Raw genomic sequence first — 68,972 nt, 5'->3', positions numbered from 1 at the left:
ACAAGACAAACATCCTGTGCCACTGTGATCACCCCATTCAAATTTTGGTTCAGGTGTCAATAATGAGACATCAAAAGAGTATGAAAAGCCTGGCCGGTGTGGCTCAGTTGGTTGAGCATTGACCCAGGAACCAAAAGGTTGCCAGTTCTATTCCCAGTCAGGGCACAGGCCCTGGTTGCAGGCTTTATCCCCAGTAGGGGGCGTGCAGGAGGCAGCCAATCTGTGAGTCTCTCTCATCATTGATGGTTTTATTTCTCTCCCTCTCTCTCTGAAATCAATAAATGTTCCTCTCTCATTGATGTTTCTACCTCTCTATCCCTCTCCATTCCTCTCTCTCTGAAATAATCAATACCAAAAAAAAACATTTAAAAAGTTTTTTAAAAGAGTGTGAGAAAATATTTACATCTGCCTTCCCAGATACCCCAGAGTTCATCACTATGCTGAATTTATGCTTATCACTCTCTTGCTTTCTTTATAGTTTTTTTTTTAAAAAATTCTGCATGAATCCTTAAACATTTTTTTTGTTTTGAATGTGGGAAAATGGAATCATTCTGAGTCAGTATATAGTAGTCCTTCTTTATCTGTGGGGGACCTGTTCCAAGACATGCCCCCCCCCAGTGGGTACCTAAAACCATGGACATCCCAAACCCCATCCATACTGTGCTTTTCCTAGACCTAGACACACCTTAATAAACACTTTATAGCTGCTCTTGGGCATGTCTGACTTGCCAGCATCAGCAGCCTTGTGCTCTGGGGCCATTAGCAAGTAAAGTTAGTGTTCCTCGAACACACGAGTGTTGGTACCATGCGTCCATCTCACACCCCAGGAGGCCACTTACTACGTGGCCGAAGGGCAGGGAGAGTCAGCAGCGTGGAGACAATGGACAAAGGGACTATTCATGTCCTGGTTGGGATGGACGAGGACGGGCCAGATTTCATCACGCTACTCAGAATAGTGGGCAACGTAAAACAGATCTATTGCTTATTTCTGGAATTTTCTATTGAATATTTAAGCTGCAAGTGACCGCGGTTAACCGAAACCATGGACCGTGAAATTTCCAGCAAGAGGGGGTTACTGCAAGGATGTGTCCACATTGATTTGTGTCGCTGGAGTTCACTCATGTTCTTTGCTAAATAATATTCCCCTACAGGGGCACAGAACCAGTTGGCTGTTCTCATGGAGGGGAACGTCGGGTGTTTTCGTCGGTGTTTTTGTGTGTGGTGGTGTTATTGCCAGGGCAGCTGGAAGAACATTCTTACACGTGACTTCTTGTAAACGTAGGGAAGGGCTTTTCCTCCTTACGTTTCTGGTGTTGAACTTTCTGGGAGATAGAATGCATAAGTTTCACCTTAATACGTTCAAACCATCTCAGCGCAGTAACCGTCTGCTCATCCACCAGCATTGTCATCGTTCCAGGAGCTCCATACCCCGACCCATATTGACTGTCAAATTCTCTATTTTTTGCCAAATCTCTTGGTGCTAACTGGAACCTCGTGTGGTTTAACTTGCCTTTCCCAAAAGCTGATGAAGTTGAGCACATTTTTTATGTGTTGGTACTTTATAGATATTTGTACTTCTTTTTCTATAAAATTCCTATTTCCTTCTTAGGCTCATTTTTCTGTTTTGTCGCTTATCTTTTTATTGATTTAGAGAAGTTAGCTCTATATTCTATAAACGAATCTTTTCTCAGTGATATGTTTTGCTAATATATTTTCCTCTTCATTGGTATTTTACTGTATGAATATATGCAAATCATTCTTTTCTCCTCAAATAATATTCATGCTATTTTTTTTCAAAGCAAGAAATCTTTATATCAACTGAGGAAAGGATGCCATAAAAATATTTGGGGCGAAATAATCATCTAGGTTGAGGTGCCGATAAATGCAAAACCTCAAGGCAGCTAAAAACAAAGTCATTTTTAGCACCATTTTGTTGTGCCATACATCACATCGATATACGCGTGTATGTGATATATGGCACAAAGGAAGAACTGTAAGTGCAATTTGGTTGTCTCTTGCATTTTCTTGCTCAATAAACGCCTTTGAAAGAACCACAGATTAATCATAAAGAACCCATTATCAACGCAGTTGCTGTAACAGTTAAGTGCTAACTCACTGCTTTAATGCAATACCAGTTCCTGAAATCTCTGGGTTGGTTGAAATTTGTTATTTATACGTTTGTCAAAGCTAGATCGAGCCTCGACTCAGTATGAGAGATTCTTTCAAGTGATTCAAATAAAATGGCCAACGAAACGGGCAAGACCCCTTCTCCCTGGACTGTACATCCTTGTGAAGTGTGTAAAGAGTAGACAGAGCCCTGGCTGGTGTTGCTCAGTGGGTAGAGCATCAGCTCATGGACTGAAGGGTCCTGGGTTCAATTCCAATCAAGGGCATGTACCTCGGTTGCAGACTCGATCCCAGGGCGCATGCAGGAGGCAACTAATTGCTGGGTCTCTCTCATGTCGACGTTTCTCTGTCTCTCCCCTCCCTTCCACTTTCTCTAAAAATCAATGGGAAAATATCCTCGGGTGAGGATTAACAAAAAAGCAGACCAATACACAAATAGCTATAAAATAGTACAACTGATTATGCAGTGATCCCTTCTTATCAATGTGGGATGTGTTCCAAGCCTAGACTATGTGGTATGTTTTGCTCCATCCATGCACACCTATGATAAAGTGGAATTTGTAAACTAGGCACCGAGGCCTGGGGAGGGAGGGGGCACAGCGGACAGGTCTCAGCATCAGGGGAACACGCGGGTGCGTGGATCCGTGCGGGTGGACGATCATTTCACACGCCATTGTCCCCCAAATGGGGTCGCGTGTCCCTGCCTTTAGCTAGAAAGAGCTCACAGCTCGGAAGTCCATGACAGACTCCTGTATTCAAACATCTGCTTCAGCCGCCTGCTGAGAGCCGCCCACAGGGCCATTCCCACCGCACCGCCCTGGACACGAGGGGGTGTTTGTGGGTGCACCAGGACCAGCCTCGAACCCCATCCAGGAGGGCAGAGGGAGAGGGGCATGGCCTTCCACCAAAGGCCGAGTCAGTGGATTTTTTAAAATTGACTTCAGAGAGGGAGGAAGAGGGAGAGAGAGAGAGATCGATAATGAGAGAGAATCATTGATCGGCTGCCTCCTGCTCGCCTCACACTGGGGATCGAGCCCGAAACCCGGGCAGGTGCCCTGACCAGGACTTGAACCATGACTTCCTGGTTCATAGGTCGATGCTCAACCACTGAGCCGCACCAGCCGGGTGACTCGATGGGTTTTGAGGGCACTGCTCGCCTGCCCAGGGAGCTGTCCTCCCGTCGATGCTCTGACGAGGCGGATGCCTTCTGGTCCTTGAAGTCCCAGGTCGCGTGGACAGTTGGCACAAGAGCCTTGGGAAGGTGTTGAGATGCATGGGATCCCGCCACCTGGGAGGAGGAGTGTGTGGGTCTGGGAAAGTCAGGCACATCCTGGTGTCCTCCGGGGATGGGGTGGCCGAGGCTCTGTCGCAACGGCAGTGCCTGGGTCCCTGCCGTGTGCCAGGCACTTTGCTTGTGATTGCAACCAACCCAGGAGGAAAGTGGTCATTTCCCAAGTTCATCCAGTTACGCGGTCACTCCCCGAGAGTCAAGACTTAAACCGAAGGTTGAGTCAAAGGCCTTTCCTGTGTTATATTGACTACTGGAGGCCCGGTTCACGGATTCGTGCACCGGTGGGGTCCCTCAGCCTGGTCTGCAGGGATCAGGCCGAAACTGGCTCTCCGACATCCCCCGAGGGATCCCGGATTGTGAGAGGGCGGTTCTCGGGTGATGCACCCCGGAATCAGGCTCCCTCCTCTCTGGGTCTGGGGTGCAGGTGAAGCAGGTTCGGGTCCGACAGTGCCCCAGCAGCAACCTGACCCACGGCCGATTCCGCGAGGAATCAGGCTCCCTCCTCTGCTGGTCGGAGCATCTGCCCCCTGGTGGTCATTGTGCGTCATAGCTACCAGGCAAACGGTCGGATGGTCTGACGGTCGCTTAGGTTTTTATGCAGAGAGATGGCCACTTACGTTGTGTGGGAGCACCCACTCCTTCCAGGGAGACGAGGAGGGGGTGTCATTTGAGTTGTGGGGGACGCGGTGTTGAAAAGTCAACCTGATTTTGCTCCCACCTGGCTGTGACGCCTGGGACATGCCATCGACCTTCTTGAAACCAATCTCCTCGGCAAGGCCTGTTTTCCTCTTTTATACAATAAATACGTTCGATTACGTGATCGTTATGTTTGCTCCAACCTCTGCGAGGGTTCAGGGCTGTATGAGGGGGCTGAGTTTTCACCTGTTGGATTTCTAAGAGGAGACATTTAATGACAGAGATCAATAGAGCGTGGACCCCTTTGCCGTTCTCCCTTCCCTCCCCCGGCACAGAGCCTCACGCCCTTCCCTCCCCCCCTGCCCCCTCCCCCCCCCCCCCCCCCCCCCGCACAGAGCCTCCATCTGACCCTGGGAGAGCCCATGCCCGCCTCAGCCCAGGGGCTGGCGTGTCGGTGCCATGGGGCCGGTTCTCCCCATCAGGGACCTGTCTGGTTCTGAGCTGCTCTTCAGTCAGTACCTCTGCTGGGTGGTATTGGGGACAGACAGGAGGAGGCCCCTTCACAGGGGGCTGAGCTCGCCAGGTGGCGTCCGCGATTTCTCACTCCTCCACACGCTGCTCAGCTAATGCTGCCGGACTACCACCGGCCTCGGCTGCACCAGGGCGAGCGCCTGGTTGGGGGCCTGGCACCTGCCCCGTGGCTGCGGGAGGACGTAGCCCAGACTCACACAGGGTCCGTCTCCCGGGTCTTAACTCGGCGTCACCCCGGGCGGCCCTGGCCAGCCGGCCTAGCGATGCTGTTCTCTCGCCGCTCCAGGCCTCATCGGCAACATCTGCCTGGAGCCCGCGTCGACAGGAACCCCGAAATTAGAGCTCGCGTGATCAGGAAATACATCAGGAAGGGACGCTTCTCTGTGACGCTCGTAAGAAGAACATCCTAATAAAGCAAAATTAAACATTGATAATCTTTTTCCAAGATGCAGAAAAATTGTTCGCATAAATAAAAGACGGCAGCAGGCTTCATTAAGAGTCACGGCTCTACGTTCAGCGACAGAAAATGTCGTTAGCCTTTAAAATTTAATTTGGTGTATTGTGCAAGAAATAATTAAAATAGAAGCTGAAGCCACTCATTTCCATCTTCTTAACGGCAAGCAGTCGCAAGATGGCTTGAGGGGAATGGTAGGGCCACGGGGCAAACACTGGATAAAAAATGACTCTTAAGGACGTTACGAGCGCACGGAAATGAACCTTTCCCGGGAATGAGGATGTGGCTCTCATCCCAACGACGTGCAGTGTAAGTAGACAGCTAAGTAGACAGACGAATGTGCTATTCGATGTATATTACTCTCCCTTCCGGAACAGCTGGGTGGCAGGGTCTCAGGCCGTGGCAAATGACAGATGCTCAAATCAGACTTTTTAAAGATATATTTTTATTGGTTTCAGAGAGGAAGGGAGGGGGAGAGAGAGAGGCGCATCAATGATGAGAGAGAATCACTGATTGGCTGCCTCCTGCACGCCTCCTACTGGCGACCGAGCCCTCAACCCGGGCCTGTGCTCTGACCGGGAATCGAACCGTGACCTCCTGGTTCATAGGTCGACGCTCAACCTCTGAGCCCCGCCGGCCGTGTTGTGTCCTTTTCATAAGGAGCCAGTGGTGCCGTGAGGACAGTGTTTCCCTGAGTTCTGTGAGCCGCCCGAGCAAACGAATCGTGTCACTAGAACCGCCCATCGCGGGCCAGTCGGGAACGCAGGTACCAACCCTCCTGGACCTACTTACCATTGGCATCTGAAGGGCGGGCGGTCTTGTAGGACTGAGCCCTTCACCTGCGGGGTCTGCACCCCGCCCAGGAGGATGGTGTCAGGGCAGAGCGGAGTCGCAGGGCACAGCTGGGGTCGGAGAACTGCCGGATGTGGGGGAACCCACACCCTGGAATTGGCACCAGAACTGTGACATGTCCAGTCCGGCCAGTGTGGCTCAGTGGTTGAGCATCCACCTATGAACCAGGAGGTCGCAGTTCAGTTCCCGGTCAGGGCACATGCCTGGGTTGCGGGCTCCATCCCCAGGGTGGGGCGTGCAGGAGGCAGCTGACCAATGATTCGCTCTCATCATTGATGTTTCTCTCTCTCTCACTTCCTCTCTAAAACCAATAAAAACGATATTAAAAAGAAAAAGAATTGTGACCTCAGTTAGGAAAGCTGGGACCACATAAATGACTGCCCCGCCCTGAACCATGGAGAAGTTCCCCCGGAGGACCTGCCAGGTGTGCGGACGTAGCGGAGCCCACAACACCTGTCCATCCATCCACCGCTCTGTCCTGAGCGATCCCACCGCATCCTCGCCGTCTGCTGGGCACCGAGGAGAAGGGAGACGTGCTGGACGAGGTGCAGGGACCCACCCGTCCCATTGAGGTTGGCGGACACGGGCGCGCGGTGGGATAAGAGGGGCAAAGGAGGGGGGCGTCCCGCTGAGGACGCAGGACCTGGACGGCCCCTGCGCGTGGTGCTGCTGGATGCGCGGGGGGGGGGGGGGGGGGGGGAGGCAGCGGCCGAGGTTGGTGTAGCAGAAAGTATCGGGGCAGTTTGGTCAGCAGTTCTGCCCCCTGAGGAGCTCTGAGGGACCCTGGCCAGCCGCGGCTGGCTTCGAGGGGGGCTTGCTGGTCGGGACCACTCAGGCACGAACACGTGAGTGTGCAAAGGTGCGTGCTGGTGAAGGCCAGCGTCCCTCCTGGGAACCGCGGCTACGGGTTTCGAGAGGGGTTTTCGTTTCTGTTTTTTCCCCTTGGATCCGGTTATTTCATCTTTAGGAATCCGGCCAAAAAAAGAATCCAAGATGCAGACAGCTGCTCAAACGTTTATTGCAGTATTATTGCTGCTTTGAACATTTTTAAAAACCTTAAATGACCAATAGAAAGGAAACGTGTCAGTTATATTACATTTATATGCTGGAGAGTGCAAGTCTTTAAAAATGGTTTTGACCGAAAAGCAAAAACCTTCTGGAATGGTAAGTTGCTCAGGCTTTTACCTCCACGAATGTGGTGTGAGCTTTCTTGGGCTGAGGAAAGCTTTGCCCAGTGAATGAGGATCATGATCAAGTGGATGTGCGTGCGTGTTTGTGCATGAGAGTGTGTGACTGAGTGTGTGTGTGTGTGAGTGTGTAGAGGGAGGTGGGGGTAGATTCTGAGATGATGAGTCTGAACTCAGAACCAGACTTTTTTAAGTCTAATGGTCTAATGATTGTGTTGGGGGAACCAGCGGTCTGACAAGGGTGCACGTTGTGCCCAGTGTGTGTGCGGAGCAGCGAACACGGCCACAGTCTAGGAGTTAAGGACCTGATTTCCAGCTCCCATGCGCCCACCTCCCCAGGGTGTGGCTGGCACGGTCACCTCACCTTTGCAGGCATGCATTTCTCAGGAACCCTCTGTTTGTATTTGTTGTTACTTTTCGGCCAGGATTCCTATTTTCATTCATTGAGCGTCTACTAGGTGCCAGGAACTAGACTAAGACTTCACATGCATTGCATCACGTAGTCATCACAGCGACACTGTCCGCACCATCTTTTTTTTTTTTTAAATATTTTGTTGATTTTTTACAGAGAGGAAGGGAGAGGGATAGAGAGTTAGAAACATCGATGAGTGAGAAGCATCAATCAGCTGACTCCTGCACACCCGCTACTGGGGATGTGCCTGCAACCAAGATACATGCCCTTGACCGGAATCGAACCCGGGACCTTCCAGTCCCCAGGCCGACGCTCTATCCAGTGAGCCAAACCAGCCAGGGCTGTCCGCACCATCTTACAGATGAGGAGACTGAAGCTTGGGGGGTGTGAACCAGTCCTCCAGGATCAGCTCCATAGAGGCTTAGTCTGAATGCAAACCCAGGTCTGCAGACGCCGCAGCCCTTGGCCGGCCAGGTGTCCACGGCCTCTCGGAGCCTAGGAAATGCGGGTGCGGGGGCAGTGCAGGAGCCGTCCCTGGGCGCCCCCTGAGGCGCGGGCCTATGGCAGCGGAGCGCGTGGTTTCATACCCCAGTCCTGCTCGGGGCGTGGAAAGGCCGTGGGACCGGGGCCAGAAGCGGGAGGCCTGTGCTCTGCCCGTTTTGTGCAGAGCTGGCTGGATACCTGCTGAGCTTTGGCCCCACCAGCTCAGGTGGGGATGAGCTCAGGAGGTGCAAGGAGCCCCACAGGGAATCACACCAGCAGCAGACAGCTCTGCCCCCGCCCCCCAGCCTCTCCCACCCCAGCCCCACCGGAGACTGTCAGTTGGACTCAGTCTGTGTAATCCGGGCGCAGAGGGTGTGGGGAGCCCCATAGCAGGAGCCATTGTTCAGCAGTGGCCCGGGCTGGTCTGCAGTGTCAGCGTCCTCGTCGCCCACCCCCCCTCCTGGCGGCTACAAAGGACGGCCACATCCCTGCCTGCGCTCATTTGAATGTTACTCACAGTCCTCTTTGCTCTCGCTGTTCACTTTGCAATAAAATGCGGGGTCCCTCTCCGCTCTGCACGCCGGAGGGAAGGCAGCGTAGGCGAGGACAGGCCCTGGGCTTGCAGAGAGCTGCAGCGGCGCAGCGGGCGCAGCGGGCGCGGGCTCATTACGGGCGGGTGAGCGGCGCCCGAGGTGAGATGGGGCTCTGGGTGCGGGGCTGGCAGGGATGGGCAGGCCTCTCACCAGGTGCCTCAGCCCCACAGGGACCCGCAGCCCCCGGCACCCCGGGGCCCGGGGCAGTGGGGCCGCCCAGGGGAGGGGGCTGCGTTCTTCTTCTCCACTCAGCGTGTGGCTGAGTCGTGGGCACCTGGTGCTCCTGCAAAAACGAAAACAAAACTTCCTGGGTGCGAGCTGCCGGAGAACAGCCGGTGCTGCTGTCTCCCGTAGGAGAGCCGAGCGCAGGGGCACTGCCCCTCCTGCTCATCTCAGCAGGCCTCGCCCCACAGCCCGGGGTCCCGGCTGCCTGCCACCACTGGAGCCGACGGAGCAGAGACCGGGCTGGACTGTAGATGATGCGCGTGTACTCCCATCCTGCCGGCAGCGTGGGAGGGCAGCAGGTCACCCTCAAACACCTGCTCTGCCCCCCACCATACGCCGGCTGCTTGTGTTGGGTAGAAGGACAGAGGTTCCATGGGGAAGGAGGCAAAGGGGAGGCCCAATGGGCAGTTTACAGGGAATGGGGGCTGGAGATTTGCACAGGCCTGTGGGTGTGCAAGGGCTGGGGGTCTTCAAAGGGCTGGCGGCTCTGGTTTCTGCAACAGGTTGTTAATCTTCCCATGGTCACAGGCAGCTCCCTGAGGGGGAGGACGGGCTGCATTTCCAGGTGAGCTCCCAGGTCCCACCTGCACCTCCCAGCCAGGTTAGAATGTGCCTTCTGTAATCAGAACAAACCAGTCCTGGTTAACAGAGCAGGACTGATATTTCTTACAATTCTAGCTGGTCCCCAGCATTCCATTTCTGCCCCCATCAGCTGGGCAGGTGTAAACCCAGGTGTGTCTTGCCTCCCCCACTGCTGACCCTGATGCAGGTGATGCTCTGGGCCTAGGACAGAAAGAGCCTCAGCACAGAGGTCGTTGTTATTGGTATTTCTACACGGAAGCTTACATCACACACACACACACACACACACACACACACACACACACGAACTGTTACAGGCTGAAGTGTGTTCCCCCAAATTCATGTTTGAAGCCCCAGGCCTCCATGTGACCGCACTGGGAGACAAGGCCGTTACCCAGGGCACACACGCGGGGAAATGGCCCCGGGAGGGCCCAGCGAGAAGGCGGCCGTCTGCAAACCAGGGAGAGAGGCCTCTGGGAAACACACCATCCAACAGCTTGATCTTGGACTTCCAGCCCCAGAACGATGAGAACGTGGATTTCTGCTGCTCAGGCCCCCGGGCTGTAGAACTGTCACGGCCGCGGTAGTAAACTCGCCGGGCGCACTAGTAACTTTTATTAGACACCTACTGCGCGCCTCATCTTGCCCTCAGTAACATCGACACAAGGAGTCACTCCTTGTGAAGTCAAAGGAAGGCCCGCCCCTCCCCCCCGCCCCCCACCCCATCGCTACTCCCAGGGACGAAGAGGGAATGTCCCCCAGTGGGCTAGAGTGTGGCTGGAATGTTGAGAGTCGCTGCTACTTTTCTTTGCCTGAGTCCAAGCCAGCCCGGGCTGCCACCCCACAGTGTGTGGTCATTAGGGGGCCGGACATAAAAAGGGAGGGTGTCTGGGGAAGGCACGGAGAATTCGGACCCCAGAGTTAAATGCGATGACTATTCTGATAGAGAAGAAAAGCCGTGTTGGTCGTCTGTGGACCCGGCCTCGGATCTCCTCGCCTTAAACCAGGCTATCACGCAAACTGGAGGGGATTCGTGTCCGGAAATGCGCGCCTACTCACGCAGCCTCTGCCTTCTGGCCTCGTTCCCGTCCCTGGTCCCACGCGCCCGCGAGAACCGTGTGCGGTGCTCTCAACAACCGAGCTGCCTTCCGTGGGAAACTCAGGTGCGCATAACCCGGCCGGCCGTCTGCTCTCGCCTTCTCTTCCCGACTCGGTGCAGAGTCCGCGGCTCCATACAGAGGCCAGGGCACAGAGGGGGCTGGCGACCAATTCTCCATCGACCAGCCTTGTCTTCGCGCCCGCCCTCCGAGCACAGCGTGGTTCCGCCCTGTCACATGCTGCCGAGGATCACTCAACCAGAGAGGTCGATGAAAACGGGGCGGGGGTGGGGGGGATAGGCCAAGATTTCCCCGAGACCCTGTCTGCTCCCGGGAATCATTGCCCTTCCTGGTGGACTCAGCGCTGCGAACGGTGAGAATAATGGCTGTTTCACAAGGACGGGCGGAGCTGCCCGTGGGCGTCCGCTTGGGCAGGTAAGAAGCTGCTCGCAGCTGTCGTTCACCTCAGGGCCTGGCAGAGTCAGGGGAGGGAAAGCGCGGGTAACAGGCTCCTCCGGGGAGGCCGCAGGGATGGCTCCTGGCTCCTCTCCACGACCGGCAGGAATCGGCTTCCCCGGCGCCGGCCAGCGCAAACAGGGTAAATTTAACAGAGCTTCCCTTCCCTTCTTTTCTTTTCTTTTTAGTATATTTTTATTGGTTTCAGTGAGGAAAGGAGGGAGAGAAAAATAGAAGCATCAGTGATGAGAGAGAATCATTGATTGGCTGCCTCCTGTACAGCCCTTACTGGGATCGAGCCGGCAACCCGGTATGTGCCCTTGATTGGAATCGAACCCGGGACCCTTTGGTCCGGAGGCCGACGCTCTATCCACTGAGCCAGACGGGCCAGGGCCTTCACAGAGCTTGCTGATAGCCCTGTTGGCCCGCGTGGACGTCCCAGCAGAATGCTAACTCCCTTTCAAATGTCACTGTGTGAGCCAGGCTGTTTTCCTGTCTGTTGCCCTCTCGCCTCTGTGCTTTTGTAGGGCCTTTGCTTTGCTTGTTGCATCCTCTGGAAAATTCCAGGAGGCCTCCCCCGACCTCCTCCCTGGGTCTGAAGTGCGTGTGCCGTGTCTGGGCTCCCGTAGGGCCCTGTCCTCGCCACCCTGTAAGGCAGCCGCAGGTTAACTGAGCTGTTGCCGCCGAAATGCCATCCCTTCCCAAGGGCCCCCGGACTGCCCTCGAGGTGGGTTCGCACCTGGTACAGCGTACAGAGCAGGAGCCTGCGGAGGGAAGGGCCAGGGAGAAGCCGGCCAGGGCCCCGCACAGGTCTCAGCCGGTTGCTCTCTCACCCTGAAGCAGAGCCTGTGGCGTGGCAGCAGGCGTCCTGCTTCTAGGAAAGCAGCCACGCCCGTGCGCCCGCTTACAGCTCGGGAGGCGTGTGGACATCAGAGGAGCCCGCCTCCCTTGATGTTCCCATTCGCAGCAAATCAAATGCAGGCGCGAATGAAAGCACCTCGCACGCAGGCGCTGGCGCGGTGCAGCCTGCGGTTTTGATGTTTGAGGAGACGTAGCCTGCAGCCGCAACGGAGCCCTGTCCGCCAGTCGGAAACGTAATCACGATGTGGCCTGGAGGTCAGTGCGCAGGGATGAAAGCGAGGACATGAAAAGCCCCTGTGCTGTGTTGTCCCCGCCAGCCCAGGCCCCCGTGCTCCCCAGACAGAGAGGAGGGGATTTCCGAGGCTTCTGTGCGTCTCGCCCAACTATTTCGAGGGGGAATGGGGAGGTGACCCACCCCTTGGGGGTGTTTGCAGGCGCTGCTGGAGGGGAAGTGGTGCAAACCTCTGTATTGAAAGCCAGGCAGAGCTCCTTGTTCTCAAAAGTGAGTTTTTAAAAAAACCATATCTATATCTATATATCTATATCTATATCTATATCTATATCTATATCATCTATATCTATATCTATATCTATATCTATATCTATATCTATATCTATATCTATATCTATATCTATATCTATATCATCTATATGTTATTGATTTCAGAGAGGGAGAGAGAGAAACACCAACGATGAGAATCATCCATTGGCTGCCTCCTGCACGCCCCCTACTGGGGATCCAGCCCACAACCCGGGCCTGTGCCCTTGACCGGGAATGGAACTGTGACCTCCTGGTTCATAGGTCAGTGCTCCACCACTGAGCCACGCCCACGGGGCAATAAAAGCTTTCCTAATAAACAATGTCAGGAAGTTGCCACAAGCCACGTTTTGGCTCATGAAAGCAAGGTTATTTTTTTTTAATCTCCCCCCCTTCGAGGATTTTTTAAATTGATTTTTAGAGAGAGTGGAAGGGAGGGGAAGAGACAGACAGAAACATTGATGTGAGAGAGACACATCCATTGGTCGCCTCCCACACGAGGTCCAACCACAGCCCGGTATCAAACCTGCAACCGAGGTCCGTGCCCTTGACTGGAATCAAACCCGGACCCTTCAGTCCACAGGCTGAGGCTCTAACCACTGAGTGAAATGGGCTAGGGCAGTGACAGCTTTTCTAATAAGCAGCGTCACGCAGCCACTGCAAACCACGCTGTGGCTCGTGAAAGCAAGTTGAGGAGACACTGCAGACAGTGTTTCCAGAGCAGAAGAGACACTGCATCCAGCGACGCAAAGGGCACAGCCCGTGACAGAAGCAGACAGGAAGGTGCAGCAAATGGTATTTATTACGCAATTTTCCCCTTTTCTTTCTGGAGGATTGGCACTCCAGGTGTCTTTTGCTGAGACACTGCTCTATGCTAGGAAATCCATCCCCACTCCTTCCTGGAATGAGTGCACCTTCAGGGGCAGTGTTTCTGTGCCCACGAGTGTTTCCTATGTCGGACGGTGTGAGCCCCTGTCCACTGAGGGAATCGCTCCCTGGGCCTTAAACCGCTCAACGCGTTGTTCCTTGTGGGCGGACTTGGCCTTGCCCAGCCACCCCATCGAAACTCAGTTCAGAGGGGACACTGGGTGGGGAAAGAGGTACCTTGCATAACGAATGATACTGTTGATCCCAGTGCTAACCCTCCGGACAGGCCACCAGTATGGACTTCAGGTTTAAGGTTATAGCTAACGTGGCCCAGAAAAACCTGGAGATGGTCTCAGAGGGGCCTCCCAGGAGAGGGAGCAGCGTTGGGTCTACAGGGCAGCTCGGCCCGTGAGCCACCGTGACACAGACACAGGAAAGCCGCCTCAGCCTGCGGGGCCCTGGGCCGCTGTGTCCTCTCCTTGCCCAGAGAGCCCCAGGGGCGGGACCACAGCTGGTTGGATTTTTACGAGACTAATTATAACACAGCTCTGCGGAAGCCTCCTTCCTTTCTAACGTGTCCCCTTTCTCTCCGAGTTTATAAAATTCCAGGCAATAAAAATCACCCATCTTCCCCGATGGCATCGACCTATGAACCAGGAGGTCACGGTTTGATTCCAGGTGAGAGCACAGGCCCGGGTTGCAGGCTCCATCCCCAGTGGGGGGCGTGCAGGAGGCAGCTGATCAATGATTCTCTCTCATCATTGATATTTCTCTCCCTTCCTCTCTGAAATCAATAAAAACATATATTTTTTAAAAATCACACATCTTGCCCTGCCTGGTTTGGCTCAGTGGATAGACTGTCAGCTTACGGACTGAGTGGTCCCGGGTTCGATTCCAGTCAAGGGCATATACCTGGGTTGCAGGCTCGATCCCTGGCCCTGATCAGGGCACATTTGGGAGGCAACCAATCGATGTGTCTCTCTCACATCGATGTTTCTCTCTGTCTCCCCGGCTCCTTTCCACTCTTTCTAAAAATCAATGGAAAAATATCCTCAGATGAGGATTAACAACAACAACAACAAAGTCACACATCTTGGTGACCTTGGACTAGGTCTGGACCCTCCTGGGCAGGTGTGATTTTCACTAAAACCCAACGGGTTTGTTGTCTTCACCCTGGCATCTCCCTCCCCTGCCCTGTCCCCATCCTCTGGACGGTGCTCCGTGTCGGCCCCTCCGCCCTGTTTATCCCGCGTCACCGCACATGTGCGGCTGCCCACGCCCAGCGCACAGGGAGTGCCCACTCAATGGGGAGAGGCACCACATGAATCGCATGCGGGAGGTAGGTTACCATGGTTACTGCAGACACCAGCTTCTATGTAAATTGTCTTCTGTGTAAAAGTGCAAGAGAAACTGGCCTCTGAGGACATTTAAACCAGGGGCCTCTGAGGACTCCACGCACAGCATAATTTGCAGCTGAATCAACCCTCGCCTCCTTCTCCGCTTCCCCAGTTCCCTTTTTAAGTCACTGTGTTTCTATTTGAGCGCTCTCCTTCCCCCGGTCCTTCTCCACCGTCCCCTGGGCGGACTGGTGAGATGCGGAGGACGGAATAGTAACTAGAAAGGTGTTTTTGCCACTGACAGAACGTTACAGGCCCACACAGCCAGCTGCCACGGGGGGCGGGGGGGGGGGGCTCCGTGTAGGAAGTGGGTACCCAGGGCCCCCCATGTCCATTCGTCAAGAACAATGTGCCCATGACTTCTGGCCGGGGAATTAGGGGGGTTGATTCCACCGCTCTTCTCTGTGTGTGTCTGTGTCCCCATGTGGCTTTCTTTCCTTTTTTAAAATATATTTTTATTGATTTCAGAGAGGAAGGGAGAGGGAGAAAGAGATAGAAACATCAGTGATGAAAGAGAATCATCGATCGGCTGCCTCCTGCACGCCCCCTGCCGGGGATCAAGCCTGCAACCCGGGCCTGTGCCCTGACGGGGACTGGAACCGTGACCTCCTGGTTCATAGGTTGACGCTCAACCACGGAGCCACGCCGACTGGCGGTGATTCATATTCTTGCTCTAACCTCTTCATCTCCCCGCTCCCACCCAACAAGTCTCTGCTCGTGTCTCGTGTATCTGCTTAAATGTTTGGATCCTTCCAGAACCTTCCAGTGCTACTGAGTCGAGACAGGAAGCATAAGCATCAGTCTGCTACCTTCAGGGTGGGTTTTCGTTTCTCCTTTTTAGAAAGAGTTGGCAGGTGAAGCCGGAGACCCCCTCCCAGCAGCCAGGTGTCAGTGATCTTTTCTTCACCCCGCGTACGTGTGAGTGTTCCCAGGGGCACTAATTTAGAGCTGTCGCTGGCACGTGAGAGGAGCGAGCTTGCGAATACCGCGTAAGCGTTTCCAGCGGAGCAAGGTGTGCGCTCCCGTGGCAGGTGCGGGAGAGCGCGCTGGTTAAGGAGCAGCCGCCACCCACGTGCGCCGTTGGCACCGGCAGCTTGCCGTGGCCGGTACCGCGGGGCTGACAGGGGCACCCCCTGTGCCGGGCCTTCTGGAGGTCGGGGCGCAGCCGGAAACAGCGTCTGCAAGCGTCTCGGCGGCAGGTGCTGCAATTCAACCTTGCTGCTTCGTTAAAAAAACAAACAAAACAAAAAACAAAGCACAACTGTTGTTAAAAGTGTAAATATGGCCGGGCCAGCGTGGCGCAGTGGTGGAGCCTCGACCTCTGAACCAGGGGGTCACGGTTCGATTCCCGGCCAGGGCACAGGCCTGGGTTGTGGGCTCCATCCCCAGTAGGGGGCGTGCGGAAGGCAGCCGACCCATGATTTTCATCATTGATGTTTCTATCCCTCTCCCTTCCTCTCCGAATGCAATAATAAAACTACATATGTTGCCGAGGCCAGTTTGGCTCAGTGGATAGAGCGTCGGCCTGCGGACTGAAGGGTCCCAGGTTCGATTCCGGCCAAGGGCATGTACCTGGGTTGCGGGCACATCCCCAGTGGGGAGTGTGCAGGAGGCAGGTGATCGATGTTTCTCTCTCATCGATGTTTCTAACTCTCTATCTCTCTCCCTTCCTCTCTGTAAAAAAATCAATAAAATATATTTAAAAAAAAAACAAAAAAAAACTACATATGTTTTAAAAAGTGTAAATATGACTTTAGATGGTGTTTAAGAATCACAGCAATGCGAGCTTTTACTGAAAGAGATGGTCAACGCCCCCTGGTTACTTTAATCACAGTCACAGTTAAGCCCGTGTCCCCCCCGCCTCACACTCCCCCCTCCCCGGCCCCCCCGTCACCCATGCAGCTATGAGGAGCGTACTTCTCCAAGGATGGCTCAGATGCTCAGAAATTTCCTTCTTTTGGTTGTTAGAATATTTTTAAAAATTTTTAAATATATTTTTATTGATTTCAGACAGGAAGGAAGACAAAGATCGAAACAATGATGAGAATCATGGATTGACTGCTTCCTGCACGCCCCACACTGGGGATGGAGCCCGCAACCCGGGCCTGTGCCCTGACCCGGAATCGAACGGTGACCTCCTGGTTCATAGGTTGAGGCTCAACCACTGAGCCATGCCAGCCGGGGGCAAAATTGCCAATTCTGATTCCAGGCGATTCCAGGATGAGAAATGAAACCGTTAGAAACCTCCTCTCTGCTGGTGTCGATGATGTTTTCTGATTTTTAGCAGAATAAAGTGATGTTGGAGGCCGTGAGCGCCCTGCGGCTGGGGGCGGTGACTGTGTGCGCCACACAGGGGGAGGGGCCCGGCCTCCAGGTGAACATCCGGAGCCTCTATTGTCACCGGGTCATTGAGCGTCTTCACCTTTCCTTCCGGCAGGTGGAGGTGGGGCCGGGGGCAGCAGCGAGCACAAGGCTGTGCCAGGCACTGTGTCAGGGGCCCATGCAAAACCCGGTGCAGGGCACGGAGTTCGTTTTTTTGTTTGTTTGTTTTGTGTTTTGTATCTTTTTTTTTAATCCTCACCTGAGGATATTTTTCCATTGATGTTTAGAGAGAGTAGAAGAGAGAAGGAAAGACAGAGAGAAACATCGATGTGAGAGAGACACATCAATTGGGTGCCTCTTGCATGAGCCCTGGCCAGGGCCCGGGCCGGGGAGGACCCTGCAACCAAGGTACGTGCCCTTTGACCAGAATCGAACCCAGGACCCTTCAGTCCACAGGCCAAACCGGCCAGGGCCCAGGGCATGGAGTTTTCACCCTCAAGCCCACCCTCGGCCAGGGGGGATGCAGATGGGAGAGCTCACCTGCTAAGGATGGGAGCTCTGAGCTCCCCGCTTCAGCGCAGCCACGGGGGACCCGCCACCTCCCCGCTCGCTTCTGCCTCCCCGTGGCTCAGAGCCCGGCAGCGAGACCGGCAGCCTGTGTGGCGGTGTCTCCCTGGAGCCGCCCGACGCCCTCGGCAGCATTTGTCACACAGATAAACAATGAGCTCGTTGCCCGAGCGAGGTGGCAATTAAGAAAATTCGAGCAGCTCTTCACGTCCCCAGCGGAGTTCTCTGTTCTTGACAGTTTGTGAAATTACAGCGTTAAGTAAAGACATCGCCGGAATGTTCTCGGCTTATTGGAAAACTCATTAACTAGAAAATAATGCAGGAAATTTATACACCGAAAGCAGGCTGACATTCTGGGCATCGCCTGCGGGTTTTTTTCCTCTCTTCTTTCCTCTTTCGGTCATTCGGCCTTGTTTTTTGGTTGGATACCTTCTGGATTTCAGGAGCCTTTGGCGTGTTTTTCTAATCTTTGATTTTATTTTATTTTTTAAAATATATTTTTGTTGATTTCAGTGAGGGAGAGAGAGAGGAGAGAGATAGAAACACCAATGATGAGAGAGAATCATGGATCGGCTGCCTCCTGCACGCCCCCTACTGGGGATTGAACCGCGCACTCAGGGTCACATGCCCGGGTTGTGGGCTCGATCCCCAGTGGGGGGCGTGCAGGAGGCAGCCGATCCATGATTCTCTCTCATCATTGATGTTTCTAGCTCTCTCTCCCTCTCCCTTCCTCTCTGAAATCAATAAAAATATATTTTAAAAGGAAAGAAAAAGAGAAATGGCCCCACTGTCATCTCCTTGACAAGAGCCTGTTCACAGGCACGGCGTGGCCCCGTGGTGTGCGACGGCCCCTGGTGTGAGATTTTACAAACTCGTTCAGAGACCCTCAGTCCCTGCGGAACGGACGCGTTCCGTCCCTGATTGGAGTAATTGCGGCTTTTCTGAAATCTCCAGAAAAGACCTCTTAGTGGGTGAGGTTTTCTCGATGGGAGGCTTTTCTTTGCCAACATCTCCCTGCCTCCCTGCACCTGCCGCGTCGCCCGCTGGTGGGTCCCGCGGGCCGGGGGCGAACCGGACGGCTGCGCAGACAGCGGCCACTCTGCATTCAGCAGCGCGCCCCGCGATGTGTCTGTGCTGCTGATTCCACATTGTGACTTAAGTGGAGCCGTATTTTCTGCCTGAAAGTGTCTCTGGAATTAGATGCATCAATAATGCAAGGTTTCTATGAAGAATAGGATAAGCCTTACGGACACCCTGTGAGCAAAGCTATTGTTAGGAACTGAATCTCCGTGCCGCATTTTGGCTCTGTATGGCGATTATAACACCTGATTTCCTAATCACCATGCTAATTGTGAGTTACCTCGCGTTGCTACAAAGCACAGACGTATAATTATGTCATAAAAAGCGTTTATGAAACTTCTGTGGGAAAGAGGGCTGGTGAGGAGACAGCGCTTAGAAGAACTGTGCCACCCAGGACCCTCCCCCCGCCCCCAGTCCGTCCAATCACTGTGGGGGGCCTGGCCGGCGTGGCTCAGTGGATGAACGTCGACCTATGAACCAGGAGGTCACGGTTCGATTCCCGGTCAGGGCACATGCCCGGGTTGCAGGCTCCATCCCCAGTGTGGGGCGGGCAGGAGGCAGCCGATCCATGATTCTCTCTCATCATTGATGCCTCTATCCCTCTGTCCTTTTAAATCAATAAAAAACGATATATATATATATATATTTTTTTTTTTTAAAGAGTATGAATTGCTCCCTAACTTACGGCAGAAGGAAAGCGTGTACTTGCGTCACTGCCACAGCAGCCTGTCCGTGCGGATGCCCGGGAGCTCGAAGGTCAAGTCCCCAATCAGGCCCCCGGGGGGCCGTTTCCGATCCAGCAGGAGCCATCGGGACGGCGGCCGCGGCCAGCGTGACGGCTCTTCGTCTTGTCTATGCCTGACCTTCATCCATGAACCTCCAGGCCCGGTAATGAGACCTGCCCCCGGGAGAGCTGGCATTATCTCCTTCAGGATAAATCTATTTAATGAACAAGTGATAAGCCCATTTTCAAATAAAATGAAATTCCTGGGGCTCTTTGGGAAATAATGTTAAACTGCAATTGGGGAAGGTGTTTACCATAAAACCCTGTGTGAGCCTCCGCTCAGGCTGTCTGAGCAGGAAGTGTCTTCACTCCTAAACAGCGCACCATAAAGAAAGCCAGCCGCACCACAGGGTCTGCAGTGGCCAGCGTCGATGAACTACAGATTTGTAGAATCTCGGTGGGTTTTGTTTTGTTTTTTATTGATTTCAGAGAGGAAAGGGAGAGAGAGAGATAAGGAAACTCCAATGATGAGAAAGAATCATTGATCGGCTGCCTCCTGCACGCCCTACTCTGAGGTTCAAACCCACAACCGACCTGGGTATGTGCCCTGACCGGGAATCGGACCCCGATCTCCTGGTTCCTAGGTTGACGCTCACCCACTGAGCCACGCCGGCTGGGCTAGAATCTTATTTTAAGTAGCTTTATTACAGCGCCCTCCTCACAGCATCAAACGGCAATGAAGACGCTCAGAAGGAGGTGGAATAGAAAGACATGAGACAGTTTCCATAAACCCCAAAGCTCCCTTTCTCTGGGGTGATCTGGGGCCCGGGGAGGGATGGGAGACCGTTCACGGGTGAGGGGGGGAATGTGCGTCTGCTTGTCTGTTCACACCGGTGGGAGGAAGGTGAACTCACAGCGAGAGAGCTTATTAACGCCTTGCTCAGCCCCTCGAAGGCCCCCCACCCCCACCGTTCCTTACCAGGGAATCTGAAACTCCCTGCGGTCAAGGCCCTTGGCCAACTGGCTTTCGCCTCTGTGATTTAGACAGATTTCCCGCTACTGCAACAGGAAGTGTCCACGCCTGGTGGTTATGGGTCTGAGTTTAATGTCCGATCCTACTGTTAACGAGCTGTGGGGCATAAGATGACTCCGTCTCTCTCCGCCTCCATGTCTGTCTGTAAGGCGGTCATTCATCACACGCCTGAATGAGGACTGAGCGATATCAAAAGTAAAGGGTGATGTCCAGCCAGTGTGGCTCAGTGGCTGAGCATCGACCCCTGAATCAGGAGGTCACCGGTTCTAGTCCCGGTCAGGGCACATGCCTGGGTTGTGAGCTTGATTACCAGTTGGAGACAGCCAGTCATGTTTCTATCTATCTCTCCCCCATCCTCTCTCAAAAAATCAATAAAAAATTTTTTTAAAAAAAGTCAGGCTCAGTTAGGGTAGACTGACCTTTGTCAGGGAAGATGGCCTGGGACAGGTCCGCCCCCATGACCTGCTTTTAGAGGAAAGTTCTCATTTGGGACCATCCTGTGTGGGGACTTTGGGCCTCCCCTGAGCATCTCGGGGTGAGTGTGTGGCCCATTTTCGTCCACAGCCTAGACCAGCCGTGGGCAAACTACGGCCCGCGGGCCGGATCCGGCCCGGTTGAAATGAATAAAACTATTGGAAAAAAAAGACCGTACCCTTTTATGTAATGATGTTTACTTTGAATTTATATTAGTTCACACAAGCACTCCATCCATGCTTTTGTTCCGGCCTCCGGTCCAGTTTGAGAACCCATTGTGGCCCTCGAGTCAGAAAGTTTGCCCACCCCTGGCCTGGACTCTTGGTCTGTGGTTCATTACTAACCAAGTCCTTCCCGCCGTCTCTAGGCAGAGAGACCCCTGGGCAGCCAGAGGAGGGTCAGTGCGCCTTGGAAGCCACGCCCTGCGGGTCCCAAATCCCCGCCATGGAGGGCGTTGGAAAAGGTCACGGAGGAGTTGGGGTCAACACACTGAAACCAGGCCCCGCAGCACCCCTGCCCCGGGGGGAGGAGGAGGGGGCTCCGTACGGAGCATCTACACGGAGGTGTCCGTCTACCTCCACGCTGACGCTCTGCTGCCCGCTCAGTGCCCGGCGCGGGGCCCAGGCCTGCCGGGCGCCATGTCCTCGGCGGCAGCGGCATCTCCCTGGGCTCCTCCAGGGAACCGGGCCTCCCACCTTCACCCCGAGCAGCCATCACAGATTCAGCTCTCCTGCTGCTGGGAAGTGGATTTTAAAAATCCCGATTTGCTTCCGATTTGTAGAATAAAGCATCTGATCGGCCCGTGGGGAAGGGAGAAGCAACAATGGTGGGAATCAGGGCACAGAAAATAGTTCTGGGAAATCGTTTCCTGCTCCCACCAAGGCTGGTCCCGCAATATGCAAATGAAACACAATACTGTATGCAGATGAGGCGGCTCCGTCCTGGGAAGGATGTTTTCCTAATGATCCCCAGCAGCTCGGCGGCCTCCCAGTGCGTGCGTGAGCGGCTGACGGCCACTGTGGCAGGATGAACGCCCTGTCTCCAGCGGGAAGGCCTGGGAAATCCAGTTAAGATCGTGCGGCGCAGGCTTCCCTTTGCCGTTTGCTTCATGGTTATTTCAGCCAGGGAGACAGTGTTCTCTCCGGAGGGGTGGGAATGAGTTGGATAAAATGCAAATGAATTAACTAGAAACATCCTGAGATGCGGTGCCCTGGAGTCCTGCATCTGTCCCGACAGCACCTCCCCCCTCAGCCCCGGGGACCACAGGGCTGGAGCTGCCCCCCCTCAAAGGACCAAGCTCGGGGGAGGCTAGTAAGTGCTGACTTCCGTCAAGTGACTCTGCAAAGTGCACTAGATTAGGCGAAGGCAGCCCAGTTTATTCCTGGGGAACACTCTTTAATGTGGAGACATTCGCCCTGGCAGGTGTGGCTCAGTGGTTAGAGTGTCGGCCGCAGACAGAAGGGTCCTGGTTTGATTCCAGTCAAGGGCGCGTACCTGGGTTGCAGGTTTCCCGGCCCTGGTCGGGGTGCATTCGGGAGGCAACCAATCGATGGGTCTCTTTCACATCAACGGTTCTCCCTGTCCCTCCCTCTCCCTTCCGCTCTCTCTAAAAATCAGTGGAAAAATATCCTCTGGTGAGGATTAACCAAAAACATTTTTTTAAAAAATGGAGATATTCAAGGTCGCCTTCCAAAGGTGGGTAACACAGGCAGCATCCCCAAAGTGTCCGAAGGGGGAACCCTGTTTTCAGGGAGAGTCCGGAGCTGGGTGTGCTGGGAGCTGCCCTCTGGGAGCACTGGCGGCACCCGGACCGATGCTGTAACAATAAGACCGCAGCCCAGGAAATGAGAGCCTCTCTGAGAGCTCCCACCCCGCGCACCCCACCCACCCCCGCCCCCGATGGCGGTCTGGGTAGAGGCGGAAATAAAGCCTCAGGCCCCCGGGTGCTCAGGGCCAAAGCTCATCTGATTCCGACGCGTTTATAAATTCCCGCGTTTAGAAGATCCGGGAATTTTTCTATCGGGAGCCACAGATCTGTATCGTCCTCGTTTGTGCTTTTTATGTCCTCAGTGAATTTCGTTGTTTGGAAAAATGCTGAGTTATACGGCCAGCCCCCGGCGTTGTGGAAGTTCACGTGTGGGAATGGAAACACACAAGAACAAGGTTTCGCCCGTGGCCTCGCACAGAGAACCAGCCGGAGAATGCACAGCAGGGGTTCCTTTCCCTCAGCCCAGAAGGTGAAGACGATGCCGCGTTAAACAGGAAAGGCGCAGAGCCGCAGTGAGGCCGGGCAAGGAGGGGCTGGTGGCGGGAGAGAAGTTCGAAATGTGTCCCCCCTGGTCTGACATGTGAAAAAAGTACGTGCACAGAACCGCCGGCTCTGGAAATAGCCCGGAGGGCACTGTCCCCGTTTTAAACTCCTCTCCCCTCTCCTTTCCTCTCTGTCCTGAGGAACGGGAATGAGGTCATCGCGTGTTTGAGGGACGGATACGCTCAAACCATCGTGTCAGGATGTAGAGTCAGCCCAGTTGGCAAAGAAAGTTTCCGATTTTTAAAAACTTAGTTGAGCATTTTTTTTTTAATGCTTCTTTTTCTTTTCTCTTCTCACCTGTTTTTGTGTCCTTTTATTAAGTGAAAGTGTGTGTGAGCAGGTCTCCGCCTGAATGCTGCCTTAGACACTTTCTGGAAATACCAACCGCGCCACCTGGTGGACAGTGGATGAGTGTGCACCTGGCTTCCATCTCCCTGGAAATGGACCTCAAGTTGGAAAAGTACCTGCGCGGGGATTTCTCAGTCCCTTCACCAGGCCGGCCCCTCCCCGTCTGTGGACCCGAACGGGCCGGAATCTGATCCTTAGCTGAGGCCAAGGTCACACTTAGGGCAACCCGGCGTGTGCGGGGTCACCACCACATCCCCCGGGCCCCTGACACGCGGTCTGCAGGCAGGAGGGGCTGTAGGCTGGGGGCCAGGGAAGGTGGGTGGGTGCAGGGACTGACTGACTTGGGGTCTGGCGGAGAGGCCCAGCGAGAGCGGAGGAGGGGCGGTCAAATTGCCAAGGTCCTGACTCTCCCAACTTCCGATGCATCGCCCGTCGCGTTCGCTCCCCGATTTTGCAAGACCTTTATTTAAATGCCATGTCCCATTGGCGACGGAGTAATTTTGACACGTGGGATTAAAAATGATGTTTTTATAAAATGGCAAACCATCTTGACATTTCGTTACGAGCCTTTTGATAAATTTCTGTTCTCACCCAAAACCATTCTTCCCAGCAGAACAGATTCCCATCAGGGGTTCTAGGAAAACAAAGTGCGTTTTTGCGGGGAGAGTCCGATGAGAGGGGCCGCGGGGCTCACGGGGAAAGGCTGGGCCGGGGCGGGGCCTGCACCCCTGGGGACCGCTGGCCAGCTGTGCGCCCCGCCCCTGCGCAAGCCATGCGTCCGTCTGCGCCCCAGGCTCCTCCTCTGCAGAGTGAGAGGTTTATCCAGACGCCTCCAAGGCCCACTGGGCTCCTCAGAATATTTGGTGTCATTTTGAAGCTTTGCGTCCCGTCCCGTCCCCCCCCACACACACACCTGCCCCCCCCCCCTCATCCTTGGGAGGGGAAGATAGACTTCCTGGGAGTCTCTGTCTACACTGTGCTGGCAGAGTGGCTCCGCCCATGGTGCCGAGTGTTAGTCCCAGGACCTGTGAGTGCTCGGCCTCGCACAGCAACAGGAGCCTGCAGGGGTGATCGGGGAAGGACCTTGACGTGGGGACATAAGCCCGGGCCGTCCAGGTGGCCCAACATCATCACAAAGTCATAGAACCTCTCCCGGCTGTGGCCAGAGAGAGCCGTGAGGCCGGGAGGAGGGTCAGAGAGGGCACAGGAGCCTGGAGGATGCAGAAGGGGCCAGAGCCAAGGACAGCGTAGCCCCCGAGGCTGGAGGAGGCAGGAGAGAGGTCCTCGGAGCTGCTGGGAGGGCCGCAGCCCCGCTGACACCCGGCTCCGGCCCCGACCGCCCAGGTGGCGCCCGACGGTGGAGCTGCAGGAAGCACGTCTGTGGTATGAACTGCCCACTTGGTGCACATGTATGATGGCAGCTGCAGAAAACCAACACACAGAATACCGGTGACACCCCAAGCCTGCACCTTCCACAGCCCCGTCGCTGGGCGAACACAGGCCTCCTATAAGGGGATCCCCGAGGGTCACTGAGCTGGGGGCCCCTGCTCACCCGAGTCCTCAGCGTTAGAGGGCTTTGATATTGACCTCCAAGCACTTCCTGTGAAAATGCATATATAGCCCTGGCCAGTTTGGCTCAGTGGATAGAGCATCGGCCTGTGGATGGAAGGGTCCCAGGTTCAATTCCGGTCAAGGGCACGAACCTTGGTAGCAGGCTCTTCCCCGACCCAAGTCAGGGCGCAGGGCGCATGTGGGAGGCAACCAATCGATGTGTCTCTTGCACACCGATGTTTCTCTCTCTGTCATTCCCTCTCCCTTCCACTCTCTCTAAAAAAATCAATGGAAAAACATCCTCTGGTGAGGATTAGCAAAAAAAAAAAAAAAAAAAAAAGAAAGAAAGAAAAGGAAGGAAGGAAGGAAGGAAGGGAGGAAGGAAGGAAGGAAGGAAGGACAAAAGAAAGAAAGAAAGGAAATGAATATACACAGGCAGACCTCAGAGATGCCCAGATGGGTTCCAGGCCACTGCAATAGGCAGATATTGCTAGAAAGCTTGTCCCACATCAGTTTGTCAGTCTCATACCCGTTCCATTCCCGGAGGACATGGCGGTGGCTTCCCTGCCAATTCTTGTGCCTGCATTTCTGTGGGGATGTGCCTGCTCCTGCAGCTGCTGGGCCGGGGCCTGGTGAGCTCCGTGCACATGCCTGCGGGTGCTCCTGGCGGCTGCCACCACTTCCCGCCAGACCCGGGTGTTGGGGCGGCCCATTGTCCCACAGCCTGGTCCACATTTGGCATTTCCCGTAATTTAACATGAATCCACCCCAGCGGTATCTCATTAGAGCTTTGATTTGTTTTTCCCTAAATGCACACAGTCTCGCGTTCGTTAGGCATTTGCACACCCTCCTTTGTAAAGTTCGTGTTCAAACCCCTGGCTCAGTTTCCTGTGGGACTGCCTGTTTTTGAAATGTGTACACGTTCTTTGATACGTCGCGTGATATTCAAAGAACTGCTTTTCCTCAGAAGACGCCGAAGCGTGTTTCTTTCCGTCAGGGTCGAGCCGGGATACACAAATCGTCCTCGTTGTTTGAGAAGAGAGTTTAGAACCAAGAATGACTAAGTGCGTGTGAAAGTGTGAACGAGGGAAGTGATTCCCGCCGGCCTTGCGCAGGTGGCGACTGCGGGAAACAGCCAGGAAGGAGGGCAGGTGCACACTCCTGAACTCAGGGCCACTGGGCAGGGCCCAACTGACCTTTGGTTCTGGAGGTGGCTCAGCGGGGCCCGGGCTGTGAGTGGCGCCATCTGCTGGCCACCGTGGGAACAGCCTGGGGAACTGCACCTGGATCTGCTGGCCGCTGCAGGAACTGCCTGGGGGGAAATGTGTGTGGGGGGCGCCATCTACTGGCCACTGCGGGAACTGCCTGGGGGGAAATGTGTGTGGGGGGGCGCCATCTACTGGCCACTGCGGGAACTGCCTGGGGGGAAATGTGTGTGTGGGGCGCCATCTACTGGCCACTGCGGGAACTGCCTGGGGGGAAATGTGTGTGTGGGGCGCCATCTACTGGCCACTGCGGGAACTGCCTTGGGGGAAATGTGTGTGGGGGGCGCCATCTACTGGCCACTGCGGGAACTGCCTGGGGGAAATGTGTGTGTGTGTGTGTGTGTGTGTGTGGGGGGGGGGGGGGGGGCGCCATCTACTGGCCACTGCGGGAACTGCCTGGGGGGAAATGTGTGTGTGGGGCGCCATCTACTGGCCACTGTGGGAACTGCCTGGGGGAAATGTGTGTGGGGGGGCACCATCTACTGGCCACTGCGGGAACTGCCTGGGGGGAAATGTGTGTGTGGGGTGCCATCTACTGGCCACTGCGGGAACTGCCTGGGGGAAATGTGTGTGTGGGGGGGCGCCATCTACTGGCCACTGCGGGAACTGCCTGGGGGGAAATGTGTGTGGGGGGTGCCATCTACTGGCCACTGCGGGAACTGCCTGGGGGAAATGTGTGTGTGGGGGGGCGCCATCTACTGGCCACTGTGGGAACTGCCTGGGGGAAATGTGTGTGTGGGGGGGGCGCCATCTACTGGCCACTGTGGGAACTGCCTGGGGGAAATGTGGGGGGGGCGCGCCATCTACTGGCCACTGTGGGAACTGTCTGGGGGAAATGTGTGTGTGTGGGGGGGGGCGCCATCTACTGGCCACTGCGGGAACTGCCTGGGGGAAATGTGTGTGTGGGGGGGCGCCATCTACTGGCCACTGTGGGAACTGCCTGGGGGAAATGTGGGGGGGGGCGCCATCTACTGGCCACTGCGGGAACTGTCTGGGGGGAAAATGGGGGGGCGCCATCTACTGGCCACTGTGGGAACTGCCTGGGGGAAATGTGGTCGCCATCTACTGGCCACTGTGGGAACTGTCTGGGGGAAATGTGTGGGGGGGGCGCCATCTACTGGCCACTGCGGGAACTGTCTGGGGGGGAAATGTGTGTGGGGGGGCGCCATCTACTGGCCACTGCGGGAACTGTCTGGGGGGAAATGGGGGGTGCCATCTATTGGCTGCTGAGGAAACTACCTGGTGCAGGTCCCCTCCCCAGCCTCCCAGGTCCTCTGGGTCCCCCTGTGGGCAGCTGTCCCAGCAGAGCGAGCTCCTGGCTCCAGGCCCCGTCACCCACAGAGAGGAAAACCGGCGAGAGGGGCAGCCGGCGGTGGGCTTGCCCCTCAGCTGAGTGATGCTCAGCCCCGAGCACCCCTGACTGAGCAGGTGCCCCTGTGAGGTCTCCCCACCGTACACGTGCCCGGTCCCAGCAGCTCTTGAGGTGGGGACCCTCACCATTCCCACCTAGAGGAGAGGAAACAAGGCAGCAGAGTGTAACCTGCCCGAGGTCGCATGGGGGACATGCCAGGCGGAGCCATCAAATTCCGTCTATCTTCACACTCCGACTCAAAAAGAGAGCGGACTTACCGAAAGGAAGCCACCACGGATGATGGTAAATGAGACGTGAGCATTAACAGCGGGCCCGCTGACTTCAGGGAACCTTTACAGGAACCAATATTTCCTGGTCAGATCAGCTCGTGAAAGCCAGGCCGGTGGCCTCAGCAGGTCCTTCTGGACCACCTAAGGCTCCTCTGCCTTTTCTCAGCTGGTGTGGCGGGAACCCCCGGGGGGTGGTAAACACACACCCCGCAGATTCTCTCGATGCGGTTGTTGGAAATGACACTTCCAGACGTCGCCTTTGCTTCTGTCCTTTGTCCGCACCGAGGGCGATTCTCTCTGGGGGAGCCGGCCTCCGCCGCCTCTAGAATCTGAAGCGAGGCCCACGCTGCTCTTGACGCTGGACCATCTGGAAAGCCCAGCGTATCCGTGGCCTGGACGAGGCTGAGCCGCCTCCAGGCAGGCCACCTCGCTTTCCTCACCTGTGGACGCCGCCTGGACATGCTCGTCTGTCTGGATAGAATACGAGAACTCGCACATTCATTTATTGTCAGGCTGCAGCCTAAGGTAGTGGAGACCCCTCCTTTAAAAGCCAAGCGAGGCCCTGGCCGGTGTGGCTCAGTGGTTGAGCATCAACCTAGGAACCAGGAGGTCACGGTTCGGTTCCCGGGCGGGGCACAGGCCCGGGTTGCGGGCTTGGTCCTCAGGGGGGAAGAGAGGGGCAGGCAGGAGGCATCCCAGCAGTGGGCTCTCTTGGGTCCGGTCACTTTCACTGCCTCCTATGGGGTGTCCCCCGTCCACCCCTCCCCAATACACCCGGCCCTCCACCTGCAGCCAAAGGCTAACTGCCGGATGCAAACCCAACCCATGAGCCCTGCTGGGGAAGGTGCCATTCTGCACAGGCCACAGGGCTGCTTCCTGTGGCCTCAGCACGGCAGCCCTCACCTTCACCCCTGCCTCCAGCCTCTGGGCCCTCACACCTGCTGTTCCTGGGGCACGCTCCCCTCCCCCACAGACACCCCTTCCCAGAGGCAAAAGCCACAGTCGCTTAGAGACAAGGAAAGGTTTCTGGCTGGAAGGACGTTGAGCTGAGGGGGGGGGGGGTACCTCTGCAGGAAGAGGGTCACGGCTCTGCATCTTCCATTTATCACCGCCCGAGGCAGCGGGCCAACAGTGCTCATCAGCAAGATTCACGCTTGAGCAATTCAGAATAATAAGGGCTTCGCCACCCTGTGCTCTGAGGCCTGAGCCTGGCACAGAGTGAGCCTGTGGGGGGCTGACTGGTCCCAGGATGCACCCCTGTTCCGGGGACAGGCCTGGCGTGAATTTAAACCTGCACAGTCAGCTTGCTTGATTGGCGCATGGTGGCGGCTGCCCAAGCGTCTGAGCCAGCGCCGAGCCCCTGCCCGCGGGAACGTGGTGGGTGACAAAGCGCAGGCAGGTGGTCTGGGCTGTCCCCCAGCGGCTCCCGGCCTTTCAGATCTCGACTCATCAGTGAGCCGAGCCCTAGGTCTCTGCGCCCCGGGCACCTGGCTTTCTGGGGCAACAGAACTGCAGACACCCCAGCTTTGGGCATAGCAATGCTTATGCCATCATGTATGTGTGTGTCATCCCCGCTGCTATGGTGACCTCTTTGGGGGAAAAGAAAGTACAGCCCGGCCGGTGTGGCTCAGTGGTTGAGCATCGGCTGGTGAACCAGGAGGTCACAGTTCGATTCCTGCTCAGGGCACATGCCTGGGTTTCGGGCTCCATCCCCAGTAGGGGGCGTGCGGAAGGCAGCCGACCCGTGATTCTCTCTCCGTGATGTTTCTCCCTCTCTCCCTCTCCCTCTCTTCAATCAGTTTAAAAAACATACAAAGCACACCTCCTTTTAGTTTTCTTAAGTATACAAATAATGACATAATTATCTCACTCATGAATTATTTACAATGATGACATATTGGGAAGATATAAAGCTTTTAGCAAGCCAGTGAGGGAGGGAATCTTAGAGTCCGGAGTCAACCAGCATTGCAGAGCAGCGCGTCATTCTGTGCATTTCTTTCCATTTTGTTCCTGCCGTAATGAACAGAAAGTGACTCTGGCTCCCATCGGCCAATAAATAATCGATTAGGAAGCTGTCAGAGAGCTCTCAAAATCTGGGGCATTTCGCTGGTTTCTATCGCACCTGCTGGGAATATTGCCGTTGGGGTGTAAACACTTGGCTCTTTGCACTCTGTCCGCAGGGCAGGTGAAGACTGAGGTGGACCCTGCAGACCGGGAGCGCCCTGTGCCGGGTCCAGGCGTTGAGCTCTTGGGTGGCCCGGGAGGCTGTCAGCAGTTTTCACGCAGGAAAAGGAGCGAGCGCTGAGTCACTCGCAGGCCCGGCCCCTGCTCCCGTCCCTCCGTGGTTGTGGCTGCCGCCCAGCCCAGACCTCTGAGGTCATCGTTGGACCCTGGACAGCTGGAGGGAAGCCTCCAGGGCAGCCACTGCCCGCCCCACTCACCAGTGTAGAGAGAGCACCTGGGGCCAGGCCACCACTTAGCCCCCCCTCCTCTGAGAGGTCTCCGCACTCCTCAGAGACACGTGGCCCTCCTTCTCCACAAGCTGCCCGCTGCCCCGGGTCCCGCTGTGTCGGGGATACACCTGCTTGCCCCCACTCTCCCCCCCCTGCCCTGCTCACCATCCAGCCAAGGGCGGGGAGTCCATTTTCGTCACCTTTTCTCTCCTCCCTCATCACCCTCACCCTCCCGCTGGGGAAATGTGTGTTTCTTTCCCTCTCATCCCCAGTTCCTGTAAGGCAGGGCACCCAGCACAGGTGCCACGGACGCGTTCATTCCTGAGTCTGGGTCTCCCTGGACACGTCTGGATTGTTCTCAGCTCTGGCCCTGGCTCGCAGGCCGTCTTGGCCTCTTTCTGTCCTTGGCTTCCCAGGTAGCTCCTCCACCAACCCCTTATTAAACTCTTTTATCCGCCGTTCTGTGTATCATCGATTGAAAGCCTCCTACTCACATATCTGTTCTATGAAACATCCTTCCCAGTGAATTAATTCCCCAGCTTCTACATGGTCCCCTCCTTCATGACGCAAACAGTGAACGGACGTCATTAGCAGCGAAGGATGTATTTTCTAGAATTTGGGGACCCAAATCCTCTTCCTGCTTGTGGAAATACATTTACTGAGACCCTCCTTTAACCAATTTTCCTTCTCTCTTCTAATTCCCATCCAGGGAAGCTGGACTCCATGGGCCTTGGTGGGTTGCAGACCCTGGACAGATGAAATGGAGGAGGAAGCGCCTGGCCAGTGAGGGAGGGCAGGAGGGGGATGGGGACAGACCCACAGATGGCAGCTTCGGTGACCCGGAGCAGCGCTCGGTGAAAGGGGACAAAAAGGCCGCCTGCTTTTCCAGCCCCAGGCGGCTCTCTCCAGCACCTGCATCTGCTGCCTGGAGCTCTGGCGCGTGCTCTGCCCGCGGGGGCCGCCAGGGGCGCTGTGGCGCGTGCTCTGCCCGCGGGGGCCGCCAGGGGCGCTGTGGAGCCGCCAGGGGCGCTGTGGCGCGTGCGCGGCGGCGGGACGTAGGGCGCCGCCCCGTCCCAGCATGCTGTGCGGGTAAACAGACATGGCGGGCGAGGGGGACCCGCAGGACGCTGCGCACGACATGGGCAACCACCTGCCGCTGCTGCCTGGTAACCGCCGGGGCGGTGCGGGGCTGCGGGCGCGTGTCCGGAGCCCGCGGGCTGGCGCGGGGGTCGCCTGGGGCGGGGCTCGGGGCCGGGGTCCGGGGATGGGCGAGGCCGGGCGGGGCGCGGGGGCCGGGCCGCGGCCGTCACCACCTGGGCGCCCTCTCTCCGGGGTGACAGCCCGCGTGCCCCGAGCGCGCACGTCTCCGCCGGGCCCCGGCCGCACTGTCACTGCCCGCGGTGACCGGGCGGCTTCGTGCAGGGACGGCCCGGCCCGCGCTTTGTGCAAACCCGCTGCGTGCGGGGCCGACTGCCCTCTGGGCGCCCAGTCCCTCGGAGACGCCCGCGCGGACCCCGCGGTGCTGGGCGGGGGGGGGGGGGGGAGGCGGCGCTCGGCCTGGCCCTCTTGGGAGTGACGGTGACCAGGGCCACCTGGGGCGCGGGAGGGGGCGCGCGGCGTCTGGAGGCTCTGGAGGCGCGGGCCCAGGGCGGGGCGGGGCCAGCTCAGGCCTGCCGGTGGGTCGGGAGGGGGAGACGGAGGGAGAGGTGGCTGGGTGCCTGCTTCGCATGCCGCTGGGTTGGGGGCGTAATTCCGTCGCCCAAGGAAAGCTGTGGTTGGAGGGTAATTTGTGCCCCGGAGCCGCCAGCAGCCCGGTCGGCACCTGCCCCGCCCGGAGGGCCCGGGAGGATGGCTCCTGCGTGACCCGCCTCGGACTTCACTCCGCTGTTTCCCGGCAGTTAGGGTTTCTCCAAAAGTCAGAGGGAGAGGCCCAGGGAGCTTGTAGCTGCGATCATAGTGCTTTTCTGAATCTTCTGGGATTTTTAAAAATTTATCTTTATTGTTGAACGTGTAACAGATGTCCCCTTTGCATATGGGCATTATTTGTAAGGAAACATTGGGTTGTCCATAACCCCATGCACTATGAGCTGTTTCAAAGAATAATCCTCTTTAAGTGCCAAGGAAATAGTTAACTAAGCTGCAAAGAATCTATCCTGGCCAAGGAAACACTGGCTGATAAACCGCCCCATAGGGGAAGTGGGGTTCAGCCTTATTTATGAGAAAGGCTACCCCAGGGTGTCCCAGAAAAATTCTTACACACTTGGAATAATGATTAATTCCATGGTTCTTCCTTTTCAGATTTAACCCATTGGAATTAATCATTATTCCAAGTGTCTATACATTTTTTTTGGGGGGGGGGACACCCTGTATATGTAAGGAAATCATTTGGAGACTGGAAGTCAGAATGGGTAAAATGTAAATTTTAAAACCATGGAGTCTAGCCGCTGAGCTAGTAGCTGACCTGCTCACCTTTCTCTGGTGCAGCTTGTGGGCCTCTCCGCAGGCCAAGTGGAAGCCGTGCTGTCAGGATTGTAAATACAAGGAATTAGATTCAGAGCATCAGACGAGGGGCACAGCCCCCCCCCCCCCCCAGTGGAGCAGCCCTGGTAGCGGTGGAGTCGCCCGTGGTTGGCAGCTGGCATGAGGAGGACAGCCCCCCCCCCCAGTGGAGCAGCCCTGGTAGCGGTGGAGTCGCCCGTGGTTGGCAGCTGGCATGAGGAGGACAGCCCCCCCCCCCCCAGTGGAGCAGCCCTGGTAGCGGTGGAGTCGCCCGTGGTTGGCAGCTGGCATGAGGAGGACAGCCCCCCCCCCCCCAGTGGAGCAGCCCTGGTAGCGGTGGAGTCACCCGTGGTTGGCAGCTGGCATGAGGAGGACAGGCCGCGTTTGAGAGATGAGCACCTCTTCAGTGCAGCTTTTTCTAGCTTCCATGCCTCTTGTTAGTAACGTCAGGGTTTAAAGTAGGTCAGCTTCGCTTTCATAACTCACAAGTTCTGTGTGGAGAACGCTTTCTGAGACATTCCTTTTAAAATGTTTTATGTTGCACGCAAGCTTTAAAATTTCAAAGCAAAATCGGTATGAAGATGCTTGCAGACATTTCATTCTCCGATAGCGAGTGATAGCCAGGGAGATGAGTCACTGCTAGGAAAGTCCTTCCGCCTGGGAATGTGCGGTCATTAGGTCATTAGTGCGTCTCCCTCCTTCCTGTTTCCTGTAGGATCATTAAAGAGAAAGTTTGAAAGAACCTTACAGATTCTTACTCATTCCTGTCACTCTTCAGATGAGGAAACTCACGTTAATCATTCCAGCTGGAATGAGCTGTCTTGCGTGTCTCTCACACAGAAGGATTTCAGCAGTGTGTGCAGATGCCCCTTTAGGGAGGGGACCCCGTACCCCTGCAGTGGGGGCTGGGCCAAGTGTGTTCCTTCCAACAGGGAGGTCACCGTGGAGAAGCCCCACAGACACGACCTCGGCTGGGTGGTCGGTCGGCATCTGCCGTGTTGACGAGTCACATTGGTAGCCTTTCACCTCGGGAGTCTTCCTCCCGGAACTCATAACCTCAGTCTAATCATGAGGACGCATCAAACAACATCAAACAGAATGCCCGAGAGAACTCCAGCTGGAGAGGGAGGAGCCGGCGAGGCCAGGGAGACGGTGACTGTGACGTGGCCTCCTGGGTGGGACCTGGAGCAGTGAGCGGACGTTAGCACAAACCAAGGAAACCCAGATACAGGGGACATGAGCCAGCCGACTCCTCGGGGGGACACGTTAGCTCTGGAAATGGATGTGAGGAGTACAGGAACCCAACTTTTCTGTAAACCTTAAACTTTTCTAAAACAGAACTTTGGCCAAAAGCAGTAGTAAGAGGCAGAGCCAGGGCCAGACCCTGGCCCTGCGGCCTCCTCACCATCTGCAGGGATCGCCAGGCGCGAGTGGGACCAGAGCCCTGTCCTCCCGGGCTCAGACCCCGGAAGGACTGTGCCTGCGGGAGGGAGCGCGGCTCCGACATTGTCACCCATCGGCTTGTGCTCATGCATCTGGTTTCTTCTCACGATGTTTTTTTACAGCAGAGAACGAGGAGGAAGATGAACTTGAAATGGAAGTGGAAGACCAGGATAGCAAAGAAGCCAAAAAACCAAGTGTCATAAACTTTGACACCAGTCTGCCAACATCGCACACGGTACGTAGCTCAGCGGCAGGTCTAACGGACGCGTCCGGCGACCTGCAGGTGCAAGGTCTCAGCGGAGGGACCGGCGGAGCCTGGCTAGCGCTGCTCACAGCAGAGCCGGGTCCCTGGGACTTGCCAGCAGTTTCACCCCTCGTCCTGCTGTCACCCCTTGAGGAGTGCTCCCCTTCGTTGTGTGTTTCTGCTGGTCGTGGAGGCACTAATTTAGTTACCCCCTGACCTCTCACCCTGTCGTGTGTGATGTTTGGGCAGAGAGCTGTTCTTACCTCAGTCAAAATGAAGTCTTTAGAACTAGAAAAACGGCCTTGGAATTCTAAGAGCCAGAACTAGACCCTCGGGGGGATGCTGATGCCCAAGCTCACTATTATTTGAGAAATGTTAGTGCCCTCTGTGTGTGTTTCCCCGGGTTTGGTTTGAGGCTGTTGCGTGCGCGTGCTGACCCGTGTGACGGCCGTGTCTGCCCGCAGTACCTGGGGGCCGACATGGAGGAGTTCCACGGCCGGACCCTGCACGACGACGACAGCTGCCAGGTGATCCCGGTGCTGCCGCAGGTGGCGATGATCCTCATCCCGGGGCAGACGCTGCCCCTGCAGCTCTTCAGCCCGCAGGAGGTCAGCATGGTGCGCAACCTGATCCAGAAGGACCGGACCTTCGCCGTGCTCGCGCACAGGTGAGCCTCCACGGCTCTAGAGCCTTGCCTGTGAGGCCAGCCTGCGTGGGAGAGAAAGGGCCTTTGCATTCAATGTCAAGGGTGGCTTGTGCAAAAGGACGGCCGCTCTCCATTCCCAAGGTGTCCGTTACGGGCCGGGTTAGCTGCAGCTGGATTCCGGTGTCCTGTGGCAGCTGCAGGAAGCGGGCGGTGGGGCGGGAAGGAGCCGTAGTCCCACCCTGGCGCGGTGTGCTGGCAAACACGCAGCAGGACTGAGGGCTGCGGGGCAGAGCGTTTGCTAGGGGCCGAGGGGGTCACCGTGAGCCCTGGTCGCTCTCCGGGACGGGAAGCCTGTTCTTTTCCTACGTGTGCTCCCGCTTACGTGGCGAGGCTGCCTCCTGTAGCCGCATCCCCGGTAGCATTCAAGTGGCTTTGCAGTGAGGGTCGATTCCTGTAAGTTGCTTTCCCGGGTGCATTGCTCTCGTCAGCTTTGCGTATTTAAAAATTAAATGTTCCAACGGTTTCCTTCTGAAATCTGCCTGGAAGCAACGCACAGGAGAGGGAGGCGCAGTTCGGAACCACCGCGGAGATCTACGCCTACCGGGAAGAGCAGGATTTTGGAATCGAGGTGGTGAAAGTGAAAGCGGTCGGGAGACAGAGGTTCAAGGTCCTGGAGCTGCGAACACAGTCGGATGGGTAAGAGCCGCCGCCCCTCAGAGCTAAGCAGACATCTCCAAATGATGTGTGGTGTGCTTCTCATATTTCTTTACTCCCCTCACCTTCCAACTCCCTAACCTTTGACTAGTTCTCTTTCCCTGGAAGCTGTGGCCAGTGGTTCCCAAGTTTGCTGTGCATCGGCCACCCAGGATGTTTGTAAAACTGCAGCAGCCCGAGCGCCTGCCTCATGCCCATCCTGGGAGCCCCTCCCCCAGGGTCCCCGGACGGAGCTCCCTGGAGGTCAGGGCAGTAGGGAGACCCACAGGGCAGTGCCATTGGGCATGGCTCTGGGCAGAGAAAGGGTGGAGCTCAGAGGCTCACAGGCCTTCTGACGTTGAGGAATTGTGGGTATTCTGTTTCACCAGTTACTTGGCTCAGCCCTTACAAGGAATCTAAACTCGTTTAAAAATCCAGTCCACCTTAATTTATCCTTTTAACACACACACGCACACACACACACACACACACACGCACACACAAACACACAAACGTTTGTCCTGATCGCTGCAGGCATACCTTGTGGGCTTGGCCCGGACTCTGGCACAGGGGACTCCCTGTGGAGAAGGATGCAGGTTCTGGGTTCTGCCCAGGACATTCAGAGTGGACACTCACACTGTCACAGGACGTCTGTCTGTCTCCCTCGGGGGATGAGCTGCTCGAGGACAATGGCTGAGACTTTTGCGTCCACACTTAGGCCCAGACCTTTCACCCGAGTGCGTGGAAGTGTGTCCTGAGGGCCCTGCCCTGAGCCCCTGAGCAAGCTGCTTGTCACGTGGATTGCACTAACACTCCATTCTCACAGTGCTTCCTGGCCTCATGTGCATAAAATATTTATTATTAGTGAGCACTGTTCCAGAAACTAATGGAAACTGATTGGGGGAGTGCATTTCTGAGCCTGTCTTAGTATCAGTGACTTTTGATTGTGGAAAAACCGTTTGAACACAAGAGGGCAGCAGACCATTAACTGACGCAGGTCAAGGCACAGCCACTTGAGGAGCACACAGTGGCTGGGCCAGCTGTGAGGGCATGGTCTCCCGGGTGGTGTCAGGCCCCCGCGGAGACGCTTGCGGGGCGAGGCTGTCTGCGTGGGTGAGTGGCTGACACGGGACCCGGCAGACCCTGAGCCTGGTACCCAGGGTTCTGAACTCCACGCAGCGCTCAGTGTGCTGCTTGACCTGTCGGCCTGCCGGCGCCTCGCCCCGCACCAGCACGGGGTGCACTGGCGCCTCCTCCCGGCAGAGCCTGCAGGCCCCCAAGCAGACGGCTGGGCACAGCCCTCCTGTGGGCGTCCTTCCCCGCAAGGGCCCGCAGCAGGGCCGTCTCAAGTAGCTTCTGGAAATGGGGCTTTGCTGTCGTGAGAGTTGAAGTAATGTTTAAGTAAAAAACATCATGTGTATTTTGATTCTTTGCACGTTCAAGTTAAACGTTTGATGAGAAAAGAAATGCACACGGAAGTTAGGACTGCAAGTACTGCTCTGGTCTTTTCAACTCCTCCCGGGCACGGGGTCTTGTTTTCCATTCCTTTTTCTCCCCCTCCTCAGGGTGGGTGATTGGAGGGAAAGGGGAGATGGGACGGCGGGTGTCTAATAAATTAATTTACAAGCGTCAGGATACGCACCAGTAGTTGGTTTCGTGTTGATTTTTTAACTTGGCTTCATTTATAGACTGCATACTTACCTGAAATGTAACAATCTTCCTTTCCATTCCACCCTGAGATTGGAAATCCGTTCCTTAGGTTATCTTTGGTTTGACTTTGGTATGATTTATGAGATATAGTATGTTTGAAAAACTTCTGTATCTTAACATCAGCATTTGATGAATGTTTTTTAAAAAAGAAAATTTTGAAAACCTTAGCATTGAAAATTAGCTTCGTGTTTGGTTTGAGTGAGTTGACCTTAAAAGTGACCCCGTGCCTGGTCCTCGCTCCCAGAATCCAGCAGGCGAAGGTGCAGATCCTGCCCGAGTGCGTGCTGCCCTCCACCATGGCCGCCGTGCAGCTGGAGTCCCTCAACAAGTGCCGGATGGTGCCGGCCACGCCCGCCTCCCGGGAGGACCGGCGCTCACACACGTGGTGGCAGAAGTACCAGAAGGTGAGGGCTGGTGTCCGCGCGTCTGCAGGAGACACAGGCGCGTGTCCTTTGGCTAAACCCTTCTTTCTCTGAGAAAACAGCGGATGAAGCCTGTTTCTACTCATTCGCGAGATGCCTCTGTTCTGAGTAGAAATAGTATTTATGCTTTCTGCCTGCAGGAAAGATCGCTAGATTCTAAATCAGAGTAAATTGGCTTTTGAGATGTACCTCTTAAAACCTGGGAAGTTTGCATTGTAACCTGATAAACCCTGCGTTGACCGTCCCTTACTCTGTGTCCAAGAGCGTAGTGAAGGTTTAATTTTGGTGTAAATGCGTAGGATTGTTCATGCAGCGCCTCTGGCAGGGTCAGTGTGCACCACCCTCCTGTTCTTGGGGGTGAATGCACCCCGTTTCAGGACTCCCTTGCAGCTGGCGGGGGAGTGGGGGAGGCATTGGCTCGTGACTGGTTCCTGGGGACGCACTGACCTTGGGAGTCCGTGTCTCAGTCCGGTGTCTAGAAGATTCCTGTGGGAAGTTATCACTGGGAGGCTCCCAGATTCCCGCAGCCGCGAATGAGGTTCTGAAGGGTGGGCAGTGCTGACGCTGCAGGTTTGCAGGCAGCGGGCAGCTGTGTGCCTCACGCCTGACTCGGCCCCTCACCCCCCTGGTTGGCTCTGGCAGACAGGGCGATGGCAGGGTCACCTGAAGTCGCTGTGGGGAGCACACCCCAATGGGACATGGGCTCCTGGATGGGTTTGGGGAGCCGAGACCCTGCTCTCAGTTCACAGGGCCGGGTCGGCATCGAGGGGGGCCTGACCCAGGCCTGGCCTTAATCCGCTCCCAGGCACGGGGTCTCTTTGTTGTGTGGGATCACTAGCAAGTGACTTCTTTCTGGTTTCAGAGAAAATTTCATTGTGCAAATCTGACCTCGTGGCCCCGCTGGCTGTATTCCTTGTATGACGCGGTAAGTGACTCACCTTCAGCTCCCTGCTTCTGGGTGAGCCACGGCACGCCCAGGGCCTTAGAAGAAAACATGGCTCGTACTCACTGTGTCACACGCTCAGGCTGGGCCGTTCCCTGCATTTGAGAACAGGCAGGCGTCCGACTCCTGAAGAGGCTGTGCCTGTTGTGTATAGGATTTTTGCTTTTCCTGGTTTCTTGGTTTTTTTAAAAAATATATTTTTATTGATGTCAGAGAGGAAGGGAGAGGGAGAGAGAGAAGCATCAGTGATGAGAGAGAATCAGTGATCGGCTGCCTCCTGCACGCCCCACACTGGGGATTGAGCCGCAACCCCGCCATGTGCTCTGACCGGGAATCGAACTGTGACCTCCTGGTTCGTAGGTCGATGCTCATCACTGAGCTACGGGCCGGGCCTTTCCTGGTTCCTTAGCCCTGGTAACCTCAGGACCAGATACAGATATGGTTTAGGGCAGTGATGGCGAACCTATGACACGTGTGCCAGAGGTGACACGCGAACTCATTTTTGGTTGATTTTTCTTTGCTAAATGGCATTTAAATATATGAAATAAATATCAAAAATATAAGTCTTTGTTTTACTGTGGTTGCAAATATCAAAAAATTTCTATATGTGACACGGCACCAGAGTTAAGTTAGGGTTTTTCAAAATGCTGACACGCCGAGCTCAAAAGGTTCACCATCACTGCTCTAGGGTTTATCAAGCCTTTGACATTTTGTTGGGTCACATGGTAGTTACACTTAGAAAATTAAAGAGTCCTTTAACAGTGTTTTGGACTTTTCTAAACAAGTATATTAACACGTATCTCCTGGTCCCTAGTTGGTGTGCTCTCGGTCACATCCACAGTGGTTTTGCTTACGTTTAACCACCCCCCACCCCCTGCTGATGCAAAACCCCCACCACAGGCTGTCAGAACAGGTAGAGGAATCTGGGTTTGTAGACACAGACTGTGTGCAAAGCGTGGTTTCTGTCCCTTTCTCTGAGATTTGGGGCAGATCACTGGAGTGTGTGACATGGGCAGTATGGCTGCTGCGCTTGGACCCAATCCACACTCCACACGGTCACTGGTCCTGGGAGTCACGGTGCCCCCAAGTCCCACCTGGGGCTCCACAGTAGGTGCTGAGCTCTTAGCACCTGCACAGCCACGGAGGAGACCAGTTCACAACCAGCACCCAACACAGGGGCTTTGTGCGCACACTGTGACGGGGCGGTGAGCGCTCGCTCCTGCGGTGGAAGAGCCTGCAGCTCACGGCCTCAATCCCGGGTGGAGGCAGGAAAGGCTTCCTGGGCAGGAGAGGAGGCTGGTGCCCCCGGAGCCCAGGGTGGCAGCTGCCAGGCCCAGCTGGGGCTTGGGTCATCCCCCAGGAGAAACAGACGCTGAGCTGGAACGCAGGTTTCACTAGCGAGGAGTGTGTGCGTGTTCTCGGAGCCGAGAAGAGGACAGTGATTGTAGATGCCTGAGCCTCATTAGGGCTCCTGTGTTTACAGGAAACGTTAATGGACAGAATCAAGCAGCAGCTGCGGGAATGGGACGAAAACCTGAAAGATGACTCTCTCCCTTCAAATCCAATAGGTAGGACATGTTTATTGAACGGAACCTCACACATTCGGCTTCTTAACTAGTGTTTCTATCAGCTTCGAGAAGGACATACATTTCTTTTGCTTTGAGTCTTTAAAAAAAAGTGCGTTTAGGAAGTGGGATGACAGGTGAAGTGCTGGGAACCCCGTTTCCCACGGGCTCTCCCGAGCAGCCCAGGCTGCGCCTGCTCCGTTCCCTCCCCTGGAGGCGAGCTGGCTGATGGGACCCTGCTCGGACCTGCACAGGGTGCCCTGTGCTCTGACAGGCGCTGTGTAGCCGTTTTCTGGTCTCTTAGCAAATAAACTCCTAACGTGTCAGACTTTGTGTCTAATCTAAAGAAGGCACTTAGAGGAGCGAGGCAGGAAGCTGCCCCGTGCACCTCCCCGAGAGGACACGCGGGGCAGCCGGTCTGCTTTAGCGGCTGCAGGTGTGAAGTGTCCTCTGGGAACCCTAGAGGCTTTCAGACACCGCTTCCCAAGTTTAACCCGGGAAAACCCGCCACGCCTCCAAGATTTTTCTTACAGAGTAGCTGCTTGTCTCCCCATCGACGACGTGCTGAGGATCCAGCTGCTGAAGATCGGCAGTGCTGTCCAGCGGCTGCGCTGCGAACTGGACATCATGAACAAGGTGGGCAAGCCCCCCAGCACGAGGCAGCCGGGAGGCGTGGCTCTGGGGTCCCACCTGGCTCTGCAGGCGGCACAGGCCTGCAGTGAGGACTGGAGGGGACAGTACAGCCTGATATTTCCCTGGGGTCGTGGGAGCTCCAGCCGTTGGCCTTCCTGGGCCATGGGCCCGTGTGTCCGCTCGGTGTGGTGCCAGCCTCTCAGCCAGCAGGAGGGGTTAGGATGCACTCGGGCTCCTTAGGGGGTGTCTGTGACCTGTCATCGCGTCATCATGTGAGTGCGCTTTCCCACTAATTTCCTCTATTTTCCAGTGTACGTCTCTGTGCTGTAAACAATGTCAGGAAACAAAAATAACAACCAAAAATGAAATATTCAGGTGAGATATTTATTACATTTTTAGTAAACTTCTAACTACATTTTCCCAGCTGTCTTAACACACTTATTGTCAAAACTATTTCCACTGCCCGTACACTTCACCTCTAGTTCCCCAGCAAGTGAACCATGAGGGCCGGCGGCTCCCTCAGTCCCTGCTGGGATCTGTGTTCTAGGGCAGCAGTTCCCAGCATGGGGCACACGCCTCGGGGGCAGTTTGATTTTTTTTAAATAGGCAATTTGAGAATGAGTTATTAACTGAATTTTTTTGCATCTCTTACGGTTCTAGGGCAGTGGCCGGCAAACTGTGGCTCGCGAGCCACATGCGGCTCTTTGGCCCCTTGAGTGTGGCTCTTCCACAAAATACCGACTTCTGTGCAGGGGCCATTAAGTTTCAATCACACTGTATGTGCGCACCCGCACGTGGTATTTTGTGGAAGAGCCACACTCAAGGGGCCGCAGTGTGCCAACCACTGGTCTAGGATATAGGAAGGACCTACCATGCCTCAGGCGTCACAGTCCGTACTGTTAAACATCGTTTTGCCACATTTGGCCCCGATCAAGCAGGGATACTCTGACCAGGCCGGTGCTGAGGGAGTGTTTGAACCATTTATGCCGTTTTCCTAACTGCTGTCTGCAGTGCTGGGCCGGCCGGGGAGACGCCCTGGCTGCACTGACTCCCACGCCGGGAGCAGAGCTGTGCCCTCACAGCGTTGTCTGCAGCAGGGCTGAGGCTAGCGCTGGTCCTCTGGCCAGCACGGAGAAGCGTAGGCTGGATAACCTGGGCGGGCTGCCAGTTCCTGTCACTCTTAAGGCTCTGCTTTCATGTAAAGCTCACAGGTCAGAAATCGTAGCTCTTGTAGCCTCGCTTCTTGGTCAGCCCGTAAGACGTCTGTCGGAATGAGGCTTCCCCCTCCCCATGTTGTGCTGACTGACCCTGTGCTGTCTGTTGCAGCTTGTCCCTGTGTGGGCCCATGGCGGCCTATGTGAACCCCCACGGGTACGTGCACGAGACGCTGACTGTGTACAAGGCCTCCAACCTGAACCTGATAGGCCGGCCGTCCACGCAGCACAGCTGGTTTCCTGGGTAATGTCCTGGGGACTTTTCCTTTTGGCTTTGCTGTAACTGGGCACAGAGATTTCTAAGTAGCATTGCTGCAGTTATAGCCCGAAGTAGACCATGGAATGAATGGTTCTCTCTCCACGCCCTTCACGCCGGGAGGGGCTGGCGCCTGGCCAGGGCTGTCCTTGCATCAGCTCCCTGATGTGGGGTGAGGAGGAGGTGGGTGGCCCTGCGGGTGCCCTCAGGTTAACTGCACTGCCCGTCCCTGCCACCCGGCAGCCTCCACCTGGGAGCCCGGGCGGGTCCCTCAGCCACATCCTCTTCAAGGGCCCGAGTGTCTCTTCTGCCATATCTGGGTCAGCCTTTCTTTTTTGGACAAAATGAGCTGAGCAGGAATTAGTGGTTTTATTGTTATAATGGAGCTAGAACCATGGCAGTCGGCTTAACACTCTTTTCAGCCCAAGGACTAAAACTAGAATTAACGTGTTAACCTAAATTCTAAGCTTGGGAAAGCTCGGGTGAAAGGGCTGCGATTCCATGGTTTGGCGTGTCTTCCTGAAGAGCAGAAACACCATGGCTTGTCTTCTTTTTATATGTTACTGATTTCAGAGAGGAAGGGAGGAGAAAGAGAAACACCAATGACGAGAGACTGTCATTGACCGGATGCCTCCTGCACGCCCCACACTGGGGATGGAGCCCACAACCCGGGCCTGTGCCCTGACTGGGAATTGACCTGTGACCTCCTGGTTCATAGGTCAGTGCTCAACCACTGAGCCACGCCGGCTGGGCCTTGGCTAGTCTTTGATGGAGCCTTCCTATTTCAGGAGGTTCAGTTTCATGAGAACTGCCCACCTGAGAGCACTCTCTCTGGGGCAGCTGCCGCGAGGTGGTCACCTGTGTGGTCACACAGGAGCTGGACCACGTGCCCCGCAGGAACTCTGGGTGTGAGGGGCGTGCAGACCAGAGCTCTGTGTTCTCCCTGATGCTGAGAATAGGGCCCTAGGGCGTCTCTCCCTAAGCTGGAGGCACAGAGATGGCCACTCGCTGACCTTCCCTTCGCCCTTCCCGCTGCAGGTTTGCCTGGACGGTCGCCCAGTGCAGGGTCTGTGCCAGCCACATCGGATGGAAATTCACAGCCACCAAAAAGGACATGTTACCTCAGAAATTTTGGGGTTTGACTCGCTCTGCTCTGCTGCCCACAATCCCGGACACCGAGGACGAGCTGAGCCCTGAGAAAGTCGTGCTCTGCTTGTAAACATGGTAGGGCCCCAGGCACTTCACAAGCTGTGGCCCAGGCAGTCCCCCGTGGGAACGCCCGCTACTGGCTCCCCAGCACAGCGGCCCGGGAGGGGCAGCCTCAGCCACAGGGCTTCGGAGGTTTAGCCTCAACTGCCCTGTGGGCGAGGGAGAGCCACCAGGACACTTGGTTTCCAGGGACGCCCACCTCCACAGGGTGTGCCAGCGCCCTGTGCAACCTGGGGTCAGGCAGCTCGTCACGGATAGACACCGTCCCGCCCAGAGCACGTGACACTGCTGGAGGGCGGCCCTGTGAGGCCACATGCAGGGCGGCGTGGGGTCCGTGCTCCTGAGGGCCACGCTCAGGCACCTGGTCCCAGCTGAGGGGCGAGGCAGTGGTGGGGCTTCAGAGCCCTTTACAGGCCTGTGTTCCTCTCAACTTCTCGTGTCTCTGATAATATTTGTAAATATTAGAGTTGAAAGAGGCAGCTTGAGCCCCAAAATAGTTTTCATTTTCTCGCGTGTTTGTTAGTAAAAACCCAGTATTGTGTGCATTTGCTCAGTGTCTGAACCGTGACACCGCTGGTTCTGCTCCCAGTGCAATCGGGACCTCGACCACAGACCATGGGAGCAGATGCTCAAGTGCGTCCCCTCCGGGAGGCCAGACGCTGTCTTCTTAGGCTGTTTTGTTCAGGGTCAATTGAAAAAACCTCTAAGTAAATTTTAAGAGCAAAACTAAAACATGTTCTCTGTTTAAGTGATGTGAAGCGCCTACGCGAGCAGATGGCGTAGGTGTAAGAAGTAACGGAGACGACGTTCTCGCTACGCTGTTCGCCACTACCTCTGCTTGTACACGGGGGCTCACTGGGTGTCTCCCATCGGTGTGAGCTGTGGTGGTCTTGCTAGTCCTTTGCAGCTTCACCTAATTCACTGGGGAAATTCAACTGAGGGTAAAATGTGAGGCCAAAACCGACTTGTCTTTTACCAAACGTGCACCGTGCGGACTGCCTCGCCCACAGACACCAGCGACCACCCTGCACGTGCCACCTCGTTCCAAACTCCACACTGTTGTCCCCACCCTTTCGTGTGGCCCCGATGACCGCCAGGACCGGTGTCTGCCCGTCGCTCTGCACACCGTGCTGAGGCTAAACCAGTGAGGGTGGGACATGGCTCTGACATCGGCCCCTGAAGGTGTCATCTCAGAATGTTCCATATTGCTCACTGAGACTTGCAAATAAAACTCTAATTAAAGTAAACACGTGCATGTCCTACTTTAAAGTGTGTGATACGTGAGGAACCCAGACGTGAAACCGCTAAGCCTGCACACCTTCCCCTGGGATGCAGGGACACCGTGCGGTGGGTCCTGAGTGTGTCAGCGAGTGCTTCCCAACACCTGCACCCACAGACCTGGTCTGGGCTCCCTCCCACAGGAGCCCTGTTTCACCAAAGGTTTCCACACCTCCTCTTAGCCGGGCTTTTACAGAAACATGGCTGTTGCCAGTCCAGAGATGCTCTGAGTGGCTACACAGAAAGGAAAACCAGTTATAAAATGTCAAGGGTACAGCTAAAGCCTACACAGGTTAAGATGGGCAAGGCCACTAGCCTTCTCTCAGTGGGAACTGTGCCAGGAGAGCCCCAGTTCAGGGCTGTGAGACAGCAGCGGACACTCCTGTGACGCGGGGACCGTGGGAGGCCATGTGCAGAGTGGCACGTGCCGTGCTCCCGAGGGGAGGCAGCCTGCACCTCGTGTCTGAAGTACGCGACTCGCAGAGTGTAAAAGGCTTTATTCTCTGAAGACCCTCAGCCGCCTTCAGCTGCTCCTCGAGTCTCTCAAGCCTCCCCAGGGCAGCGGCGCGAGCGGCTTACCGGGACGTCCTGCTGGGGGCGGCTCCCACGGCCTCAGCTCTTCTTTATGTGACTCAGCAGCTCGTCCTTCTCCATCTGGTAACCACTCTTCTTCCACTGGTCCCGCAGCTGCTGCAGCAGCGCCCCGATTTCCTTCCCGGAGGAGATGCCCGCCTTCCTGATGTCATGGCCGCTGACGGGGAAGGAGGGCACGGACCACTGCTGCAGGTCCCGCAGGAGGTCGGGCTGGCCCTGGTACTTCAGCAGCTCCCAGACGCGGGCGGCGGCGTCGGGCTCCCTGGACTGAGGGCCAACATCACACAGTACCACACACATTAGAAGGCATGCTAACGGCCCCAGCCTAGAGTTCCATACATGCTCAGTGGGAAACTCAGTTAAAATACATGACGTCCACAGAACATGCTGTGGGTCTTCGTGTTAATAAGTTAGCTTTGCTCAGCCATTGTGGCTCAGTGGTTGAGTGTCGACCTATGAACCGGGAGGTCAGGGTTCGATTGCTGGTCAGGGCACAGGCCCGGGTTGTGCACTTGATCCCCAGTGTGGGGCGTGCAGGAGGCAGCCAATCAATGATTCTCATCACTGATGCTTCTATCGCTCCCTCTCCCTTCCACTTGAAAATCAATAAAAATATATTAAAAAAAACAAAAAGTTAGCTTTACTGTTAGGACAGACTGCACTGACCGCGACTGGCACGTACTTACGTCTGTAATGAAGTCCTGGTAGGGCCTCAGTGGTCCGGAGCTAGCCGTCGCCTTAGTCAGGTCGTTCCTGTATTTAACCAGAAACAAGCCAAGGTTTTTCTCTTCTTTGGAAATCTTCAGCCTCAAATCCAACTTTGTGACATCGTCCTGCACTTTGAATAACGAGGCCAAGAGCGTCATTGGCTTTGGTGAAAGTCCTTCAACATTTTTACTGACTTTGTCAAACTCTTCCAAACTCGCATTAGCAGGTAAACCTGTCGGGACAGGAGCACTTTTCACTCGTCTGTACGGTGGTTACATTTAGTGAACGACACCCTCACGCTACACCAGCCACTGCTTTGTAGGCAGAAACGCCCGTGGCCAGGGCTCAGTGTTGGTCCAATCTGGTGCCCTCCACCCGCAGGGACTAGTGATGGCTGCTGGCCTCACCCCCGCGCCCTGCACACCGAGGGGAGCTGTGAAGCGTCTGTGTCCATTAACTGGCTGAGCTGGGGGCAGAGATGGTGATCAGGCCCGAGGGACACAACCCAATGCAAACTCCTGGCCACTCGCTGACGTGCAACCGTAGGACGCCCACTCCTTCAGCCCTGATGGGGCTCGGCTGGTTGGAGCATCACCCGTGCACCAAAAGGACACGAGTTCAATTCCTCCTTGAGCATGTATGGGAGACAACAGACCAATGTTTCTCTCTCTCAAAAAACCTTAGAAACAGGTGACGATTTAATAAAAGAGCATCCATCTGCTCCAACAACTGTCTGTATTCGAACTGTCCAAGTTTCCCCACACAAGGTGCACAGATAACCCGTTCTTTCTGAATGTAAATTATAAGTTACTAAGAAGTTGCTCTGCCTGCCTCTCTGAGTGCCTTGCATGTGTTAACTCACCAAACCAGCCTCATTAGAAAGAGGCTGTTACTTTCATCCCCAGGTTTAGATTCAGAAACTAACAGTCGAGGAACTAACCCGCGTCACAGAGCCGACAAGTGGCAAAGGCTCATTCAAACCCCGGTCTGGCCGCAGAGGCCACTGTCCCACTGGCCTACGCTGTGTCTGAGTTGTCCCCCACCCGTGACAAAACTCTCCTACCTCATCCTCAAAGTTTATTTTAAAATATCCCACTGCTCCTTTGAGGATTCTTCACCTGAACTAAACACACGCCCTTACAGAATGCTGAGCCAGCGTCCACCTCCCTCGGTGCAGACACGTGCGGCCGGCCTCACCTATGTAGGGAGCCACGTCGAGGTCGTAGATGAGGTGAACCAGATGACTGACGTGATTTCCAACCAGAATCTTCTTCAGTTCCACCCAAATCCTCTCTCCTGATATTCCGCCCAGGCCTCTGGCATTTTCTGCAATTGCTTCCAAAGTCTCAGGGTCGTGGTCACCAGGTTTGTCTACAATCCTCCCATAAAACCTACAAAACAGAATTCTCAGTGTATCCCACTGTCGGCACACCAACCAGGAAGCTGTTTCCAACCTCCCGGCACCTTCCCCACCTAGTGAACCACAAACACACAACCACCTATGGTCTGTTCTCTACCTTCTCTTTTTTCTACATGAGAAACCCAAAAGCCAATAAAATACGAGTAACTTCTTAAAGCTGGCAAGAACCAGGCCGCCCGCCTCACTCACTTCTGTCACCGAGGGAGTTGGGAGGGGCATCCAGCGCAGTCCCTGAGCTGGGACGGGGGAGGAGTGAAAAGGGCGTCCTTGTCCAGGCGCACAAACAAGGCCGAATGCGACCCGAGCACCCCAGCCCGAACGCTGGCCTGTCACATCGGGAATGAATGACGTTTCCAATGTGACGTGCCTGTCCCTGGCGCTGGAGTGTTTCACAGCATCTCAGAACTGACCTCAAACCACACCCGTTCATCCATTCACCCTTGGCTACGTCTCCCCTGGTGACTCACTTGGGATGTCACCGCTTCGTGCACTGACTACTGCACATGTCATGGTCAGAACTGTATTCTGGTAATAACTATCGATTTTAAAAATTCTTACCTGAAATATCTTAAAATTCTAAGGTAATCTTCTTGTATCCTCTTTTTAGCATGCCCAACAAATCGCACTTTCTTATTTTTTAAGTCTTCATAACCATTGAAGTAGTCATATAAAGTACCATCAAAGCCTGTTCGTCGGGAAAGGGGAGAAAGTGACAAATGAGAACCGGGAAGCAATGTGGCAGATCCACAAACGGAGAACCACTCAGCCGTGAAGAGGGATCAAACCTGCCACCTGGGATGTGGGCGGCCCGGCGGGCACTAGGCTAAGGGAGTAAGTCAGACAGAAGCCCATGGCAGTGCCCTTGCTTCACAGCTGGCGGGCGGCAGTCGAATGCAGCCACTGTGCCCCGTCTCTGAGGCAGCCGTGCGGGCGTGGGCTGCAGAGTGGGCCAGGAACCAGGGCTCCCAAGGCGGGCACACCAAGGACCGAGGTGAACACGCATCCCCACGTTACCCAGGAACATGGAGTTGACAGTGAGGTCTCGGCGCTCGGCGTCCTGCTGCCAGTCCGTCGTGAACTCCACCTCCGCGTGTCTTCCGTCCGTGACCACGTCAATCCGCAGGGTGGTGATCTCAAAATTTTCGTTCTGCAGCTGTAATTACATGGTTTTCAGAAATGAGGCTTCAGGTTCACCGACGGGTTGGAAACCAGGGCGAGTCCTGACAGGAGGCAGTTCTTCCTTCTCAGTCGGCTGGCGCACAGGCACCCCGACACAGAAAGGCACCCGGGACAGCACAGACGGAGCCACAGGCTATTTTCCTAAAAGATGAGTCTGATACAAAAACGGGCACTGGGACCAGGGATGTGACAGGGGGAGAAGCCCTTACAACAGTGGATCCCGCTGCTTCTCTTTCAAGCCAGGCTGCTCTCTGAAACCTTCCTGACGGACCCCGTGTGCAGAGAGCTGTGTCAGTTACAGACTGTAACCACTGAGCGAAGGGCTGACAGAGGAGAAACGGGGAGCGCAGCGGGCAGCTGCTCACCCCTCACCCAGGAGGCTGCTGGGAGGCACCGTCTGCGGCGGTGAGAAGCCGAGTAGCTTCGTGACCGTGGCCTGCGCTGAGCCGTGAGAACTCAGCAGGGCCTGCGACAGACGTGCACGAGTGAGAGGAGAGACGGCTGCAGTGCAGTGAGGAAGGGGCAGACGGAGAGGCACCTGCCACGGAGCAGACATGGTGGGGGAGCAGCAGGGAGCACACGGGGCAGGGGAGCAGCGCAGGGTCTCACATGCACACGGGCGCCTGGAATCTCCGCACAGGAACTGGGAGCCAAGCGAGCACTCCACGGCTGTTCTGGAATTCCTGTCTCACCCACTCTTCCCTAGGGACCAGCTGGTCTCACTCAGAATTCCAGAACGCAGGAGTCTGAGGCACAGGGAAGCGGCAAGAAAAGGGTTTGAGATGTGAAGGCTCTTTGAGACCTGCTGTAAACACAGGCTCCCAGGACGCCTCCCGCAGCAGAGCAGTCAGCCCACTGGAAAGGCCGAGCAGGAGCAGACACATCTTAGACGGCAGACGGAGAGGATCATGGGAGTGATCACCACGATGAAAACAAGATGAAGTGAGAAAAGTGACCCGGACCTGCACCCCTTCCCCACCTTGGTTTTTAAAACGCCAGACAGCAGGGCTCTGCAGACTTCCCTCAAAGACACGCCCTACCCATAGCGACGTGGGTCCAGAGACATCAACCCTCCAGGTATTTTACAAACCCCAGACGACACCCAACGCCAGGGGAGGGCCCAGGACTCCCCATTTAAGTCAAAGGAAAGACAGAAACCGCTCAGAGGAAGGGAAGACACTGTCTACATGCTGCCCTAAGGGAAGTAAGACAGCAGGAAGCTTTCAAAAGAAATTCTCTAGAAAAGACCATCAGGAACTTGACAAGACGACAAAATTTGCAAAAAGAATAGAAAGACTGGGTGGTCCAGTTACGGCGACCCGCGGAAAGCAAAGGGAGAGGTATGAGAATATAACAGAGGAGACCAAAGGCAAAACTAGGTTCGTCCCCGTGGTCCATGCCCAGCGTCACAGGAGTTTCCGGGGAGACGGTGAACCAGGGTGAAGGGAGGAGGACGCGGGAGGCCCACCTGGGGCGCTGTATGGTCCATGAGAAACAAATGCGAGTGAAAACACCAGGGGGGGAAAGACCACAAAGGCTTCCGGGAGGAAGCACCCTTGGGCGCCGTGAAGGAGAGGTGCGCCGGCCGAGATTTCTCCGGAGGCTCCGGGAAGGGCCGCCCCAGTTCCGAGTGAGGACTCCCCGCTCTAAGTCCACAGCTAACACAACCATCAGACCAGAGTGAGGGCGCCAGCAAGTAGGAACGCCAGGCGTCCAGGACACAGGCCGTGGAAGAGGGAGAGGAGGTTCCCAGGGCTGGCGCAGGGGGGCTGGCGCAGGGGAGCTGGGGCAGCGGGCGGGCGGCCCGGACCGTCCAGGTGAGGGCCCGGAACAAGGACTGAAACTTGGTCGCTGGATTGCACTGAGAGGAAGGACCCTGGCAGTGTGACAGCCCAGGACAAATCGGGGCACACACACGGACAGCGATGTCCAAGAAAAACGCTGTTCACTGCAAGCACCATAAAGTCACGTGACACCAGAAATGTGGTCACAACACCCTGCGATGCGGCTGTGCACAGGCCACAGGGGGGCACGGGACGCTGACATAACCCAACACCAAGGACGATGCCCTGAGAAACCGCTGCGGCTGGTGTGGCACATCCCCCTCCCTCCCTAGTGGGACCTCAAGTCAACAGATCCCACCTGAAAACTGGGAAATCAACATGAAACACCAGGCACAGAAAGGTGTTCGGGAACCTGCAGGCAGCGGGTAAGTGCGGAAGGAGCCCTGGGAAGGAGCGTTGCGGAGACGGGAGGGGAGTGGAAGGGAGGGGGGAGGGGAGGGGGGAGGGGAGGGGAGCGGAGCGGGAAGGCTGTCTCCCAGGAGCCTGGGTGGTTTGCTGGTCGTCACTAGGAAATGTAAGCTGGGAAGTCAGGACCGGGCAGCGCGGTGGCTGCCGGCGCCCCTCACCCTGGCCGTGACGGTCCCGTGCTTCTCCCCCTTGTTGTTGATCATGCGGACACCGGCCGCCTGGAACAGCCCCTTCATCTGCTCGGGCGTGGCGGTGGTGGCGAAGTCCACGTCCTGCGGCTTCACGCCGGACAGCAGGTCCCGCACGGCGCCGCCTGCTATCCGCAGCTCGTGGTTTTCTTTGGCAAATAACTCTGATGAGAAAGATATTTTTATTTCAAGGTGCTTCCCTGAAGGACCCAGGGGTACGTGGTTTTCCAGCCTGTGAGATCCGGGGGGACCCCCCCCCAGCACCTCCTGTGGGCGTCGGAGGACAGGCCCACAGGAAGGGAGGACCTCAGTGAACGACCCTCCCAGAGCCACTCCACTAGGGACGCTCTCCTGATGGTCAGTTCCGTGAGGTGAGTCGAAGCTGCAGGGCGAGGCTATCTTTACGTCCCGATCACATGAGAGGTACCCGCTCCCGCTGCAGGCCCACGCCCGTCTCACTCAGCTCACACAAGCTTGGCGCACACGGGACGGAACTGTGGTGGCCGAGCTTTACAGAAAGAGGGGCTTCGTGGAGAGTATATTTTTAAAAAGGTTTCTTCCTTTGAGGCGGGGTATGTGGCAGAACTATGATCGATGAAAGCTACAGAAACCGTCACGGGAGCCCACCCCCACCAGACTAAGGCTTAGACCCTGCACAAGACCAGCGCGGCCCAAGTGGCTCATCTCACCCGGCATCACCCCTCGCCTCGTTACCAGCTACACGAGGCACCTGAGCCACAAGATTGGCAAGGGAAGCCCATAACGATCCCCTGAGAAGCCTCCACCCCCGTCCCTGAAAATCCTAATATTCCTGCCCCCCCCCATGCCCTACCCTGGGGTTAAATGAGCCTCCGTAAAGGAAGTCAGCCCGCTGGGCGGGGCTGCAGTCTGGAGGAGCCCCGATGATCCCGGCTTCACTCATAACCTATCCCACTTCTACACTCTGGCTCCACTCTGAATTCTTTCCTGCCCAAGCCAGGAACCCACAGCGGGTCATGCACCCGGGTCATGCACCCGGGTTGTTTAAAAAACAACCACCAGTTTTGTTTCTAAGCAACTTTTGGCAAAACCTGCAAAAATGGGCATGTTTAAGCGAGTGGCCGACCCTGTACCGTATGTAAGTACTTGGCACACGCCTTGTGCTGGCCATGTCTTGCCTCTTGTGATTTCGCGATCACTTGGAATTACCTTTCTTTCCCTGGCCAAAAACAAAAGCCGGCAATGCGGCCTGAACACGAACCCTCTGCTTCTCGGTGTACACAGGCTCCCCGCCCCCTGTGCACAGCCCCCGCCTCCCCTCTCCCCGCCCCCCGCCCCTGCACAGGCTTCCAGCAAAAGGCAGCAGCCCCTCACCCGTGAGGCTCCTCAGCCCCTCCGTGAACAGCGACTGGAACTCGGGAGACTGCACCTTCATTGTGAACAGATGCCGCTGCAGGAGGCGCAGTCCGGCCCGCCCACCGCTCAGCCGCCAGGGGTGCAGGCACCTCAGCATCTGCCACACAAATGCGCGCGCAAGGACGGAATTTGAAAGTGGCGGGGAACCGAGGGGCACCTGCCATTTTATTTACCGACCGAGAGACGGTCGTCTCCTGTGCGGGTGGGAAACTGAAGGCACCCGTGGGAGGCAGGTCCCAGGGTCTCCGGAGCGGGGACCAGGCTCCCAGCGGCCCTCCCGGTCCCAGGCCTCCGAGGGGCGGGCCGCGGGGCACAGCGGGGCAGACTCGCAGGGACACTGGGTGTCCGGTGCCTGCCAGCCTCGCCCCCGCCCCGACATTCTGGCCGTGGGGCGTCCCGGGCCTCGTGAAGCAGGTGAGTCCCAGGACGGCCGCCCTCTCCCCTTTCCTGCCGGCCCTGACGCCCCCGTCCCCCGCCCCGCCCCGTCGCCGTCAGCACAGCGGCGATGCGGACACGGGCGAGAAGCGCTCCCCTGGGGGAAAAGCAGGTGTCCGGGCGCTCCCACCAGTAACGCGCCAGCGCGCTACCCAGCCCACGGCAGGCCGGCGGCCCCCGCGCCTCCACTCGGAAATCCCGCGGGACCGGACCCCAAGGCCGCGCCCCCACACCGGGCGCCGGTCTGAAGGGCTCAGCGAAACCCTGGGGGTCCGGCCGCGCGGCACGGAGGGGCCCAGGGACGCCTGGCAGCTCCGTCGGGTCCGGCGCCAGGGCGGGCGAGCGTCTGGCCACCCGGCCCGCGGGTCCCGGGACTGGCCCCGCGAGTGAAGGGCCCACTGCCCTCTTCCCGCCGCGCGCACCCCACCCACTCACCCGGCCCGCCGCCGACTTAGCCCCAAACGCACTTCCGGATGGTGGCGCCGTGACGTCACTCTCTCGCGCCGGTCGGTGGCCAATGAAAAGTGCCGAGAGCGTGGGCGGGGTCCGAGGCAGCGCGTGGGCGGGGCCTGGGCGGGCTCCGAAGCAACGCGGGGGCGGGGCCTGGGCGGGCTCCGAGGCAATGCGGGGGCGGGGCCTGGGCAGACTCCCCGCCCCCTGGGGGCCCCGCGGGACTGGCGCGGGCTGTTTCTGTCTTGTCTCCGCACGGCTCTCGCTCGCCCCCAGGCGGTGAGATGCGCGTCTGCACTGCGCACCTGTGTGACACTGGTTTCCTCTGTAAGACGTGGCTGCGCACACCTCCCGAGGTTTACTACCGCTCGGCAAATGCTACCCGCTGCTTTTGCCGACTCCCCGACTGGCGCTGGACTCCTGACCATGCTGGACCCTAAGCTGTGCACAGGAAGAACAACACTTTTAATCATCGGGATCGAAGACACAGCGTCAAGACCTAGGCCGAGTGTCCTGACGCACTCCCTCTAAGGGGCCGCCCCCCAGTCCTGGGCGTTACTGGGTGTCTTTCACGCTCCCGCCTGGCCTGTGCAGCCCTTGCCTTGCCTGGTCTGCGAGCTTTTGCTGCTGTCAGCGAAGAGCTTGCATTTGGCTCCTTGGTTCACCTTTTCCAAAGCAGGGAGCAGTGCGAGGGCGGCGAAGGAGTAGGGGTACAGCCCTCGCTCCCTAACGTGGGCAACGGCCACGCAGTGCTTGCGAGGGATTCTACCAGTTACCTTAACAAATGCATGAAATCCGCTTCTTACAGTGTCTTAATGTTTTAAAGTGGAGCCTTTCCAGTATAACTTAATTACTTAATTTCTCTAAAAATTTCCTTAAAATATGTGTGTGCCGTCATATTTCTGTGGCTTCCAGCGATCAGATGTGTCTTTAAGGGTTAAGTATCCGGTGTCAAGAGGCACAGGACTAGCTTTCTGAGTTGCCATACAGAGACACAGCACTGATTCAGTGCAAATTTTTTTAAAAAATATATTTTATTGACTTTTTACAGAGAGGAAGGAAGAGGGATAGAGAGTTAGAAACATCAATGAGAGAGAAACATCCACCAGCTGCCTCCTGCACACCCCCCACTGGGGATGTGCCCCCAACCAAGGTACATGCCCTTGACTGGAATCGAACCTGGGACTTTTCAGTCCACAGGCTGGCACTCTATCCACTGAGCCAAACTGGTTAGGGCTGATTCAGTGCAACTTCTTAACACAGTAACGAATGCAATATCCCAGCTAGACTGACCAAGAAAAAAAAAAAGGTACCTGAGCCCTAGCCAGTTTGGCTCAGTGGATAGAGCGTCAGCCTGTGGACTCAAGGGTCCCAGGTTCGATTCCAGTCAAGGGCATGTACCTTGGTTGGGGGCACATCCCCAGTGGGGGGTGTGCAGGAGGCAGCTGATGGATGTTTCTCTCTCATCGATGTTTCTAGCTCTCTATCCCTCTCCCATCCTCTCTGTAAAAAATCAATAAAATATATATATTTTTTAAAGATACCTGAGTGCCGATATTAACAGGATAAAAGGGGACAATTTTACAACAACCAATTTGACGCTGTAGACGGGATGGACAAGTTCTTTGAAAAATGCAACTTATCAGAACTGAAACAAGATGAAATTTTAAAATCTGAACAGCCCTTTATTATTAAAGAAATTAAATTTTGTTCAACAGAGTTCCCACAAAGATAATTCCAAGCCCAGATGGTTTCAGTGGTCAAGTTTATCAACCACTTCAGGAAGAAATAACACCAATCTTGCACAATTTTTGTTCAGAAAATAGAAGAGGGAACACATTTCCTCTCATAACACTGATTACAACCCCAAAATACATATTATCAAAAAAATGCACAGATCAATATCCACACAAACATAGACATGAACATTTTAAATAGCAAGTTCGATTCCTGTCAAGGGCCTCCATTGCAGGCTCGGCCCCTGGCCCTGGTCTGGGCACCTAATCGATGTGTATTTCTCACATTGATGTTTCTCTCCCTCTCTCTCCCCCCCTCCCTTCCTCCTTCCCTCCCTCCCTCCCTTTTAATCATCCTAAAAATCAATGGAAAAATATCCTCTGATGATGATTAACAATATATATATATATTAGCAAATTGAGTCCACATTGACGAGTCAGAAATCCTACGAACGCCACGGAGGTATTTATTATTCCAGTGAGGAAACTGAGGCACGGCGAGGTCACCCACGTCGGAAGCCGCGCCAGCAGAACTGAAACCCAGACATTCTGACTCAAACCACTGCTGTCCAGAGCTGAGGCTGGAGAGGCAGGGACCAGCTCATGCAGGGCTGGGTGTGGCATAGGATGACATTTGCATTTTACTAATATTTTAAAAATATGTATTTTATTGATTTCAGAGAGGAAGGGAGAGAGAGAGAAACATCAATGATGAGAGGGAATCATGGATCCGCTGCCTCCTGCACGCCCCACACTGGGGATGGAGCCTGCAACCCGGCATGTGCCCTGACTGGGAATCCAACTGTGACCTCCTGGTTCACAGGGCCACGCTCACCCCCTGAGCCCCGCCTGCCGGGCTGCATTTTATTTTAATGGTAATGCAGAGGCGTTCAGGCTTTCTCAGTGGGGTTTTCATAAAGCCGTTTGCGGCTCCTGCCCTAAGTCTGGCGGCAGGTGGAGGGGGTAGGAGGGGCCAGGTGCATGGATTTGCCATCTCACAGCTGCAGGCTCTTGGGGAGCAGCTGTTTTCTGTCTTTTCCGGCTTCTAAGGTTCCCTTCCTCCCCACTCCACGGCGTGACCCAGAATCATCCTCCCAGAAGGATCCTCACCTCAGTCACCACCCGGAGATGTGCTCACGGGCTCCGGAAAGTTGGGGGCCACGACCCCAGCTGCTCCCCCCAGGGGCCTGCTTTCATGACTGGGGGAGGGGAGACAGGAACACCAAGGAGTGTGGTCACAGAACAAGCCGGTCCACGTGGCACATCCACCCACGACCTGGGTGCGTTCCTTTGTGAGCCCCTCACCCCTGAGGGCTCACCCCACTGCCAGGACCTCCCTCCTGGAGCCCGAGTCATACCCGTCCTGAATCCATGGCTGCGCCCAGCCGCCCAGGCACTCTTAAAGCAGGACCGAGAAAGGAGAATAATGCTGACAAGAAAGACAAGAGCCCTGACCGGTTTGGTTCAGTGGATAGAGCGTCAGCCTGAGGACTCAAGGGTCCCAGGTTCGATTCCGGTCGAGGGCATGTATCTTGGTTGTGGGCACATCCCCAGTGGGGAATGTGCAGGAGGTCGCTGATGGATGTTTCTCTCTCATCAATGTTTCTAGCTCTCTATCCCTCTCCCTTCCTCTCTGTAAAAAATCAATAAAATATATTAAAAAAAGAAAGACAGGAATTCGTAAGGATAGCACAGGCGGCCCCCTGGGGATAAAGGAGCCTGGTGTAAAAATAGAATACACAGCTGGGCCCGCCCGTGTGAGGCGGTGTGCAGACAAGACAGGCGGAAACGGAGGCCCTCCTCGCAGTAGCCTGCAGATCTGGGGTGTCGGTGGGGGCAGGGTCCTCAAACCCCCACCCCCCTGTCCCTGTCCTTTGTAATCGAGAGCAGTAAGCGAGAGGAGTACCCTGTCTGAAGGAACTGGTCCTGTTTCGAGAACCTGTTCTTCCTGTGAAACAACAAGAAGCATTTGTTCAGGGAAAAGCCATTCTCCCGTGTTGACCTCATCAACCTTCACTAGGGGCCTAGCCTGTAGGACCCCAGAGGACACTTAGGTGCCTCTCAGCAAGGCAGGCCCCTGTCCACCCGCCCCCCCCCCCGCCCCCCCCGCCCCCCACTGGTCCTGGGGGTTCACACACAAATGCAGTTGTGGTTTACATTTCATTTCCGAGAGGCGAGGGAACAGACAGAGCCATTGGAGCTCTGGAATTCCTGGCTGGGTCATTCATTCTGAAAGATGAGGCTTCAAATATAGTCGGAAGAACAGAGGCCCCAGGGGAGAGACAGAGCAGGCACTTCCTGGGCTGCCTTAGCAGCCGCTGCAGACGGGAACCATGAGGGGGTGCCCCTGCTCCCCGTGGAGGCCTCCCCCGAGGGGCTCACCTGCAGACACAGGTGCGCGCGGAATTCCCCGTCCGAACAACACGACCCCTGTTCTGCCCTGAAACCGCATCGTCCGACAAAACCAGGCTGGACACAGAGGTAAACGCGATGTTTGGTCTGATGTAAAAATAAAACACGCAGCCCGGCCGGCGTGGCTCGGTGGCTGAGCATCGACCTATGAACCTGGGGGTCAAGGTTCGATTCCCCGTCAGGGCACCTGCCCGGGGTTATGGGCGTCATCCCCAAGAGGGAGCGAGCAGGAGGCAGCCGATTTCTCTCTCTCCCTCTTTCTTCCTCCACGAGCCCAATAAAAACGAAATAAAAATAAAGCAGACAAATGAATGAGGGATGCTTGAGCGAACCTGAGCCCCGCTGAGACGAGCCCAGCCACGGTTAGCCGGAGCCCGGCCACAGCTCAGCCCCGCGAGGGCAGGAAAGCTTATCACGGTCCCACCACGGTGCTGCGGTGGCTGCTTGTGGGGCAATCACTAGCAAATACCCCAACCACCCAGCGATAACCGCTGCTCGCTGTGGGGTCGTCCGGTGAAAGTGAGATTATGAAGGCCCAGCCGGCGGGGCTCAGTGGCTGAGCATCGACCTGGGGGCCAGGAGGTCACAGTTCGATGCCAGCTCGGGGCACAAGCCTGATTTGCATGTTGTAGGTTCTATCGCTCCCTCTCCTTCCTCTCTGAAGTCAGTTAAAAAACATATTTTAAACATGAGATTATGAAAATACGACACATGTGTATCTTTGGACTCTGTTGTTACTTCACGTTTCCCCATCACAGCCGGAGATCTGAAGTTACTGATACACACGCCTGTCATCACCCGCACATTCAAACCTGGAAGCCATGCATGTCTCCGTGAGTTTGCTCTTCCAGGTGAAGGCACAGTGGCTTTCGCTCCCCTCCCCCTCGCTCACACCTGGGCCCGCCCTCACCTATTTCCGCAGCGCAGGCCTCCGGAAGCTTCCTGATCCGACCTCCGAGACCCCTGCGCAGACTTCCCTCTGCCGGACGCAGCGGGCCCGGCGGCTTCGCTTCCTAAGACGCAGGTCAGCGTGGACTTCACGGCGTGGAAAGCCCTTCCTGTCGTCCTGCCAGCACGTCCCCAACTGTCCTCGGACGCTTACAGTTTCTTCTGCAGAGGAAACTGCTGCCACATGGAGGCGCCACCCAGAGCCCGGCTCTCCTTTCCCCTGCGCACGTGGGCCGAGGGCGGGGAGACACGGCGAGGACCTGGCTTTGGACCCGGGGCGGGAGTGGGGCTGGTGTCCTCCCTCCCCGTCCAGGGCCCGGCTGGTGCGCCAGTGCCGCCCACCAGCGCGCTGAGCGAACGGATGCAGGAGGCAGAGAGGAAGGCAGGCAGCTCCCAGGCCAGAGCCGCTGCCCTCAGGACGGCTGATCCTGTGCCCGCGGCCCCACAGCGGCCCCCGAGGCTGCACCTGGAGTTAGACGCCCAGGACGTTCCCCAGGAGGCCCGCTGGCCTCTCACCTGGGCTGGGAGGGTGCGTCAGCATCGCTCTGTTCCTTCTTCCACCCTCCGTTCCCCCAGGGAGGAGCCCAGGTGCAGGTCCTCGAAGGATGACGGTCTGGTGTCATTTAGCAGCTGCGAACGCGGTGACGTGGGAACCCCAGGGCCGCAGGGACTGTGCCTGCAGGGACACAGGCCGAGCCCTGCGGGAGGCCCCGCCCAGGCTGCCTGGGGCTTGTCCCCTTGCAAACAGCCCAGGTTGCAGCTGGGAGCCGGCTGGGTGTCTGCTCCCAGGGCCCTGGGCCCTCCCTCAGAGGCTCCCAGGTCTCAACACCGGCTCTGGGGGGCCGTCCTCCCAGCCGCTGGCCTGGCCTGAGGCTGCAGGGCCCTTCCCAGAGGCACGCCTCTCACTGGGCTGTAGACCTCACACAGAAGTTCCATCCTCAGCCGTGCCCACCGCAGGCCCCATTTAAAACACTATATACTGTTATTGACCTCAGAGAGGAAGGGAGAGGGAGAGAGAGAGAAGCATCAGTGATGTGAGAGAATCACGGATCGGCTGCCTCCTGCACGCCCCACACTGGGGATCAAGCCTGCAACCCAGGCATGTGCCCTGACCGGGAATAGAACCCTGACCTCCTGGTTCATAGGTCGACACTCAACCACTGAGCCACGCAGGCCGGGCCCAGGCCCCATTGCTTACAACTGAGCTTTGCTGGCCAGTCTCCTTGAAATCCCCAGACAGAAAAGGAACAGAAGCCAGGAAAACCCACTGAGGTTCACCCCGTGGTTCTCAACCTGCCTAATGCCGCGACCCTTTAATACAGTTCCTCATGTTGTGGTGACCCCCGATTTCATTGTGACAAATTGAACATAATTAAAGCATAGTGGTTCATCACAAAAAACAATATGTAATTATATACGTGTTTTCCGATGGTCTTAGGCGACCCCTGTGAAAGGGTCGTTCCACCCCCCAAAGGGGTCGCGACCCACAGGTTGGGAACCGCTGGCACTTAAACGGACACATACCAAGGCCGGCTGGGGGCCCGCGGGGAATGGCAGCCCAGCCCGGCCACGGTCCTCCTGTGGGAGCAGGTCCAGGCCGCGGACCCCTCCACCCGCCCACCTGGAGCTGGACCCGGGCAGCGGGTGGCCCTGGAGAGGGCGGCCAGCCACCCCTCTGCTCCTGCTCCTCGCCTGGCTCATCACGAAGGAAGCTGCCCGTCCCATCACAGCTGCGATGATGAAACAGCGAAGAAGTCACAACGTGCCTGAGATAAGGCTCAGGGCCAGTGCCCGGTGCCGGGGAGGCGCCCTGCCCAGCGAGTGGGGGCCCCGCCGACTCGGGGACCCAGAGCCCCGCGTTGCCTCTGCGGCCAGACCCCGGGAGCTCTGAATAATTTCATGGCCCGGGGGAGGGGGAAAGTGAGCAGTCCCCTTTTATGAGTCGGGGCAAGCTTTGAAAGCAAAAGGGGAAATAAAACCCTTTAAAGTTAGCCGGGCAGAGGGCAGAGCTGATGATAACGGCGCGAGGAGCGGGGTGCCAGGCGGGGGACGTGGATGCCGGGAAGAGCGGCGCGATCTGTGGACGGCCCGTGGCCGAGGGGTGCAGACCCCCGAGAGGTGAGTCCGTGGAAATATCCGGAGCTTCACGTGGGAGGGCCGGCCCAGACACCCAGGGGACCAACATGAGAACAGAGTGTCTGCCAAGTGTTCTAAGGAAACACGTGAGTTTGGACATCGGGGTCTGGGACACGATGAAATCCCGCGGTGGGAAGTCCCGGCATCGGTCAGCGAAGCTGCCAACTGAGCCAGCAGCTGGGAAGGCTGCCCAGGCCTCGTGCCCCCCCCCCCCCCCACCACCACCACCAGTCTCCCTGCCTCTGGCTCTCGGGGCGGGAGGGGCCTGGGGGGCTCGGGGTCGTTGGGTTTTTATGTAAAATGTACAAAAAGTTGCTGAAAGGTCTCTCTTGGCTTTGAGTCACTAACTTAATTATTTACCCCAAGCAACGTCCAGCTCTTCCCGTGGGTGCAGAGGAAAGGGGTGCAGTGAGGAGGGACAGGGGCAGAGGCGGACGGGAGCTATCAGGGCCTCTGCCCCCACGAGCCCAGCCTCAGACACCCGTGGAGAGTGGGTGCCTCCGTGGGCATCCTGGTGACGGTGTCTGATGTTCAATGCAACAGGTTATCCTGTTGAAAAGTTCAGGACCTGCCACCATTTCTATCCCAGTTCTCGAAAGACAGTGCTGTATGCAGCTATCTATACGTGAAACGTTTGCCTTTCAAAACGTAGCAAAGTTTTGCAAATCAAACCACCTCATTTGTTTTCATTACTTGCAAGGCTGCCTGGGGAACTTTTTAGGGAGGGCCAAATGTGCCCCCCCCCTTCACCCTCCTCTGCCCCCCCTCCCCCCGCAGGCCAGGCTTGCTCCCGCTCCCAGCCTGCCTTGCTCTGATCTCGCTGTGCCCACAGCTCCTCTTGTCGGGGGTGTGCGGCCGACTGCCTCTGCCCTGGACAGGCCTGCTGTGTCCGCGCTGCACCACCACTCGGACCCAGGCATGCAGGGCGCCGGGCTGGCCCTCTGCTACTGAGCTCCTCTGCGGTCCCCAGACACCGGTGAGTCCAGGATGGGAGCGTGGCTGCGGGTGGCGATGGGCCCGAGGATATTTAGCCACCGGGAGGCTCGCTCCCTTCCCACATGCACGGGCGCAGGAGTGTGCGTGCCTGTAGCAGCAACCTGAATCCAGGCGTTGTATTTTAGGGCTATTTCAGAAAATCAATCAGAAGTCTAGTGATAGTAAAAAAAAAAAAAGTTGCATGCATTATACATGGTCCTTATTACTCATTCATATTTTTGGGGTGTGCATAGTTTTTCGTTTGGGGGTGAAGCAATATGCCTAGTGAAATGCGGACATTTTACACCTTGGTTTCTTTCTTTTTTAAAAAAACACAACTTTATTGTTGAAAGTATTACATATGTCGCCCTTTCCCCCCATTGACCTCTTCTAGCCGCCCCTGACCCCGTCCCCCGCCCCAGGCCTCCTCCACTCTATTGTCCGTGTCATGGGATAGGCATCTATGCATACATGTTCTTCGGTTGATCTGTTCCCACCCACCCACCCTCCCTGCCTTCCCGCTGATATTCCTCCGTCTGTTTCATGCTTCTACGCCTCTGGATCTACTTTGGTCATCAGTTTATTTTACCCATTCGATTCCACATGTGAGCGCGCTCACGGGATACTTGTCTTTGTAGGACTGGCTGACTTCACTGAGCATAATGCTCTCCAGGTCCATCCATGCTGTTGCAAAGGGTAAGAGTTCTTCCTTTATTTACAGCTTCGTAGTATTCCATTGTGTAGATGTGCCACAGCTTTTTTTCAAAAAATGTATTTTATTTATTTTTTAAAGAGAGGAAGGGAGAGGGATAGAGAATTAGAAACATCGATGAGAGAGAAACATCGACCAGCTGCCTCCTGCACACCCCCCACTGGGATGTGCCCACAACCAAGGGACATGCCTTTGACCGGAATCGAACCCGGGACCCCTCAGTCCGCAGGCCGACGTTCTATCCACTGAGCTAAACCGGTCAGGGCTAGATGTGCCACAGTTTTTTAATCCACTCATCTGCTGATGGGCACTTAGGCTATTTCCAAATCTTGGCTATGGTGAATTTTGCTGCTATGAACATAGGGGTGCACATATCCTTTCTGATTGGTGTTCCTGACTTCTTAGGATATAGTCCTAGGAGTGGGATCACTGGGTCAAATGGGAGTTCCATTTTTAGTTTTTTGAGGAAACTCCATACTGCTCTCCACAGTGGCTGCACCAGTCTGCATTCCCACCAGCAGTGCAGGAGGGTTCCTTTATCTCCGCACCCTCGCCAGCACTTGTCGTTTGTTGATTTGTTGATGGCAGCTATTCTGACAGGTGTGAGATGGTACCTCATTGTCTTTTTAATTTGCATCTCTCGGATGATTAGTGACTTTGAGCATTTTTTCATATGTCTCTTGGCCTTCTGAATGTCCACTTTGGAGAAGTGTCCATTTTTTAAATTGGATTGTTTGTCTTCCTTTTGTTAAGTTGTATGAGTTCCCTCTATTATTTGGAAATTAACTCCTTTTTGGATGTATCATTGGCAAATGTTTTCCCGTGCCATAGGCTCTCTTTTCATTTTGTTGCTGGTGGCTTTGGCTGTGCAGAAACTTTTTATCTGGATGTAGCCCCATCTGTTTATTTTTCCTTAGTTTCCTTTGCCCCAGGAGATGAATCGGTAACATTGCTATGAGAAATATGTGAGATTTTGCTGACTATGGTTTCTTCTAAGATTTTTATGGTTTCACTGCTTACATTTAGGTCTTTTAGCCATTTTGAGTTTATTCTTGTGTATGGTGTAAATGGTGGTCTAGTTTCATTTTTTTTTGCACATACCTGTCCAATTTCCCCAACACCATTTATTGAAGGCACTGTCTTTACTCCATTGTATGCTCTTGCCTCCTTTGTCAAATATTAATTGAGCATAATGGCTTGGGTCAATTTCTAGGTTCTCTGGTCTGTATACCTGCTTTATTCATCTATATGCCTGTTCTTGTGCCAGTACCAGGCTGTTTTGAGTACAGTGGCTTTGTAATTTAACGTGATATCTGGTATTGTGATCCCTCCAACTTTGTTCATCTTTCTCAAGATTGCTGTGTCTATTCAGGGTCTTTTTAGGTTCCATATAAATTTTTGGAGTGTTTGTTCTAGGTCTGTGAAATACGGATTGCATTAAATCTATAGATTGCTTTGCATAGTATGGACATTTTAATAATGTTGATACTACCAATCCATGAACATAGTATATTCTTCCACTTGCTTATATCTTCCTCTGTCTCTTTTTTCAACGTCCTGTAGTTTTCTGAGTGCAGATCTTTTACCTCCTTGGTTAAGTTTATTCCTAGGTATCTTAATTTTGTCGTTGCAATGGTAAATGGGATTTTTTTTTTTTTTTTTTTTAGTTTCTCTGAGAGTTCATTCTTAGTGTATAAAAATGCCATCGATTTCTGGGTACACCTTGGCTTCTTTATTCTTCTAGTCCTCCCCCCCCCCCGCCACCCCCAAGAGGTAGGTTTTATTGCTGATTCCATTGTGAGGACAAAATGAGGAAGTTACAGTAAACGCTCACTCACAAGGGCCTGGCGGAGCGTGAATCCTCCGAGCTGCTCTTCAATTCCTGCGCGCTGAGGTCGCATCTGGGGCTCGGGGTCACCCCGCTGACTCAAAAAGCCTCCAAAAACAGGGCTGCCAATGCAACTCTGGTTCCAAAACATATACCCCGGGCTGCAGAATAAACCAAAAAGGTGAAAAAGACGGCGCAGTATTTATGAGTCTGAACTTCAGTAGAATCTGACCAGTTCTCAGGAACACTGGGGAACCCCATCGCCGACTGTCAAGATTTTACCCAATTTTCTAGAAACATCTACAGGGCAAGAGGCCCGCTCCTATGTTCTCCCAAATTTCAAAAGACACGGCTAAGGCCTGCGGAGCCAGGTGCTCCGCGGGCACTCGAGGAATTGTTGACTCACTAGGTGAAAGGTCGCCGTGGAAGGAACTGAACCTGCCCGTCCGCAGTGTTGGGAGCCACCTGTGTCTGCTTCCTTCTGCGTGATTTGAGTCTCATGTTCACAGCGTCGTGCTTTCCTGCGGGGTCTCAGTGGGCAGCCATAAGAGGGAGAATGGCGTGAACCTATTGTCGTTCTGATGTAATTTTAAGCCAGTAAAGTAGCGCTGTTCTTGCACAGTGACATAGCGCCCAGTTGGCCTCTGTTCAACAGGGTGTGTGGGTGAAAGAGGTGGCCCCAAGAACAAAGCGATTTGGGCTGTCTTCCCATCCGGGGTGATTGCGATGTCTGGGACCAAAAGTTTTGGGGGGTCCTGGGCCAATGCTGGGGTCTTTCAGGGAGCAGAGAGGGGGCAGAATTACAGAAGACAGGCTTGGCATTTATCCATCTCACCAAACACAGTCATTCTTGGTGATATTTAGACTCCGACTTGAGTGTCTTGTGTTGTCAATAGAACTAATTTCCTTTCAAAGGCGTCATCTTTTCTGATAAAAAATCACAATGGGCCGGTCGGCGTGGCCCAGCGGTTGGCGTCAGCCTCTGAACCAGGAGGTCAGGGTTTGATTCCGGGTCAGGGCGCAGGCCTGGGTTGCAGGTTTGATCCCCAGTGTGGGACGTGCAGGAGGCAGCCCATTCATGATTCTCTCTCATCACTGATGTTTCTGTCTCTCTCTCCCTCTCCCTTGCTCTCTCTGGAATCAATAAAAATATGTATTTAAAACAAACGAACAAAATATCACACTGATAGGTGAAAAAAAAAGTATATGGCTATTTTATGGCAAAACAGACTCATTGTCAAAAATGTTTCAATGGTGACATTTGGAAAAGAATTATATTTTCAGCAGCTGTGACACCTGAATGCGTGACGCATTCTAGGACAGAGCGCTTGGTTATGTAAAATATCCGATTGTCTCCCCGCGGAGACGGTCAAGGGTTTCACTACTCATTTCAACAATGTAATTGCGAAGGATAAAGAGCCATCTATTGTTTTTATGAGGGTGGTTGTAACAAGCCACTTGCCTTGCCAGTCCGTGGAAGTCATGAGGGAGTACCCGGCCGGCATTTTTTTTTTTCCCCTCTGACCCGGAATGCCTCCCGCTAATGACAATCAGTAGGAAGACAGCCCAGGCAACATCACCCCAGAAAATGCCGACATGAGGCTGTCTTTGTTGTTGGCCGGGGGCCTTTTATCTGTGCTGCTCAGGCTCAGTAAGTGCTAATGCTTCCCTTTATGAAAAGCTCACAGGTTGAAACTTGGTACGGTGTTAAAATGCCTGCTTCCGTTGTCATTGTCATTGTCGCTGTGAAAATGCTTGCCCTACCTGGCACGGGGTCGCCGGAGGGAAAGAAGACACAACATTAATTTTGAGCAAAAGGGGCACCATTCTTATTAGCCACCCTTGCGTTTCTTTCTAAAAGGAACTGAGTAACTGACATGCTGTTGCTGTCTTCTCCGTGGTGACATTTTAGTCGCTTCGTTAGGAAGGAGCGACAGTGGCGCCTTAAGTTAGTTACGTAGTAAGTGAAGATGTAATAATGAGGAAAGAGGGGGCTGTTTTGTTGGTATTTCCTGAACGTATCCGTGGAGCCAACGTCTACCTTTGTGGTTCTACCAGAATTACATTTGGGAAATACCAACCCACTTAGATCCATGAGGACAGACACAGGCTTTGCTGGGGGAAGGTCCGAGACTGGGTCTGAGTGCCGTTATGCGCCCGCTGTTTGGTCTTTGAGGAATGACTGACGTAAATAGGACGATGCCCGTGGCGGGGGGGCGGGGGGGGAGCAGGAGGGACAGCAGGGAGGGCTGGTCTGTGAAAGCCGGGCAGCGCACACCGGGTGGAAGCCACACGTGCGGTAAGTTCATAAGGAAAATGCTTCCAAAACTTGCCCCGGGAACACTCAGATGTCTCATCTGCAATCCCCAAATCGCCCTCCTCCGGGACGCGTCAAGCCAGACACAGACAGACTCACCCGCGCTGCCCGCTGCCACGCCCAGTCTTCAAACCTCTCCACCAAAGGCATCTCCGTTGCAAAACTGTTGCAAGCAGCAGAAATCCCTTGTGTTTTTTCCAGGCCAATATCTATGTTTTCTTTTTTTTTTTTTTTAATATAATTTTATTGATTTTAGAAAGGAAGGGAGAGGGAGAGAAACATCAATGATGAGTGAGAATCATGGATCGGCTGCCTCCTGCACACCCCCAACCGGGGATCGAGCCCACAACCCAGGCCTGTGCCCTGACCAGGAATTGAACTGTGACCTCCTGGTTCATAGGTCACCGCTCAACTACTGGCGCGATACCCATGTTTTCAATTCCTCTTACGGTCACTCCCCCTCCAGTGCGCTCGGCCTCCCCGGAGCTCGAGGCAGCATGAGTGTCTGCTAGGCCCGGACGGGAACTCCTCTTCCCCCATCACTGCCGTGTGAGATTGAAGCTTCCTGCCACGGTGCTCATCTCCAGTTCTCCCAGGAGTTTGGGGACAGTGTTTCTGCCCCATCCGATCCCGTGCCTGGAGCCTCTCTGTTCAAAGGCCTGCCCTGGTCCCTGCCGGCCCACCACCGTCCTCTCCCGGTTGCTGTGCTCTCTCTGCCCTCCCTGTGTCTGCCCCCCCCCCCGCCCCACACCTGTCCCCGCTCTGTGTGCCTTTAGGAGTCAACTGGGAAGTCTCTGTGCCTGCTGTGCCCAGACACACCTCCGCGGGAGCAGTTATTAGATTGGAGAACAATGACCCTTAGGAAGATCCGTGCGTGTTTGTGCTTCTAGCACCTAACAGCGCTCACACGTGCTGGTTAAAAGGCCAGATGGCTGCGTTGTTCTTTAGAAAGGGGCTCACTGCTTGTCTTAAACGTGGCCACGTGACTCTTCTGTTTTCTGTAGATCTGATCGCCATGGCGCCCACATTCCTGATTCTTTTGGGGGCCGCCGTCGCACTGGGAGCAGACGTACGTCCTGATAAAAACTGTAAGTGCCACCTATTAAAGTCAGTCATGTCTCTTAAGAAACGGAGCACATTGCAGAAGTGCTAGCGTGGTTTTCTGCGAAAGAATCCCTCAACGCGGAAATTATACGTGGATTTAAAAAAAAAAAGTGGTAGAGTATTCGTCCTTAGAATGCAAACTCTTGAAACATGCTGGATCTTGAGAAAGCAAATTTCTTGAGAAAGCTGGATCTTGAGCTGCAGTGGGAAGTCCGTCTGCCAGTGTGGGGGTTCGGGCCCCACAAAATACAGCCCAGGGAAGAAAGGCTTTTCCCAGAAAAGCACTGACCGGTTAGGAGCCCCACAAGCAAAGAATAACTACCTCCCGCGGCGTTTGCTGGGAACGTGTGGACCACGGGTTGGTGTGAAGTCACAGTCCCGTGGCCCCACCTGGTGGGCCTGAGGGAATAACTCCCTGTGGTAGTGTCAGCGACTTACATCTGCACCGTCCACTGCATAGCCACTGGCCACTGGTGACTACTGAGCACCTGAAATATGGCTCCTGCACCTAAGGCAAGGAAGGTTTTATTATTTTTTAAAATAATTTCTTTTCTTTTATTGACTTCAGAGAGGAAGGGCGAGGGAGAGAGAGTTAGAAACATCAAGGATGAGAGAGAATCATGGGTCAGCTGCCTCCTGCCCGCCCCCTATTGGGGATCCAGCCCACAACCTGGGCACGTGCCCCGACCGCAAATTGGACTGTGGTTCATAGGTCAACGCGCAACCATTGAGCCACACCGGCCGGGCTGACATTCTGTTTCTAATAAATAACGATACAGTGAAATATCCGTAATTCACGGAAGCTCTGTAGATGTCATAGGCAAACACCTGGGCAAAGTGAAACGAAAGGATAACGAGTTAAAAGCAGCTTTGAAGGCACTGCCTCCAGAATCACGTCAGTTCCGTGCCCTCTAAGAGCCCGTGCAGCGCCGCCCTGCACAGAAAGTAGCTCCCAGCTCTAGGGAGCGCTGCGTGGACACTGACCCTGCCCTCCTCCTTCTGACCAGTCTCACTCCTCCCACCCGTCAATTTCACCATTCACGCCGCGGGCTTGGCGCAAGTGCTCTTAC

At 55.4% G+C, this 68,972-nt stretch overlaps 3 protein-coding genes across 6 annotated transcripts in view; 2 read left to right on the top strand and 1 right to left on the bottom strand.

Moving 5' to 3' along the window:
• The first annotated feature begins 31,377 nt into the window (after positions 1-31,377).
• CRBN (cereblon) lies at positions 31,378-45,082 on the top strand. Of its 2 annotated transcripts, XM_059664561.1 has the most exons (12): positions 31,378-31,524; positions 34,423-34,535; positions 35,009-35,211; positions 35,737-35,886; positions 37,838-37,997; positions 38,878-38,940; positions 40,442-40,526; positions 41,044-41,159; positions 41,467-41,531; positions 42,483-42,614; positions 43,665-43,850; positions 44,585-45,082. In XM_059664561.1, exons 1-11 carry the CDS (start codon positions 31,458-31,460, stop codon positions 43,843-43,845), a joined length of 1,335 nt encoding a protein of 444 aa, XP_059520544.1. In that variant the 5' UTR covers positions 31,378-31,457; the 3' UTR covers positions 43,846-43,850; positions 44,585-45,082. The 2 variants fall into 2 exon arrangements, with proteins under 2 accessions (XP_059520544.1, XP_059520543.1); XM_059664560.1 differs by having other exon boundaries at positions 43,665-45,082.
• TRNT1 (tRNA nucleotidyl transferase 1) lies at positions 44,348-53,773 on the bottom strand. 2 transcript variants are annotated; one of them, XM_059664563.1, is made up of 8 exons: positions 53,720-53,773; positions 52,808-52,946; positions 51,425-51,618; positions 48,850-48,988; positions 48,394-48,520; positions 47,613-47,806; positions 46,394-46,647; positions 44,348-45,974 (listed from the first exon to the last, which is right to left on the bottom strand). In XM_059664563.1, the coding sequence occupies exons 2-8, from the start codon at positions 52,944-52,946 to the stop codon at positions 45,726-45,728; spliced, it is 1,296 nt and encodes a 431-aa protein (XP_059520546.1). In that variant the 5' UTR covers positions 53,720-53,773; the 3' UTR covers positions 44,348-45,725. The 2 variants fall into 2 exon arrangements, with proteins under 2 accessions (XP_059520546.1, XP_059520545.1); XM_059664562.1 differs by lacking the exon at positions 53,720-53,773 and adding an exon at positions 53,437-53,554.
• An 8,719-nt stretch (positions 53,774-62,492) lies between these two features.
• Positions 62,493-68,972, top strand: part of IL5RA (interleukin 5 receptor subunit alpha) — a 19,829-nt gene continuing 13,349 nt past the window's right edge. The window contains exons 1-3 of one of the 2 annotated variants that reach the window (XM_059662936.1): positions 62,493-62,637; positions 67,803-67,886; positions 68,910-68,972. The exon at positions 68,910-68,972 is cut by the window's right edge and continues 83 nt beyond it. In XM_059662936.1, the coding sequence (XP_059518919.1) occupies positions 62,604-62,637; positions 67,803-67,886; positions 68,910-68,972 (181 nt within the window). In that variant the 5' untranslated portion in view covers positions 62,493-62,603. Of the gene's footprint in view, positions 62,638-67,708; positions 67,887-68,909 lie in introns of those variants that run through there. The other variant, XM_059662935.1, reaches the window with a different exon arrangement.

This window comes from Myotis daubentonii, chromosome 14 (genome assembly GCF_963259705.1).
Source record: "Myotis daubentonii chromosome 14, mMyoDau2.1, whole genome shotgun sequence".
NCBI classification, from domain to species: Eukaryota; Metazoa; Chordata; class Mammalia; order Chiroptera; family Vespertilionidae; genus Myotis; species Myotis daubentonii.
The sequence above is the reverse complement of the archived record's forward strand: the minus strand, read 5'-3'. Positions and strand labels throughout refer to the sequence as shown.

What these genes read in the sequence shown, in the direction of transcription:
- CRBN (XM_059664561.1), top strand. Translation starts at nt 31,458, where the DNA reads ATGGCGGGCGAGGGGGACCCGCAGGACGCTGCGCACGACATGGGCAAC. An exon ending in GTCTGCCAACATCGCACACG is followed by an intron (nt 34,536 to 35,008) that starts GTACGTAGCTCA and finishes GTCTGCCCGCAG; the next exon opens with TACCTGGGGGCCGACATGGA. An exon ending in ACCAAAAATGAAATATTCAG is followed by an intron (nt 41,532 to 42,482) that starts GTGAGATATTTA and finishes TGTCTGTTGCAG; the next exon opens with CTTGTCCCTGTGTGGGCCCA.
- TRNT1 (XM_059664563.1), bottom strand. Translation starts at nt 52,946, where the DNA reads ATGCTGAGGTGCCTGCACCCCTGGCGGCTGAGCGGTGGGCGGGCCGGA. An exon ending in GGGGCTGAGGAGCCTCACGG is followed by an intron (nt 51,619 to 52,807) that starts GTGAGGGGCTGC and finishes CTTTCTCATCAG; the next exon opens with AGTTATTTGCCAAAGAAAAC. An exon ending in AGAATTTTAAGATATTTCAG is followed by an intron (nt 47,807 to 48,393) that starts GTAAGAATTTTT and finishes TCTGTTTTGTAG; the next exon opens with GTTTTATGGGAGGATTGTAG.